Source organism: Coregonus clupeaformis, chromosome 11, assembly GCF_020615455.1.
Source record: "Coregonus clupeaformis isolate EN_2021a chromosome 11, ASM2061545v1, whole genome shotgun sequence".
NCBI classification, from domain to species: domain Eukaryota; kingdom Metazoa; phylum Chordata; class Actinopteri; order Salmoniformes; family Salmonidae; genus Coregonus; species Coregonus clupeaformis.
In genome coordinates, this window is record NC_059202.1 from 50,021,869 (window position 1) to 50,093,957 (window position 72,089).

Genomic DNA, 72,089 nt, shown 5'->3' on the forward strand with positions numbered 1-72,089 from the left:
CCACAATAAGTTGGGTGAATTTCGGCCAATTCCTCCTGACAGAGCTGGTGTAACTGAGTCAGGTTTGTAGGCCTCCTTGCTCGCACACCCTTTTTCAGTTCTGCCCACAGATATTCTATAGGATTGAGGTCAGGGCTTTGTGATGGCCACTCCAATACCTTCACTTTGTTGCCCTTAAGCCATTTTGCCACAACTTTGGAAGAATGCTTGGGGTCATTGTCCATTTGGAAGACCCATTTGCGACCAAGCTTGAACTTCCTGACTGATATCTTGAGATGTTGCTTCAATATATCCACATAATTTTCCTTCCTCATGATGCAATCTATTTTGTGAAGTGCACCAGTCCCTCCTGCAGAAAAGCACCCCCACAGCATGATGCTGCCACCCCCGTGCTTCACGGTTGGGATGGTGTTCTTCGGCTTGCAAGCATCCCCCTTTTTCCTCCAAACATAACGATGGTCATTATGGCCAAACAGTTCTATTTTTGTTTCATCAGACCAGAGGACATTTCTCCAAAAAGTATGATCTTTGTCCCCATGTGCAGTTGCAAACCGTAGTCTGGCTTTTTTATGGTGGTTTTGGAGCAGTGACTTCTTCCTTGCTGAGTGTCCTTTCAGGTTATGTCAATATAGGACTCGTTTTACTGTGGATAGAGATACTTTGTACCTGTTTCCTCCAGCATCTTCACAAGGTCCTTTGCTGTTGTTCTGGGATTGATTTGCACTTTTTGCACCAAGTACGTTCATCTCTAGGAGACAGAACGCGTCTCCTTCTTGAGCGGTATGACTGCTGCGTTGTCCCATGGTGTTTATACTTGCATACTATTGTTTGTACAAATGAATGTGGTACCTTCAGGTGTTTGGAAATTGCTCCCATGGATGAACCAGACTTGTGGAGGTCTTGGCTGATTTCTTTTGATTTTCCCATGATGTCAAGCAAAGAGGCACTGAGTTTGAAGGTAGGCCTTGAAATACATCCACAGGTACACCTCCAATTGACTCAAATTATGTCAATTAGCCTATCAGAAGCTTCTAAAGCCATGACATCATTTTCTGGAATTTTCCAAGCTGTTTAAAGGCACAGTCAACTTAGTGTATGTAAACTTCTGACCCACTGGAATTGTGATACAGTGAATTATAAGTGAAATAATCTGTTTGTAAACAATTGTTGGAAAAATTACTTGTCATGCACAAAGTAGATGTCCTAACCGACTTGCCAAAACTATAGTTTGTTATAGAAAAATGGTGGAGTGGTTGAAAAACTAGTTTTAATGACTCCAACCTAAGTGTATGTAAACTTCCGACTTCAACTGTATTATACAGACTTGAACTACACGAAGGGCAGTACATACGTCTTTGCCTGCACCACACACAAAACACACACACACAGGAGCGCTCCTGTCCAAATGATATCTTTCATATGTAAGTACAGTATATATCATGTAAGGTGTGAGGCATACCTAATGAAGAATGTTTGTCCCTAAATGTAGAGTTAAAATAAAGCTAGAAATGGCAAACCGTATATATGTTTACTGTAGTCTCTGGCTTGCTGGATGCTGCGTTTTAAATGCTGTCTGTTTGATCATGGTTACCTATCTAGTGTCTCTCTGTCAATGCTACTGTTGAAAATGTCATGCAGTTCTTGACACACTCAAACCAGTGTGCCTGGCACCTACCATACCCGGTTCAAAGGCACTTCAATCTTTTGTCTTCCCATACACCCTCTGAACGGCACACACACAATCCATGTCTCAGCTTAAAAATCCTTCTTTAACCTGTCACCTTCCCTTCATCCACACTAATTGAAGTGTATTTAACAAGTGACATCAATAAGGGATCATAGCTTTCATTTGGTCAGTCTTTGTAATGAACAGAGCAGGTGTTCCTAATGTTCTGTACACTGTGTGTGGTAAAACACCAGCTGGTAGAGACACATTACATTTCTTGTTAAAGAGATTCTCTGGTACTTTTGTATACTTTTTAGCCAGTAGTTCTGAAAGTAGCACTAATGAGCCAAAAGTGGTCCCCCAAAAATTGCGTACTACGTAGAGCTGGGCAGTATGGACAAAAAAGGTCAATGTTGTGATAAATTGCCTGAATTGATGCAATAACGATAAATAGAATGATATGTTTATAGCAATGTGCACAAGTTTTTTTTTTTTGTTATCCTTTAAACTTCTAGTTTGTTGCAGCCATTAATTGTCCCATTAACAATCACCCATATTGGTAAACTTATTTCATTTCAAACATGACATTTATCTAGTATAGGCTACTTAATTAACAATATCAGCAAAAGGCCTGCGATAAGTGATCGGTATGGTCGGAGTCGTTCATTTTTGCTTTATCGTCCCAGCTCTAGTACAATTTCACCACATCATTGCTCTCTCTCTCTCTCTCTCTGCTGTGTCCACTGAGCCGTTGGCACCCAACAACCTCATTGGATAACGCTGGGCAGGCCTCTTGCCAGCTAGAACTCTAATTGCTGCAGGGCTGGCCCACGTGGGGGGAAATGGTGTGGCACAGCTTTAAGAAAGTCGCTTTCAAACTAGGGATTTCGTGGCTAATTGAGGTAAGACATCTATGAGCAGAATGACTGTATGAACTACACATTGACACATCCAGCCCAAAGCGGGAGGTTTAAAAAAATACTTTCTTAGTCGCCGAAGTACCTGAGCATGTCTTTAAAACTAAATGTCAGTACAGAGCTAAATTGTGTGACAAAGCTTCAATTGCAGTGACTGCTTTATACAGTATATTCAAAAAGGGATGCCAGTGTTGAATGACTCATTTATTGACTTGATACTTTGATATACAGTGATAGTCAGACGCTATGCCAGACACAACAACACAGATGAACACACATCATTGGCCGATCCCTGGCGTCGTCGTGGTTTCTCCGACTGTAGTGATTGCTCCTTTACCTCACCCGGCCCATCTTCTTGCCACGACCTTTGGTGCTGAAAGGGGCAGGAAAGGGTTAAAAAGCTTCATCTCGAGCCAGCCAGGCTTAGCAGGTAGTGAACCAGCTGGTGCCGGTGGATGTCTTTCAATTGCAGCAGTTTTGTTCATTCTAATTATCTACTGTACTCGTCACTCAGAAGTGTGCATTCGTTCACTCTCCCTCATTCAGGTAAAATCATTGGATTGGTGCAATCATGGCCAGTCCACTCCTTTTGAATCTGTGAGGGGTAGTGTTTGAGTGCACACTTTGGGACCGTATCTGTGGTCCACTTACAACTTGTGTGAATGAGTTTAATGGTTTCAGTCAGATGTCAAGTTCATTCCATCAGTGCAATCAATCAGGTGAAATACAGGGTTTTATTTATTTAGGCTTGTTTTTTGTTTTTTATAATAATGGGGAATGGTTTTATTCTGCAATTTCAGACCACACCATGTTGTCAGGTTTTCTCCTTTTAAAATGAATAGGAGCTATCATGCATAGTGCATAGATGCCACATACAGTGCAGACATACACATATGCGGCGTAAACAATGGATATGAATGGTGAAATTATCAGGGGTTGGCAAGCTATAGTTGTTCAGCTATATGCTTTGACAGACAAGTGTAGGGCGTGAGCTGCAACTAAAATTCTGTGGGTGGGCAGAGAGAATATAGAAGGGGGAGGCTTGGTTTGAAGCGCTGGGCATCTTGCTATGACGTGCATTATCTGAATTAGGCCCACAGAATTATACCTACGGAGGAGCGGCTTCCAAGAGTTGGTTTAACGTTGGACCAGAGCAAACGTTGGCTAGCTAACAAGCTTACGTGTGCAGAGCGACACCAGAATTAAAATAAAAACACGTCTTACCTTTTTGTAATTAATAAATGCAATGTGAAACGTGATAACTGTAGTATCTTTAACTAGCAATGAAAAAGTTAATCCATTCTTCTCATTTCTGAATCATGCATGCAACATCAGTAGCCTATGCTTCAGAGGGGGAGGGGCATGTAGCCTACACATGCACACACACTGCAAATATTTTCAGCTGGCAGGCAGACGCTGGATTAAGTTTCTGAGTGACAGAGTAAGGGCTTTGCATAGGTGCTTTGTTGCAAAAAATGGTTTATCCCAGAACATAAAATAATGTTTTTAACCAGTTCCCATGCTTTTAAAAAACGGTTATGTTCCGGAACAGTATAAATTACTTTCCTTCCCAGTTCTGATTCTGTTCCTCTAAAAATTTCATTATTTTCAGTTCTGTTTCAGCCACGATTTCTGCGTTATTGTATAATTGGGGATTGATGGATAGTGAATGACCTGTTCAAATAAATGATTGTTCCACTGTTAAAGGACTGATGTTCCTCATTGTGACCATTTATTTGGCTCATCGCGCTCTAGCGACTCCTTGTGGTGGGCAGGGTGCCTGCAGGCTGACCTCGGTCATCAGGTGAACAGTGTTTCCTCCAACACATTGGTGCTTCTGGGTTAAATGGGCGGGTGTTAAGAAGTTCAGTTTGTTGGGTCATGTTTAAGAGGGCTCGTGATTCGACCTTTGCCTCCCGAGCCCGTTGGGGAGTTGCAGTGATGAGACAAGATTGAAAAAGGTGGTAAAATACAAAATATATATATACAGTACCAGTCAAAAGTTTGGACACACCTACTCATTCCATGGTTTTTCTTTATTTTTTCTATTTTTCTATGAAGCTGGTTGAGATAATGCCAAGAGTGTGCAAAGCTGTCATCAAGGCAAAGGGTGGCTACTTTGAAGAATCTCAAATATAAAATATATTTTGATTTGTTTAACACTTTTTTTGGTTACTACATGATTCCATGTGTGTTATTTCATAGTTTTGATGTCTTCACTATTATTCTACAATGTAGAAAATAGTAAAAAATAAAGAAAAACCCTGGAATGAGTAGGTGTGTCCAAACTTTTGACTGGTACTGTGTATATATATATTTTTAAAGAATTCCAAAATCCTGAACCTCAGTGTTACTTACCTCTGGTGGTCCTGGACCCGAGCGAGAAGCTGGTTAATCTGTAAGGACACATACTGTAAATCTGGCTATAAGCATTTAAACACAACTTTTATTTACTGTTTAAACCTGTACAAGTGGACTCCATCAGAGAGGTGGAGAGGAGAGGAACCCAGGAACCTGATGATACTATAGAAGAATTCACCTGTTGTTCACCTGTTCAGTGTACTGTAGGTCACCTCTGATGTACCCACTGCCCGGGCCCTCTCACATTGTGTAAATATTGACTGTCCAAATTTCTACTTCGATAATTTCTACATTGAGAAGCTTGGTATGGTCTGTCTTATTTTTCATGATCTGAAAATCAAAAGTGATCCTGGATCAGCACTCAGTCTTGGATACTTTGTAAATATGGCCCAGAAGTATGCAGCATATAAAGAGGATGGGTGAAGTGATGGTGAATAACCCAGTTACCAGTATATCCCTGGGTTAGTTATGTCTAAGAAGGCTAAAAAGGAATGATGGAATTCCTGATTGACCATACTGCCATGGCTATATACTGAAAGAATAAGCTGTAAGAGACCTTTCCTTGTGGTGCAGAGGTTAAAAGACCTGGCTTGGGAACCAAACATTGCAGGTTTAAACCCCCATGTGTAGATTGTCAACATATAAAGTGTAAAAAATATTAAGTTTGCTTTCTTATGCTGTAAGGAGCTACACATTTGCATGCTGAGAATGTTGTGGTAATATTAGGTCAAACTTAAATATAACATTTTCTAAATGTTCTTGAAATGTTCTGAAGACCTCCAAGACAAGGTAATATGTATATTGCGTGAACATCAATGGAACATTATGTTAGACCTACATAAAACAAATATGCTAAGAACGTCATAAAAAACAGACTTACAGTGAGGGTAAAAAGTATTTGATCCCCTGCTGATTTTGTACGTTTGCCCACTGACAAAGACATGATCAGTCTATAATTTTAATGGTAGGTTTATTTGAACAGTGAGAGACAGAATGACAACAAAAAAATCCCGAAAAACACATGTCAAAAATGTTATAAATTGATTTGCATTTTAATGAGGGAAATAAGTATTTGACCCCTCTGCAAAACATGACTTAGTACTTGGTGGCAAAACCCTTGTTGGCAATCACAGAGGTCAGACGTTTCTTGTAGTTGGCCACCAGGTTTGCACACATCTCAGGAGGGATTTTGTCCCACTCCTCTTTGCAGATCTTCTCCAAGTCATTGAGGTTTCGAGGCTGACGTTTGGCAACTCGAACCTTCAGCTCCCTCCACAGATTTTCTATGGGATTAAGGTCTGGAGACTGGCTAGGCCACTCCAGGACCTTAATGTGCTTCTTCTTGAGCCACTCCTTTGTTGCCTTGGCTGTATGTTTTGGGTCATTGTCATGCTGGAATACCCATCCACGACCCATTTTCAATGCCCTGGCTGAGGGAAGGAGGTTCTCACCCAAGATTTGACGGTACATGGCCCCGTCCATCATCCCTTTGATGCGGTGAAGTTGTCCTGTCACCTTAGCAGAAAAACACCCCCAAAGCATAATGTTTCCACCTCCATGTTTGATGGTGGGGATGGTGTTCTTGGGATCATAGGCAGCATTCCTCCTCCTCCAAACACGGCGAGTTGAGTTGATGCCAAAGAGCTCGATTTTGGTCTCATCTGACCAACACTTTCACCCAGTTCTCCTATGAATCATTCAGATGTTCATTGGCAAACTTCAGACGGACCTGTATATGTGCTTTCTTGAGCAGGGGGACCTTGTGGGCGCTGCAGGATTTCAGTCCTTCAAGGCGTAGTGTGTTACCAATTGTTTTCTTGGTGACTATGGTCCCAGCTGCCTTGAGATCATTGACAAGATCCTCCCATGTAGTTCTGGGCTGCTTCCTCACCGTTCTCATGATCATTGCAACTCCACAAGGTGAGATCTTGTATGGAGCCCCAGGCCTAGGGAGATTGACAGTTATTTTGTGTTTCTTCCATTTGCGAATAATCGCACCAACTGTTGTCACCTTCTCACCAAGCTGCTTGGCGATGGTCTTGTAGCCCATTCCAACCTTGTGTAGGTCTACAATCTTGTCCCTGACATCCTTGGAGAGCTCTTTGGTCTTGGCCATGGTGGAGAGTTTGGAATCTGATTGATTGATTGCTTCTGTGGACAGGTGTCTTTTATACAGGTAACAAACAGATTAGGAGCACTCCCTTTAAGAGTGTGCTCCTAATCTCAGCTCGTTACCTGTATAAAAGACACCTGGGAGCCAGAAATCTTTCTTATTGAGAGGGGGTCAAATACTTATTTCCCTCATTAAAATGCAAATCAATTTATAACATTTTTGACATGCCTTTTTCTGGATTTGTTTGTTGTTATTCTGTCTCTCACTGTTCAAATAAACCTACCATTAAAATTATAGACTGATCATTTCTTTGTCAGTGGGCAAACAACAAAAATCAGCAGGGGATCAAATACTTTTTTCCCTCACTGTATTTGGAGATTGTGGAACATTGTGCAACATTGTGGGAATGTTCTGTGCAACCTTTGTGAATATCACAAGAATATTCTTGCAACATTAAGGGAATGTCCTGTGCAACCTAACTTAAACATTGTATGAATGTCATCACAACTGAGCATATTTTGTGTTTTGGAAACCTATCTCTTGTAATGTATCAATGTATCCCACAACCTAATTAAATGTTCTGGGAACCTTTAAAGAACTCAAAGGCTGTTCTGTCAACATTCTTGCAACATCAAACAAATGCTTGGTGCACCCTAATACAAACATTATCTGAATGTCAGCACAACTGGACAGTTTTAGTGTTTTGGGAACCTGTCTCTTGTCATATCCCCACAATGTTGCCACAACCTAAAGACGTGTTAGGAACTTTTAAAGAACATAAAAAAATGTGTTCTGGGAACGTTCCTGCAACATCAGGTTAATGTTTTTTGAAACATTGTATAATCATCCACACAACTGGACAGTTTTTGTGTTTTGGGAACATATATTTTGTGATGTCCCCACAATGTTCCCCCCAGACTGTTCCCAGAACACATTTTTTATGTTCTTTAAAAGTTCCTAACACATTTCTTTAAAGAACAGACCAAATGTGTTCTGGGAACGTTCTTGTAAAATTAGGTGAATGTTTTATACAAACATTGTATAATCATCAGCATGACTGGACAGTTTTTGTGTTATGAGAACATTTGCCGCAACATAACGAATGTTCTGGGAACTTTCACAGAACCAATTTTGGTTTGCTGGGAAAACGTTACTTGTACATTGTGTTATTACTTTACCTGGAAATCTAATGAGAACTTTGGGGAATGTTCTGTGGTGGTTGTTACAGATGTTGTGCAGAACATTTTAGTGAATGTTAGGAGAATATTCAAAGGATATTTAATTTAAAACAGATACAAAAAATGTTATCATCCTAATGTTAGATAAAACCCTAACTAGAACTTAATGGGAATCTTAGATAATGTTGTGGGAATGTTTCCGGTTTGCTGAGTTACGTCATACTTCTCTTTCTTGAGTTTTTTTGTGTGTGTGTGTGTGTGTTTTAGGTAAAGGTGACTTACATTGTACTTCTGTTTCTTAAGTTTCTCACAGAGGTCAAACTTCTCAGCCTCCAGCTCCATCATCCACTGCCACATCTCATTGGCCTTCTCCCTGTAGGGCAACAGCCAATCAGAACAGTTGCTTTCTTGCTCTAAAGCAACCGTTGATGTCTCACTGAAGAATCTACATCACTCGAACCATTCAGATAGTCATGTTCAGTCAAAAATTGAGAAAACATCAGACATATACAGTATAATAACACTGTCAGCTTTTCTGAGGGCAGGCAAATTAAAAATATGAACAACGGCATCATACTTGAGTTTGTCCTCATTCAGATGGTCGATGCTGAGAGGTTTCCTGCGGTCAGCAAGAATCTTCTTCTTCTTCTCCCTCTCGTTCTGTTTTTTGGCTCCTTTACGGTTTTCACTCTGGGCATTGAAGGATCAGAAATACGATTACTCTCAAAGAAATTTAAAAAATGTTGAGAATTTTGGGGGAGGAAATGTCCATTGCCCCACATTACTTGGATACCTCTGTTACACCATTATCCATGTCTTTATGTTAAAGGAAACATAGTATATTTGAGATGTTTTTGTACAATATCAAACTGACCTTCTGCTGAATGCCTCCATACTGGTGGGTCATGTTAGTGAGAGCCTTCTTCTTCTTAGCATCATCATCATGCTTCCTACGTTGCTCTTCTGCCTCCTTCCTCTCTTTCTCCTCCTGCAGAGCATTAGGGAAGAAAAACCGATCAAGAGATCTTTCAAAGAAACTACATCCACAATATATTTCCCCTCTAAAATGTTTGAAAGAAGAGAGAAGGAACTTACAGCAACCCTGGCCTGCCTTTCCTTCTCCCTCTCCGCGCGAACCCTCTGCTGCTCTGCCCTCTCCGCACGGCGTTTCTCCTACACACACACACAGTAGTTACAGTGGGGAGAACAAGTATTTGATACACTGCCGATTTTGCAGGTTTTCCTACTTACAAAGCATGTAGATGTCTGTAATTTTTATCATAGGTACACTTCAACTGTGAGAGACGGAATCTAAAACAAAAATCCAGAAAATCACATTGTATGATTTTTAAGTAATTAATTTGCATTTTATTGCATGACATAAGTATTTGATCACCTACCAACCAGTAAGAATTCCGTCTCTCACAGACCTGTTAGTTTTTCTTTAAGAAGCCCTCCTGTTCTCCACTCATTACCTGTATTAACTGCACCTGTTTGAACTCGTTACCTGTATAAAAGACACATGTCCACACACTCAATCAAACAGACTCCAACCTCTCCACAATGGCCAAGACCAGAGAGCTGTGTAAGGACATCAGGGATAAAATTGTAGACCTGCACAAGGCTGGGATGGGCTACAGGACAATAGGCAAGCAGCTTGGTGAGAAGGCAACAACTGTTGGCGCAATTATTAGAAAATGGAAGAAGTTCAAGATGACGGTCAATCAACCTCAGTCTGGGGCTCCATGCAAGATCTCACCTTGTGGGGCATCAATGATCATGAGGAAGGTGAGGGTTCAGCCCAGAACTACACGGCAGGACCTGGTCAATGACCTGAAGAGAGCTGGGACCACAGTCTCAAAGAAAACCATTAGTAACACACTACGCCGTCATGGATTAAAATCCTGCAGCGCACGCAAGGTCCCCCTGCTCAAGCCAGCGCATGTCCAGGCCCGTCTGAAGTTTGCCAATGACCATCTGGATGATCCAGAGGAGGAATGGGAGAAGGTCATGTGGTCTGATGAGACAAAAATAGAGCTTTTTGGTCTAAACTCCACTCGCTGTGTTTGGAGGAAGAAGAAGGATGAGTACAACCCCAAGAACACCATCCCAACCGTGAAGCATGGAGGTGGAAACATCATTCTTTGGGGATGCTTTTCTGCAAAGGGGACAGGACGACTGCACCGTATTGAGGGGAGGATGGATGGGGCCATGTATCGCGAGATCTTGGCCAACAACCTCCTTCCCTCAGTAAAAGCATTGAATATGGGTTGTGGCTGGGTCTTCCAGCATGACAACGACCCGAAAACACACAGCCAGGGCAACTAAGGAGTGACTCCGTAAGAAGCATCTCAAGGTCCTGGAGTGGCCTAGCCAGTCTCCAGACCTGAACCCAATAGAACGTCTTTGGAGGGAGCTGAAAGTCCGTACTGCCCAGCGACAGCCCCGAAACCTGAAGGAGCTGGAGAAGGTCTGTATGGAGGAGTGGGCCAAAATCCCTGCTGCAGTGTGTGCAAACCTGGTCAAGACCTACAGGAAATGTATGATCTCTGTAATTGCAAACAAAGGTTTCTGTACCAAATATTTAAGTTCTGCTTTTCTGATGTATCAAATACTTATGTCATGCAATAAAATGCAAATTAATTACTTAAAAATCATACAATGTGATTTTCTGGATTTTTGTTTTAGATTCCGTCTCTCACAGTTGAAGTGTACCTATGATAAAAATTACAGACCTCTACATGCTTTGTAAGTAGGAAAACCTGCAAAATCGGCAGTGTATCAAATACTTGTTCTCCCCACTGTAGGTGTTTTTTTGTTAGTTGCAATGTTTTTTGGGAACAGTGAATGCACTATATAAATATAAATGTTATTATTATTTCATTTTATTTATATGGAAAGCACAGTCACATTCTAAAATGGCAGACTCACAATCCTGTTGACGAGGGAGATGAGCTCCTCTTCCTCCTTCTTCCTCTGGATGAAGTGAGACTCAATCAGAGACTGGAGCTCAGACAGGTCCTTCTCCTGACGTTTCCTGTGGATGTCCTGACCACCAGGAAGAAGAATCAGAATTCGTAATAAGAATTGCTTTGGTAAGACATTATATAATACACCATTTCACTAGATATACTTTATTCTTATAGGCTTCTGTCTTTTTATTGACTTTCGGTACCTCTCATTTGCTTACTATAACAGATGACAGCTGGAGGCAAGAGCAAATCTGTCACAAATGGTGAGTTTTCTTACCATGGTGTGTGTGTGTTGGATGGTTCAACTCACATCAAAATCCACTTTGTCACCATCAGCCATCTTTGGTGCAGAGAGGTTTTGCATGAACCTATGGAAATAAAAAATGTATGGAATATAATCTCAATTTGCACATTTCAGTAAACTTCAAATGTGATCCTTAAACACATATAATCTGTCATCTGTCAGGGGAAAAGAAAGAGAGGGTAACACAGAAACGGAGATGTCCAGGTAGAAATTACTTCAACTGATGTGACCTGGAAAAACTTGCCACGAACAGAGTGAGATGGAGGACATTCTTCAACAGCCTATGCTCCTTACAGGAGCCAATGTCTTAAGAGTTTAATCAAGTAAGTCATACTATGTCAAATTGAAACTCATGATTTTGTGGTATATTAAAACTTACTTTGGTTTGGGCTTGGATCCATCTGTAATAAAAAAAAATGTGACTCTCTTAGCCTGATGATATCATACAAAAGGTTATAAGTATTATTAGAATGATTTCATGTTAACTGGGATAGAATAGTCCTTTAGTTTTACTGGACGTGGTCATAAAAGTATAATTATGTAATAAAATATACATTATATAGAGTTTCATTTGCATATACACTAGCCCTCAAGAAGCCAAGGGGGCATACCCAGCCCTAGAGTTCTTTGTTGAAGGTATGGACCACAGCTGGCTCCATGTGAACTGCAATCACAACCCTCTGTTTTAACATTTAGAAAACGTTAATAATCCTCGCATGCTATACAGTTTTGGAAACCTCTGGAACATAACTTTCATATCAGCGAGAAAGAATCTTTCAGATACTAAAGATACACTTCCTGTACTCAGTTTAGCAAAGTTGCACATGGCTGTATTTTCTCACACCCTCCAGCCGAAGTAGGCTACAACACATCCTCTCACCTTACGCTTGCATTTCCATTGGACCATACTATTCTACATTTCCGCCTGGAATCAGGTGTTACTCAAAACACAGCCGGGTGCAACTAAGCTAAACTGTGTACAGTAAGTGTATCTTTTGTATTTTTAAAATAATTTATTGCGGATATGAAGGTTAAGTTCCAAATATTTCCAAAACCCTATCGCAAGCAAGGCGTATTAACGTTTAGAAAGAGCATTTGGGCAGCATCGGCGCATTTCCATCGGAAAATGAAACAGTACGTGTAATATGAAGGTTAAGTTCCAAATATTTCCAAAACCCTATCGCAAGCAAGGCGTATTCATGTTTAGAAAGAGTATTTGGGCAGAGTTGGGCAGCTGCAGCGCATTTCCCCCGGAAAATCGAACAGCTCGTGGAATGACCCAATACAATGCAATTTAAGTAATGATAAGGGCAACATACACTGAGTGTAGAAAACATTATAAACACCTTCCTAATATTGAGTTGCAGCACCCCACCCTCTGAATAGCACACATACACAATCCATGTCTCAATTGTCTCAAGCCTTAAAAATCCTTATTTAACTTCAAGTCTCCTCCCCTTCATCTACACTGATTGAAGTGGATTTAATAAGTGACATCAATGAGGGGGTCATAGCTTTTGCCTGGTCAGTCTATGTCATGGAAAAAGCATGTGTCCTTAATGTTTTCTACACTCAGTGTATACACCAGCAGTCAGTCTTTCCCAAAAACATTTTTTGTACTATTCATTACAATAATTTGAGGAAAACCTCAATTTATCAACAGACTTTCAGACAAAGCCAAAATAAATCTTACCTTCTTCCTCCCTACACAAAAGAAGTGGCATGAAAACAAAATACACATTTCATTAGTTTGATATAGCAGAAAAAAACGTTTTAATAATAAATAAATAAAACTTATGATACTCACTGCACTTCTTCTGTGTCTGACATTTTGTTTTATTTGAACCCTAAAATACAAAATACACCTTTACTTGAGTACCTAATATGGCTAGAAGAGTAACCAGGGATGTACTTTTCAGACCTGGCTAGTAGAAAATGTGCCAAACTAGGCTGCCGGCTAGTGACATTTTGTCTTTTCAAATATTGCGTTGCACAGATGTTGGTCTACTAGCCCGGCTGGCCAGTGCCTAAAATCCTTAAATTCCACCCCTGAGAGTAACCCATACCAGATTCAAACACATGGAATAACAAACTATTATAGTATAGGCTACTATTATCACCTCCCATTATCACAGCACTCAATCTTCCTCTCGACATCTGATGTATTTGCTCTGGCTTGTTTACTTGCTCAGAGGACATTGTCAGTCTGATCAATTACTTAGCTCCTCTTAGAAGAGCACTATCTATATAACTAAATTGTATTTAATGAGGGCTTGATCCACACAACATTGCGCTCATCCATACTCCCTTCTATAGATACAAGGGGTCTACAGGTCATGATCTCTTCTGACCAGTAGAAAAGGAAATAAACCTTATACTGAGTCTAAACTGGGATTGCAGCCAGGTACACTGTCTGCTTTAGGCACTAACAGGGCTGTCAGTTACGTACTTCAGGACAGGTGGGGAGTCCAAGACCCTTCACCACTCACGAAATTGTACCTCATGTCATGCCTATCCTATGGTGATGTCTAACTGCCTGCCAGAGCCCTGTCAGTGGCTTTAGAAACGTGGGTAATGCTTTATTTAAAAAGTACCTGCAGGACGACTTTATATGACGCATATAACATTCATAACCCATACATAAATCATTCACAAGCAGTACATAAGCATGCCATTATGAATTTGTTATGAACTCCTTATGTAGGTACCCTTCAAATAAAGTGTTACTGAAATGTATGAGGGCTATCCTCTCCCCCACTGCCTCCCCTCAATCCTAGAGACCAAATGGTCAAGCTAAGAACCATCAAAATGTATATCTACTCTAGCTGTGTCACATTGATTTATGATGAATTCCAAGGCAGTGTAAAGGTATGTCTGGATGTTAAGATATGTCAGTATGAAGTAATAGCCCTTACCTGAGCCCAAGGCAGAGAGGGAGAGACAGATACAGAGGCTGCAATTCCTTGGGGTTCAGAATCCAAACAGGTTTGTTTAGCCATCAAGGCTACGTAGTGTGGCCCTTCCTACTCATGTGATTGCATTGCCCTATGGTTGTTCAGATATTGTTAGAACCTTAGATAATGGCATTATATCTGAAGGCAGGCACACGCATACGTGTACGGACAGACACACAGGGTTTCATTGACCACATTCCTTTCCATGAAAAACGTTGAAGATCTCTTATAGCTTTTGTCCACCATTTGCCTGTTGAGAATGTCATTCATCCATTAAAACATTCACAAGCTTTTGAAAAAAAACACAACATCACAAACAAAATTATGACACATTCTTAGCTTTTTACATTTTATTGCTGTAGCAGGGACAATGAAAACCTTGAAACAAAACCTTCGAACAAGTCAGTCCATTACAATAGACATTAGGACTTACTTTACTTACAATATTCTCCATTACCTCAAGTTTCAAACAAAAAGGACCATTCACAGAGATCGATACCACCTCATACTCAGAATGCCAAAGTGAAACTCAGTGACTAAAGTACTGTATTTTAATTAGAGGCCTAGTACAGTATTGTATTTTGGTATAAATCAATAAAGTAAACTGTATATAGACAGATGGGTTTTACTTTTCCCCTCAACTTGCAATACGATGCAAATCTCAGCTAATTTTACTCTGTGGGAATATTTCCCATGGTGTTTCAAAATGATGCAAAGAATCCTATAAAAATAAAATACAATGGATTATTAGAAAATGTGGAGACAAAAGAAAGAGGACATTCTTAAGAATCCCCAGAATGTTTTACATACTTGGTTTTGAAATGATAGATGCAGTAACGAGGTCAATAGAACTCGACCAAAACAATGGAAATGCCATGGAAACGCATGGGGGAAAGATGCCATGGGGGAAAGATCCGGAATCTCCTTATTGCCCCCAGCAAAATCTCCCTACATTTAGGCTGTTGTTTATATGTGTATTTCACACTATGTTGAGGTAAAAATCAGAGTATAATGCTTGTATTGACGTCAACCCCAATACATGTTAATGTCATCGTCATCAATCAACTGCATTACAGTTAAAACCGACTTTGATTACCACCACCGATTTCTCTATGCTAGCTATGCTACCAGCTTATACGAATGGGAGTTAGCGTTTAGCAGTCACTTCTTCTAAACCTGAAAAGGGACAACTTCTAAATGTTATGCTGCGAAAACAGACAAATATATCAAAATCGGACTTTAGTAACCACGTTGTGGGCCTGTTACAATACATATATCATGACAGATTTGACGAATATCCACTTTGTTAGATCAGATTTGTTGAATGTGCGCCAATCCGGCATCCTTCTTCTATCCCCCACAGACTATGTTCCATTGAACTCTATACTGCATCTATGCCTCCTCATTGTTTAAAACTTTGGTCTAAAGCCTAGTCCCTTTGGTTTAGTAGTGAAAATCTTCATGGAACAATATGATATGACTCCTGTCTCTTTGGATGATTGTTCACTTTAGTCACACCTTTCCTGGATAGTCCTTAATTCCAATAGCCTTATTATACATTGAGACCTTTAAGCCCAACCAAGGAGTGATTAACCCTCTGATAATCTTGCTACAGTCCTGGGCATTATTTCTCCAATGATTTTGAGGGGGTTAGTTTAGCAACCAGTGCTTATTGGGAAGTAAGTTGTAGTTCATGGTTTATGTCACCTGGAGAGCAGAGCCTTTCAATATACATGTATACGGTGTCCATATTAGGACAGCCTCCTTATGACTATGTGGCAGTCCGAATATGGACATCCGTAAACATTAAATATGTCAAGTATGTAGAGGCTCATCAGCCCAGATCCAGCTAAGCGGGAGAAAAACAACACCAAAGTATCAGTCAACGAAAAGTATATTTGGGAGGAAAAAACAGCTGTGATGCAATAATACTCATTTTGAAAATTTCCACAAATGGAATACAAAATGTGAACACATCTCAAAAAAGCTGTGATAGTGTATACTGCTAATTCATAACAAAAAACTACAATACCCCATACATACTGTATGACTGAATAATGTGAATATGCACTACGATGACACCATCACATCACCATTACACTGTGAGCAAAGATATTGAAGCGATGAGTGTGACAACATCTATCTATCTATCCTGACATATAGGTAGTACGTGTATATGATCAGACTGCCAGCTAATGTCAACCTTATGCAACTGGAAGCTTTTCTTGAAAAATTAGAAGAAATAAAAATACAACAAAATTCAGTTCAGTATGGCTATTTGGACAGATACCTTATTCAATTCTTACTGTATCTCTTCAGAAGACGCATGATGTTTTGGATAACTTTTAAACAACTTTGAAAATATTTTTTAAGGTTTCTTATCTATTCTTTGAATTTCTTTTGTTTATCAAATAAATTAAGTTGAGCCCAAAAGGGTGGGGATACAATATTTTTCATTACACTAATATAAATTATTTCCTACAAAAACGTGGTTGATGAAATTTCATTTTCACAGCATAAATTCTATGAGGACGTACAAGGGATTGTGCAAAGGCTGGAGGGGTTGGAACCGGTTCAGGGAACAGAACCAAAAAACGGAAAATAATGACATTTTTCGATGAACAGAATCAGAACCGGGAATTAAAGTGATCTACAGTATACTGTTCTGGAACAGAACCATTATTTTAAAAGCATGGGAACTGGTTAATAACGTTATTTTACGTTCTGGGGAATTTTTTCCAGTCCCACAAAAAAACACAACAAAGCACCTATGCAAAGCCCACACTCTGTCACTCAGAAACTTATTCCAGTGTCTGCCTGCCAACTGGAAATCTTTGCCAGTGTGTGTGCATGTGTAGGCTACCTGCCCCTCCGCCTCTGAAGCATAGGCTACTGTAGCCTACTGATGTTACAAGCGTGATTCAGAAATTAGGGAGAGAGATTTTTTACTAGAGAAGAATGGATTAACTTTTTCATTGCTAGTTAAGGATACTATAGTTATCACGATTCACATTGGATTTATTAAAAACAAAAAGGTAAGACGTGTTTTCATTTTAATACTGGTGCCGTGCACACACAAGCTTGTTAGCTAGCTAACTAGCTCTGGTCCAACGTTAAGCCAACTCTCGGAAGTTCAAAGACATTCAAAGTTCCTTCATAGAAGCCCCTCCTCCGTAGGTATAATTCTGTGGGTCTAATTCAGATAATGCATGTCATAACAAGATGCCCAGCACTTCAAGCCAAGCCTCCTCCTCTCCCTCTCTCGCTCTCTCCCCACCCGCAACATTTCAGTCGCATCTCGCCCTACACTTGTCTGTCCAATGCATGTAAACAACTATAGCTTGCCCGCTCCATAGCAAGCTGTTCTATCTGCACTGATTGGTGAAGTAATGTATAAAAATTGATTTCAGAGGTTTAAAAAGGAACAGAAAGGAACACTATAAACCATTACTTTTGGGGGAACCGGTTCAGAACTTTATTTTGCTGGTCGGAACAGTGGAACGGAACAAAAAAAATAATGGTTCTGTTCAGAACTAAAATATTGGAAAATAATTTCGGTTCCAACCCCTGCAAGGCTGTTATGGAGATATTTTTGGTTATGAATAGTAGAGTATTTTATTTCATCCGTTTGGGCTTCTTCCTCAGGGTTTTTACTTTGGATCATTAGCGTCCCACACCTGCTGAGAGAGATAAGGGGGAAAAGATCATTAGTCCTGAGGAAAAGTCACAAAATGTCACAAACAAAAAGTCGCAAAAAGTGGCAAAACTATGCAAGGAAACAGAGAACAACGAGTACAGACAAACTCTTAAAAATGTTAGAATCACTTTAAAATAATATAGTAAAGTATAATTCTACTTCTAAGTGAGTCTCACTTACTCAATTCTAACTCCCAGAGAGAAATATGTATCCACTCCTTCATAATATGCCATAGCTTATCAAACTTTATTAGGTGTTAATAGAGACACTGATTGATTAACGAGTAATCTAATGTTAGAGCTGTTCATCAAAATGTATGTGTGTGTGTGCGCATGCGCGTACAAACGTGTGCGTGCGTGTGTTCAAGTTCAAGTACAGTGAAGTGTGTGTGTGTTTGCGTACAAGCGTGCATATGTGCGCACACGTGTGTTAGTGTATGTGTGTGTGTTTGTGTGTGTGTTTGTGTGTGTGTGTGTGTGTGTGCAGCTGTGTATATCAGACCCAGTAAGTGCTACCTCTGTTGACACATATTCTGAGGTCCCTGCAGTGACACTAGTTTGAGTGATTGATAGCTCTAACAATGTCATTTGCCCTTCAATTCATTCCCAGGGGGCTATTTCAGCTGAAGAACTGGGAAGGTTGCAAGGGTGGGGGCACTAGATAGGGTGACACCCAAGAGAGTGCGACAGCTTTTCCTTTCCCCCAGGGTCTGACTCAGACAGTGGGTGTTTGAGGTCCTGAGAGGGATATCCCTAGTTTGGGTTAGACTGGGCTGAGGGTGCTACTAATGATACAGTATATACTGTAATAGGGGAACTATAAAAAGTAGCACTGTAGTGAGAAAGATACTTGGGCAGAAACGCGTACTGCATAATCAACATAACAACTTGATACCCATAGGAATCATATCTCTTTGACCTGTCAGTATCTACTGTTGCTAGTCTCACTCAACACCCCCTGAGATTATACAGTAAGCAACTACAATTGACCCTGTAAGAGTAGAAGCCTTTACAACATAAATGTTGAGTGTAAAAGCCTGGTGAGTGAGGCTACTTTGCCGCTTAAACGGCTGGTAATCCTCCACAGCCCTACGGGCATAATGCAACAGTAATGTGACAATACAAGCAGCTGCACTGTGGCATGCGTGGCATCATGCCAACAGTCTGCACAGTATTCGTCAGGTCCAGGTGGCGTGGGGTGAACTACGCAGGACAGTGGAGGCATCCCAAATGGTACCCTATTACCTATGTAGTACACTACTTTTGATCAGGGCCTATAGGGCTCTGGTTAAAAGTAGTGCACTATATAGGGAATAGGATGCCATTTGGGACGCAAGACAGTGACAGCCATCTGAGGAGCATGACAGGTTCCTTGCACAGGGAAACAATGTCAGTGGGAACAGGCCCTTTAAATATAGAACAATAATGCAATGAGGTGATGGAACATGCACAATATGTCCGTCCAAAGGATTTGATTTACGGTGGCCAGCGAACTCGGGCACAGAGTGGAGGACAGATGTAGGAGTTATGGACACTTGGCTCCATAGGGGGTTGGAAATCAATTCAAGGTATGTGTGGGTGTGGGTGTGTCCTTCAGAAGGGAAAACCTTTCCTTAGCCTCACCTTCTTTTGTTCTGTGACGATGTCACTCACAACAGGTTCAGAAAAGCGCACACATTCACATCATGGTGAGAAAACTCACTTACCATTTGTGACAGATTTGCTCTTGCCTCCAACTGTCACCTGCTAACAGAAAACAAATGAGGGAACAAAAAGGGGAAGAAGTTACTAAACCATCTCATCTTTACCAGTGAAATGACTGTATTTCAGGGTGTATCATGTCTTACCAAGGGGCAATCATTATTACTTATTCAAATGTCATATAGTTCAGGGTCATGCATTTTAATATGCTAAACTGACTCAAACAAGGAGTGTACTCAGGAGGTGAGAGTGAAGAAAGTGTAAAAACGATGTATCAGCAAACCTGAATTGAACATAACTGTGTTAGAGGAGTGGAATGAGGTGGGGGGCGGATACATTCTGTCCCAGTGCTTATAGTCTATGACTACATGTATGTCCTGACTGGCCCAGATGTATTTAGCCTTGGCACCAAACTGCTGAGCAATGCAATCCATACCTCCCTTCACATAACATATAGAGCATTTCCCAGAATAGGATTGCAAAGGCCACTATTTAAAATTTGACATGATGAAACATCAATGGTGAAAAGCCACATCAGAAGAGCTCCAACAGTTCCCAGAATGCTATTCATCTAGTCAATGCCACTATGGAAGCTAAGGATTGCCACATACTGTACATACAGAAATACTGCATGTGAGAATGGGATATGGTGATTGATGTGATAAGACATAGTGGGAATCCAAACCACATGAGTGAGGTAAGAGAATACATCTAATCAGATTCAGAGCTGTTCCTGTTTCTGTTCTGATTGGTTCCCAGCTAGCGCATTTGGTACTTTGGAAGTTGTGGGAACGTATGTTTTTGGTTTCACAGGTTGTGGGAATGAAGCCATACACTTCATGACCGGTAAAACTGAACTGTTTTTTAAACGTTCTAAGAACAGAAGTGAACATTTTGCTTGTTCTGGGAACATTTAGTTTTAGGTTCTGAGAATGTTTTACTAACACTCTGAGGACGGAAATTATAGGTTATTGGGAGGTTTTTTAATAACTTCCTTAAAACTTTCACAGAATGTTTCAATAAGACTTTTAATAACGCTGCTAGCTTATTTTGATAGGACATATGGAAATTAATTTCCTTAGGCATTAATCATTCTTTTTTATTGTGACACAGCATCATTAGGATTCAAACCTATAATCTTCTGTTCTCTATTCATGGAATTAGTCCACTGCGACACCAGGATGAAGCTAGCATGCCATGTTTTTTTGCGCATACAAAATGGTTCATTTCAGTCTATTCAAACAGACCCCATGTCAAAGGAAACAAGCACTCAATAAGATCAGGTGTGGCCAATTAGTGGCCACGGCCAACACACCTGAACACTCTAAACAAGATAGAGGATAGAGAGTTTTGTTGATGCTGAGAACGGAACGTACCCTACCAGTCAAAAGTTTGGACACACCTTTCATTCAAGGGTTTTTCTTTATTTTTACTATTTTTTACAATGTAGAGTAATAGTGAAGACATCAAAACTATGAAATAACACATATGGAATCATGTAGTAACCAAAATAGCCACCCTTTGCCTTGATGACAGCTTTGCACACTCTTGGCATTCTCTCAACCAGCTTCATGAGGTAGTCACCTGGAATGCATTTAAATTAACAGGTGTGCCTTCTTAAAAGTTAATTTGTGGAATTTCTTTCCGTCTTAATGCGTTTGAGCCAATCAGTTGTGTTGTGACAAGGTAGGGGGGGTATACAAAAGATAGCCCTATTTGGTAAAAGACCAAGTCCATATTATGGCAAGAACAGCTCAAATAAGCAAAGAGAAACGACAGTCCATCATTATTTTAAGACATGAAGGTCAGTCAATACGGAACATTTCAAGAACTTTGAAAGTTTCTTCAAGTGCAGTCGCAAAAACCATCAAGCGCTATGATGAAACTGGCTCTCATGAGGACCGCCACAGGAATGGAAGACCCAGAGTTACCTCTGCTGCAGAGGATAAGTTCATTAGAGTTACCAGCCTCAGAAATTGCAGCCCAAATAAATGCTTTACAGAGTTCAAGTCACAGACACATCTCAACATCAACTGTTCAGAGGGGACTGTGTGAATCAGGCCTTCATGGTCGAATTGCTGCAAAGAAACCACTACTAAAGGACACCAATAATAAGAAGAGACCTGCTTGGGCCAAGAAACATGAGCAATGGACATTAGACCGGTGGAAATGTGTCCTTTGGTCTGTAGTCCAAATTGGAGATTTTTGGTTCCAACCGCAGTTTCTTTGTGAGACGCGGTGTGGGTGAACTGATGATCTCTGCATCTGTAGTTCCCAACGTAAAGCATGGAGGAGGAGGTGTTATGGTGTGGGGGTGCTTTGCTGGTGACACTGTCAGTGATTTAATTAATTAATTAATTAATCAGCATGGCTACCACATCATTCTGCAGCGATACGCCATCCCATCTGGTTTGGGCTTGGTGGGACTATCATTTGTTTTTCAACAAGTGCTCAGCATATGTGGGAACTCCTTCAAGACTGTTGGAAAAGCATTCCAGGTGAATCTGGTTGAGAGAATGGCAAGCGTGTGCAAAGCTATCATCAAGGCAAAGGGTGGCTACTTTGAAGAATCTAAAATCTAAAATATATTTTGATTTGTTTTACACTTTTATGCTTACTACATGATTCCATATGTGTTATTTCATAGTTTATGTCTTCACTATTATTCTACAATGTAGAAAATAGTAAAAAATAAAGAAAAACCCTTGAATGAGTAGGTGTGTCCAAACTTTTGACTGGTAATGTATGTTTTTAAATAACATTCTTAGAAATTTCTCTTGTGGTTTTTATGGAAAGTTTTCTTCATGTTCTTCGTACAATCTGAGAACATGACTTTAAATAGAACCATGAGGAAACCTGTAGGAAACGTTATGCTAAAGTACTGAAATTCCCACAGAAGAACATTGTTTCTTAACATTCTTGGAACTATTTGAGAACATTCTCAATGTCAAACCAGTTGGGGAACATTCCTAGAACATTACCAAAATTGAAATGAAATGAAACCATGTTTGAACTTTTAGGAAACGTTCTGTTAAAGTTTTTTGGTCAAGTTCCTTAAATGTGCTGACACTGTTCCAAAGCCAAGCATTTCATATTTGACACACTGTAGATACTCCAGTACTGTTGCCCAACCCCACATTTACTCCTAGACCCTAAACCCAACACTTGTGGAGATCTGAGAGAATGGACAGGTGTTCACAATATGTCAAAAATCCAGCTAGACAATAAGAGGGTGGAGCTATCACCATACTGTTTACACCCACCAAATCCTCTCAGTTATCCATGTGCCTGGGGGTAGGGGCTAGGGGTTGTTTCGGGACAGGGCCATCATCTGATCTACTAGCTCACCTTGGCAGGGGAGGAGCCCTTTGTTTCCCATAGGCTGCGCTTGTTGCCCACATCAACAGGTTTCAGGTCCTGCAAGAGAACACAGAGTAGAGCGTGATGTGGGGAAGAAGCCATAGTGAGGCTATAGTGCATTTAATCTGAACAAAAGCATGGATGGAACTACGGTGGATGCTAAGAAGTGCATCAATTGTTGGTGAATGATCATGACTAAATTGCTAATCATTTATTGATTAACTAAAATGTAGATATTTCCATCAATGGCACATTCAAGAAAGTACTTTTTAAAGATATCAGATGCATATTGCTAACATGACAAACTGTTTGGATCGTACAGTACCTTTCCCACAGATAAAATCAAGCAGAAGACAGAACAGAAAAGTACAGAAGGAAGGAAAGTTCCAGAGGAAGACCAAGAGGAAGAAAACTGCAGAGCTAGTAAAGTAGAAGAGAGGAAAATAAAATTAGTTGTTAAACAACAGTAATTGATAGACATTTTCTCAAAAGAAATAACCTACCTCAAAAGCTAAATTCAAATCTAACCTAAACATTTCATATAACATACAGAAGAGTGCTATACAACTTCTCTCCATGAGAGGGAAACCTTGTAGCGTTCCTGTAAAAGCGACTTGGCTCTACTTGTGGCCAGAAGGAATGGGACTAAAGATATCCCCTCATAAATTTCAGGTTCGAACAAAGTGGCTTGCCAATCAACAGTACGTCTCACATACTGTTCTGTCTGTCTCTAATAGAACCGGTAAGATTAGCCTGCTAGCACGCTATAAAGAATAGGACACACTGACTGTCTCAAATGGACTCACCCATCACACTGGATATGGCATTTATTTTAGATATACATCCAATTTAGGATACCTGTATCCTACACATTGGTTATACACATAAATGATCTAGTTTAAATCTCTAGTTTTGATCTAAATTATAAATGAAAACAAATCAACTGTTTTGAGAAAGCAAAAGTTTGTTATGAAACTGGTCGTCAACTGAAAACATTTGAGAGACTTGACCTTTTTGATTGTTCAAATACAGACAGAGTCACAATGTGACAAAGTTTTAAAACGTCCCCTCAAGACACTGTTTACACACTTCCATAAACCACATATGCCATGGTGTACTGTACGCATACTTGAATGTACTCTTATCGTACTCTATCAGCTGTAAGATAGGGTTAATTAAAATAACTATCCAGCCCAAGCAAGGTGAAATATTGCCTTTGAGAGTGGCTGGTGTGGAGAGGGCAGAACTAGGGAGGTATACTACATATACAAAAGTATGTGGACACCTCTTCAAATTAGTGGATTTGGCTATTTCAGCCACACCCGTTGCTGACAGGTGTATAAAATCAAGCACACCGCCATGCAATCTCCATAGACAAACATTGGCTGTAGAATGGCCTTATTGCAGAGCTCAGTGACTTTCAACGTGGCACCGACATAGGATGCCACCCTTCCAACAAGTAAGTTTGTCAAATTTCTGCCCTGCTAGAGCTGCCCCGGTCAACTGTAAGTGTTCGTATTGTGAAGTGGAAACATCTAGGAGCAACAACGGCTCAGCCGCGAAGTGGTAGGCCACACAAGGTCACAGAACGGGATCGCCGAGTGCTGAAGCACGTAGCTCGTAAAAATCCTCACTACCGAGTTCCAAACTGACTCTGGAAGCAACTTCAGCACAAGAACTGTTCATCGGGAGCTTCATGAAATGGGTTTCCATGGCCGGGCAGCCGCACTCAAGCCTAAGATCACCATGTGCAATGCCAAGCGTCGGCTGGAGTGGTGTAAAGCTCGCCACCTTTGGACTGTAGAGCAGTGGAAAAGCATTCTCTGGAGTGCATTCCTTCCCCCTCTGGATGACTTCATCATCTGGCAGTCCAACGGACGAATCTGGGTTTGGCGGATGCCAGGAGAACGCTACCTTCCCCAATGCATAGTGGCAACTGTAAAGTTTGTTGGAGGAGGAATGGCCTGTTCTCCCCGCTTCCATCACTCAGACGTGGGTGGCACAGGAGCATTATGGCGAAAACTGGAAGACTGGCCAATAATGTCTACCCCCAGACCATCAGGCTGCTGAATAGCCACCACTAGTCAGCTACCTGCTCACCCCTCCCCCTGCTACTCCCCCTATGGACTTACCTTACCTGCTGTTCCCTCTATGGACATTTTCCCCCCACCCCCTCAACTGACTTTTACTCTGCTCCCACCCCAATGACGTTCTTCACATTTGCAGTTGTTAATATGTATATTATTATTTTTATTATTTTATTTCACTTGGTCCCCCCCCTCAATGGTAATTTAGTCTGACTGCTGCTCCCCCTATGGTCATCCCCCCCCTCCCCCACCAGTCTTTACTCTGCCTCCACCCTAATAAACATTGATTTATTCATCACTGCTACAGTTATGATGCTATTTCTACTGTTGTTGTTTTTTATTACCTTTTTCATTATTATATTTCACTTAGTCCTGCATGTTGGAGCTCGGAGCCTAAGATTTTTCACTGTACCCTGCAATCGCACCTGCAACCCTGTACATGTGACTATTAAACACTCAATCTGAATCTGAAGCTGACCAGCAGGCAACACCTTCGCAGTGCTCCCAGACCGTTTGTAAAAAGTGTGTCTCCACGTCTGACGTGATGTGTATACAAATCCTATTTCAGCGTGTTTACACTAGTGTAGGCCGCAGGTTGAAAGACAAATGGATGGTCGTATAGACGTGCACTCACCATGTCTACCATTTGGGGTCACTAGAGTACAGCTAGCCATATTTTCAAGTTAAAGAGCTCAATCGTGTGTTTGTCCTTACTTCAGCCTTCTCAGCTGCGGCTGCAGCTGCCTTGCCAGTGTCTGCTGGGCTCTTGCCCCAGCCTTTAGTCAGTCCAGCCACACCCACTTTAATATCAGCAGCATCCTGGGAAGAAGATGGAGAGGTAGGCTGTCATTCATGACATACAGTCAGCGATCGCTCTCTCGCTCTCTCCTCCTGTCTCCCAATCTCTTCTTACATTTGTCCATTTTAGTCATTTAGCAGACGCTCTCATCCAGAGCGCCTTACAGGAGCGATTAGGGTTAAGTGCTCAAGGCCACATCAACATATCTTTCACCTAGTCGGCGACTCAAACCAGCGACCTTTCCGTTGCTGGCCCAACTCTCTTAATCGCTAGGCTACCTGCCGCACTTATTTTCCTTCCCCCTCCCTCCCCTCTCTCTCTCCCACACGCTCTCTCTCCTTCATCCGTTTCTCCCCATCCCTCTCTCTTCTCCCTTACCTTATTCGTAGGCTTGGGGCTCTCAGTGGCCCCCCTAACGTTCCCTTTCTCCCACATGCTCTTGATGTTGCGGATACTTGGTGTCTCTGGCAGGTCTGAGACTGGAGACTTGGGAGACCTCACATCCCGGTTGGTCTGTGAACAGGGAAAGGAGACATTTCATAAATGTTTACATTTTGGTAATTTAGCAGAGCGACTTACAGTCAGACATCAATATAATGCCACTTTTAAATAAATAAAAAAGAGAAACTGGTAGGCAAGTGATTGTGTTTGTATTCTGTTGATTTAGTTATTTAACCTTTATTTAACCAGAAAAGTCAGTTGAGAACCTATTCTCATTTACAATGATGATACAATCACCTAATTTCTGCCTCTTAGCTTTTATTGGATTTTTAGTGCTGTGTCCACATACTCATTCTGTCATCTTATGACATGATGAGTAGGCCTTAAGATGCCCTGGAACACTATGTATACAGTATGTGTGTAGCATTTAGGATGTGTCTGTGCCTCACCTGAACTGCAGCAGTGTATTGTTCCAGTCTGTTGCCTATCTTGGAGACAATAGGAGCATGTGATGTCTTACAGCTGTAGGAGCAAGAACACACATACCATGAGTACAATGCAGTACATTCTAGACTGAAGGTTTACATGAATACCATGGTAGAAGTAAAAGGCAAGGAATGCTCACCCTTTCTGGGATCTCTGGTTCAAGAATTCTGCCCTCTCCCCAATCTAAAAACACAGAGAATAGACTAACTTGATTACACTTGTAAACACATTATTGACATGCAACACACAGCTGATGCAAATGTCTGCGTGCTCTCTCTCTCTTTCTCTCTCTCTTTCTCTCTCTCTCTCTCTCTCTCTCTCTCTCTCTCTCTCTCTCTCTCTCTCTCTCTCTCTCTCTCTCTCTCTCTCTCTCTCTCTCTCTCTCTCTCTCTCTCTCTCTCTCTCTCTCTCTCTCTCTTTCTCTGTCTCTCCTCCTCTGTCCCTCTCTCTCCATTTATCTTTCTTCCTTTCTCCCTTTTGACTAACATTCTTACCATTCTTGGGTAGTTAGTTCTGTGTGATCTGAACAAAGTGAACCCAGTGGTGGTGACTCAGTGTTGTGTTGAGGAGTCAGTCTGTCACAGAGCCAGTATAAGCAGGGTCCTGTCAGCCCCTGAGCCACGGGCTGGGAACCCAGAACTGCTGTTTATGATAAATGGCAAGTCCAAAACGAGTGTGCACACAAACGCACGCACGCATGCATGCACCCACACGCGTACGCACGCCATACACTCAGGCAGGCACACATGTACACAAACACACAAAAGCATTCACACACACACGCATACACTCCTCATACTGCTGGCTGTGGAAGCTCCTAAAATACTCGTCACAGTAAATTCCTCCCAGTCCTAGACCTCCTCTAAACACCCATATTTGAGCACATTTGTGATACCAGCAGCAACATCACTAATTTTGTACTTGTCATAGAGATGTTATGTTTTTATGAAAAGCTGTCTATCAATCAGCGGAAATAGAAACCGACTTAACAATGAAAGAGACAGCAGTATGTATCAAACTTGGAAACACATAACAGTTGTCATGTTTGTATGAGAATAATTCAATGGATCTTTACTCAAGACATTGTATTGCTTTGTGGGAACACATTGCACATCAATATGAACACAATGTCTATAGACGATAGTTTTTGTATATTGCCAACAGATCTCTCTCAGTTACTGTAATGATATCATCACAGGGTGAGCTGTAGTTGTAGCCTATAGGACCTCACCTTGCCCTTGGGCGTGACACCCAGTGTGAAGGGTTTCTTGTCTCCGTCGCCCGATTCCTCTATCATCTGTTTCTTCTTCTCTGCAGCCTCTTTTCTTCTTTGCTCTATCTCTTCCTTCAACCTCTTCCTCTCCTCCTGTTAGAACCAGAGCAAAGGCCCATTTAACCATTGTTATCTTTAGGGTTAGGGTTCAACCGGGATGTGGACATGAAGCTAGGGTTAGGGTTGTTCACTAGGCACGAAATGGAAGAGAACGGTCTGAAATGGGGTGAAAACACATTTGTTTGATCATTCAGCTGCTCATAGAGCATTTAGCTTCTGTTTCAACTAGATCCCTCTCTGTCCGTCCCCAGCCCCCACCTGTCTGTCTGCCGTCTGTCCACAGTCTCCACCTGTCTGTCAAATGTGTTTTTGCCACATGCTTCGTAAACAACAGGTGTAGACTAACAGTGAAATGCTTACTTATGGAACCTTCCCAACAATGCAGAGAGAAAAATAGAAAAATTATAGAAAAAAATTATAACACAAGGAATAAATACACAATGATTTACTATAACTTATACACAGGGTACCAGTACTGAGTCGATGTGCAGGGGTACGAGGTAATTGAGGTAGATATGTACATATAGGTAGGGATAAAGTGACTAGGCAACAGGATAGATAATAAACAATAGCAGCAGCGTATGTGATGAGTCAAAAGAGTAAGTGCAATAAGGGTCAATGCAGATAGTCCGGGTAGCTATTTGGTTAACTATTTAGCAGTCTTATGGCTTGGTGGTAGAAGCTGTTCAGGGTCCTGTTGGTTCCTGTTGGTGCATCGGTACCGCTTGCCCCAGTGATGTACTCTGCTGTTCGCACTACCCTCTGTAGCGACTTGCGGTCATATGCCAAGCAGTTGCCTTTTTGAGGATCTGAGGGCCCATACCAAATCTTTTCAACCTCCTGAGTGGGAAGAGTCGTTGTCGTGCCTTCTTCTTGAATGTGTTGGTGTTGACAATGTTAATTCCTTAGTTATGTGGACACTGAGGAACTTGAAGCTCTCGACCCGCTCCACTACAGCCCCGTCGATGTGGATGGGGGCATGCTCGGCCCTCCATTTACTGTAGTCCACAATCAGCTCCTTTGTCTTGCTGACGTTGAGGGAGAGGTTGTTGTCCTGGCACCACACTGCCAGGTCACTGACCTCCTCCCTATAGGCTGTCTCATGGTCGTAGGTGATCAGGCCTACCACCGTTGTGTTCTCAGCTAACTTAATGATGGTGTTGGAGTCGTGCACGACCACGCAGTCGTGGATGAACAGGGAGTACAGGAGGGGACTAAGCACGCACCCCTGATGGGCCCCCATGTTGAGGGTCAGCGTGGCGGATGTGTTGTTACCTACCCTCACCACCTCGTAGTCGTAGCAGGATTTCTTATAAGCGTCCGGGTTAGTGTCCCGCTCCTTGAAAGTGGCAGCTCTAGCCTTTAGCTCAGTGCAGATGTTGCCTGTAATCCATGGCTTTTGGTTGGGATGTGTACGTACGGTGACTGATGTGGTAAACTCCTTAATGTTATCGGATGAATCCAAGATCATATTCCAGTCTGTGCTAGCGAAACAGTCCTGTAGCTTAGCATTCGCTTCATCGGACCACTTCTGTATTGAGCACGTCACTAGTACTTCCTGTTTGAGTTTTTGCTTGTAAGCAGGAATCAGGAGGAGAGAGTTATAGCCAGATTTGCAAAGGGGAGGGCGAGAGAGAACCTCTAATACTTTTCTGTGTGTGGAGTAAAGGTGATCTATAATTTTTTCGACTCTACTTGCACAGGTGACATGCTGGTAAAAATGAGGTAAAATTGATTTCAGTTTTCCTGCATTAAAATCACTGGCCATGAGAAACACTGCCTCTGAATGTGCATTTTCTTGTTTACTTATGGCCCTATACAGCTGGTTGAGTGCGGTCTTAGTGCCAGCATCGGTTTGTGGTGGTAAATAGACAGCTACGAAAAATATAGATGAAAACTCTCTTAGTAAACAGTATGGTCTGATTGCACACCAGCTGTTGTTAACAAAGAGACCTCCCCCCATCTTACTCGAGGCTGCTGACCGGTCTTGACGATGCATGGAAAAGCCAGCGAGATGTATATTATCCATGTCCTTGTTCAGCCACGTCTCCGAGAATCATAGAATATTACAGTTCTCCAGGTCCCGTTGATAGGATAGTCTCAAATGGAGCTCATCCAGTTTGTTCTCTAGTGACTGTACGTTCCCAAACAGAATGGAGGGTAGAGGCAGTTTATTTGGTCGCCAACGTAGTCTCGTCAGGATGCCGGCTCATCTGCCTCTTTTGCTCCGTCGCTTCCTCTTTCGAGTCCCGGGGAATAGGGCCTGATCCAGTAAACAGAACGTCCAGAGCTGCAGACTAGTTGAAGTAGAAATTGTCATCCAAATCGAGGTTAGTGATAGCTGTTTTGATCTCCAGAAGCTGTTTTCGGAGACATTATGTACAAAAGAAGTTAAGATCAGCATTAAAAAAAACACACAAAATAGCAGAATTGGTCAGGAGCCCGTAAAACGGCTGCTATCCACTGCAGCGCCATTCCACATCTGTCTGTTTGTCCGTCCCCAGTTCCCACCTGTCTGTGTCCATCCTTAGTCCCCACCCACCCATCTGTTTGTCTGTCTGTACGTCCCCAGTCCCCACCCACCTGCTCCTTGGCCTTCTTCTCTGCCAGCTCTGTCTTCCTCTGCTTCTCCTCCTCCTCAATGATCTTCTTCCTCCCCTCCCTCTTCTTCTTCAGCTCCTCCAGCTCGGCCTCAGACTCCTGCTGTTTCTGCTTCATCTTCTCCAACTCCTCGCTGTCCGCCTCGTCACGACGCCGCTTCAGCTCCTCCAGCTTACGCTCAGCCTCCAGGCGCTCCTGGTCCTCGGCCTCGGTGGAGCGCGCCACACCTCCGTTCTGCTGCTTGGAGGGGGTGGACTCCTTCGGTTCAATAGAGAGCACAGATAGATAGACCAATGGATGAGTGATAGACCCATAGAATTGGAATGAGATTACCCCATCCAACATTCTTAATCTATCTCTATGGATTCACCAATGGAAACCAATTGGTGAGTGATGGACCAGTGGATGAGCAACAAATGGATGAGTTATACACCAATAAAAAGCAGAGATAGATAGAACAATTGATGAATGCAACAAACAGGTATAACAAGGAAACTGTTTGTCGGATGGATAGAACATGACTCACCTCGTCTTTCTTCACTGATCTTAACTTCGGTTTCTCCACCTTCTCAGCCTCCTGCATCAACGTCCAACAATGATGAAACAAAAACAAAGTTATAAAATATAAACAAAATTGTGTCCAACATTATATGGATATTTTTACAATCTATGATTTTTATAGAAAGTGTGATATATATGTGATGGTCAATTTGACTCTACATTTAATCTTGATCTTACCCGCTTTTTTGACTTTTCCTCCTTGGTGGGCAGGAACAAAGGGAAATATAACAAGAGAAGTCAGATAACTGTGGAATATATCTACATATGCAAACTGTAGAAGCCAGGCAAATTGGATGCCATTGCCATACAATGCTGTTCCACTCCAGCCTGCAAGGTGAGAGCAATGCAGAGGTACGTTGATGCTGACCACACACACACACACACACACACACACACACACACACTGTGACAACACTGTGACATAACTAGCCTGGTTCCTGATCTGTTTGTGCCAACTTCTATGGCTCAGTTTGGCATGACAATGACCATAGGAATTGGTAGGACAGAACAAACAGATCTGGGACCAGACTATGACACAACTGCCCAAGTGATCAATGATGCAAAGCAACACATCGTGACCACTCTGTGATCTGTAACCACACCTTAAAGCATGGGAGAATGTGGATATGGAAGATGCAATCATCTGCCCAAACAGTGAAGACATAAAACGCAGCAAAACTTGGATAACCCAAATATATCCTCTACATGTGTAATTTAAAATATCTTGATTAGAAATGTATTATTGAGCATACTGTATTATGATACAGTAGATACATGTCCTGTAAGAAACTAATGAGGAACATTTGAGTTATCCAGGATTTGAATGGAGGCAATCATCCTAAAAGTCACCCTGATACCTCCGCTTTCTTTTTTTCCTCTGCTTGCTTAGATTTTTTAGATTTTTCTTCAGCTTCTTTCTTGAGTTTTGCAGCTTTTTCTTCTTCGTTCTTGAGTTTTGCAGCTTTTTCTTCTTCTTCTTTCTTGAGTTTTGCAGCTTTTTCTTCTTCGTTCTTGAGTTTTGCAGATTTTTCTTCTTCTTCTTTTTTGAGTTTTGCAGCTTTTTCTTCTTCTTCTTTCTTGAGTTTTGCAGATTTTTCTTCTTCGTTCTTGAGTTTTGCAGCTTTTTCTTTTTCTTCAGCCTCTTTCTTGAGTTTTGCAGCTTTTTCTTCAGCCTCTTTCTTCAGTTCTACAGCCTTTTCTTTTTCTTCAGCTTCTTTCTTGAGTGTTGCAGCCTTTTCTTCTTCTTTCTTCAATTTTGCAGCTTTTTCTTCTTCTTCTTTCTTGAGTTGTGCAGCTTTTTCTTCTTCTTCTTTCTTGAGTTGTGCAGCTTTCTCTTCAGCTTCTTTCCTTTCTTTTTCAGCCTTTTCCTCAGCCTCTTTCTTGAGTTTTGCTGCAGCCTCTTTTTCTTCCATCTCCTTTTTCTGTTTTTCTTCCTCTTCTTTCTTAGATATCTCTTCAACAGCTTTCTCCTCTACTACCATCTTGGGCATTATGGATATTTCAAACCCGCACTCTTGTAGTGGTGCAGCGGGTACAACAAATTCAATAAATGTGTCTGGTACTATTTGCGTTTCTTCAACCTCTTCCTATGAGATAAAGTACATTTTGTGTCAATATAACTTCCTGTAAATACAATTACCTCCCATCCAACAGTTATGCCCTTTAATGTAGGAAGTAGGAAGGAACTAGGAAGTCATACTCTACCTCTTTCTTCTCTTCCTCCACCTCCTCAGCTTTCTCAGGTTCTGTGACGGGTTCAGGCTCTTCCTCCTTTGGCGTCGCCTCCTCTTCTTTCACCTCCTTCTCCTCCTCTCTACTCCAGGAGTTAGTGGTTACTTCCTCCTGGACTGGTTTCTCCTCCTTCTCCTCCTCTGTGCCTTGGTGGCGCCTGCTAGAGGAGGTCTCCTCCTGGCTGTTCTCATTGCCGTCGGTGATGGTAGGGTCGAACTCCTTCTGTCTATCCAGTGCCTCTTTCAACCTCTTCTGTCTGCGTTCCTCCCGCTTGGCCAGGCGGTCCAGGAGTGCCACGTCATCCCCACCACCTGATGAGGAGCTCACCTCTGCACCGGTGGAGGAGGACTCTGTCTCTGTCACACTGTGGAGTGAAGGGAAAACAGAATGAATTAGTTATGGACAATCTATGGCAGGGTTCTTCAATTCCGGTCCTGGAGGGCCGAAAAACTTCTGTTTTTTATTTCTACCTGGTAGTTAATTGCACTCACCTGGTGTCCCAGGTCTGAATTAGCCCCTGATTAGAATGAGAGGATGAAAAACAGAGGTGTTTCGGCCCTCCAGGACCGGAATTGAAGAACCCTGATCTATGGTTTAACACTGGAACTTATATGATTGTTACCAGATGGGATCTTTCTATAGATCAAGGTCTTCTTCATTAGGGAGAAAACCTTTTGAAATAGAGTGAATGGGGTGGTTCTACCTACATTTGTAGAATACTTTTTTTTTTTCGAGGATTTTGTTCATGGTCTGGGTGTCCTGTGTTCTGTACCTGTGAGTGTTGTTGACCTCTGTTGTCATGGTGCTGCTGCTAGACTCCTCCATCTCTGCCTTTTTCAATCGTTCCTCACGAGCCTTTCTCCTCCGCTCGCGAGCCACCTCCTCATCATCATCAGTTGTGCTGAAGCCCCTGAAACAAGCCAAGACATACACATAAATGAATGAGAGATGTTGGCCTTTTGCGTACAATTATTACTGCCATACAAATTACTGATATTATCCCAATGCCTATTGCATATCATTATGATTCCCATACGTACCAAACCATCACTACAATTATTTTCACCTACAGTGGTTTACATAACAATTGTAAGAAATCTCATTTTTGTTTCATCAAGCGTTTTACAGAAGGACATTTATTGTATGTTGGACTGAGAAGAGCCTACAGGACTGAAAACTTCCTTTAAAGGCATTTCTGTACAGCATGTATGTAGTATGTCTATAATAATGTGTGCAGTGGTGTAAAGTACTTAAGTAAAAATACTTTAAAGTACTACTTAAGTAGTTTTATTCGGTATCTGTACTTTACTATTTATATTTTTGACAACTTTGACTTTTACTCCATACATTTTCCCTGACAGCCAAATGTACTCGTTACATTTCGAATGCTTAGCAGGACAGGAAAATGGTCCAATTCACGCACTTCTCAAGACAACATCCCTGGTCATGCCTACTGCCTCTGATCTGACAGACTCACTAAACACAAATGCTTCGCTTGTAAATTATGTCTGAGTGTTGGAGCATGCCCCTGGTGCCGTCTGGTTTGCTTAATATAAGGAATGTGAAGTGATTTATACTTTTACTTTTGATACTTAAGTATATTTTAGCAATTACATTTACTTTTGATACTTAAGTATATTTAAAACCAAATACTTTTAGACTTTTACTCAAGTAGTATTTTACTGGGTGACTTTCACTTTTACTTGAGTCATTTTCTATTAAGGTATCTTTACTTTCATGTATGACAACTGGGTACCTTTTCCACCAGTGTATGTGTGTTCCCTATATAATTCCATCTCCGTTCTTTCTACGACACTAAATCTGCCATGTAGTCATGGCCTAATCCTTACGTCTGAAAGTGTGATTATATAGAGTACATAAAGTCTTTAAGACACCTTATATACAGCCACAACTTTTAAAAGAGCTGTCTAAAACTGATTCATTTGCAGATGGGTTTACACTACAGACCCTATGCAAGCATTCATAAAGAACATGCTAAATAGAGTTACACACAGGTTCAGACTAACACTAAAACCCTAAGGTTCAGACTGCTCATCCTTCTAACCAACAGCCTCCTACTACTTTGAGAGAGATGATCCAGCCATAGACCTTAAACTGCACAATAGTGCAGACGGTCTCACAAACTATGAAAAGATTCATTATCATTCTTGTCAGTCAAACACTTGACCCTGTACTGATCCACCATCCAGGGCCCTGATCCTATTTCCTCCCACACACACCACATATTGTCTCCCAGTGATCTGACCTCCAGACCAATTACAGATCCGGCGGATGGATGGATACATGCTGTCATGGTGGAGGAAGGTCAGACTGATAACACACACAGGTGTATATGTGTTGTGAATCAAAACGTCACTGAGATGAAAGAGACAGAGAGCAAAAATAGGGGGAGTACAATGCTCATCAACTGGAAACAAAGAGAAACCTAAATCCATTTCACCATAAATTGACTGAATTATCACGACAACGATAAATTGAATGATACATTTATAACATGAATGTGCACAACAGTTCTTTTTTCATATCACCCTTAAAACTACTACTACTTTGAATGCTGTAGCTAGTTTTTTTCCCTCATCAATCTACACACAATACCCCATAATGACAAAGTAAAAACAGGTTTATAGAACATTTTAGAATTTCTGAGTTTTTTAAAAATGGAAATATCACATTTACATAAGTATTCAGACCCTTTACTCAGTGGCTTCCGTCTGGCCACTCTACCATAAAGGCCTGATTGGTGGAGTTCTGCAGAGATGGTTGTCCTTCTGGAAGGTTCTTCCATCTCCACAGAAGAACTCTGGAGCTCTGTCAGAGTGAACATCGGGTTCTTGGTCACCTCCCTGACCAAGGCCCATCTCCACCGATTGCTCAGTTTGGCTGGGCGGCCAGCTCAAGGAAGAGTCTTGGTGGTTCCAAGCTTCTTCCATTGAAGAATGATGGAGGCCAGTGTGTTCTTGGGGACCTTCAATGCTGCAAAAATGTTTTGGTACCCTTCCTCATATCTGTGCCTCGACACAATCCTGTCTCGGAGCTCTATGGACAATTCCTTCGACCTCATGGCTTGGTTTTTGCTCTGACATGCACTGTCAACTGTGGGACTTTATATAGACAGGTGTGTGCCTTTCCAAGTCCAATCAATTGAATTTACCACAAGTGGATGATCAATGGAAACAGATGCCCCTGAGCTCAATTTCGAGTCTCATAGCAAAGGGTCTGAATACTTATGTAAATAAGGTATTTCTGTTTTTTATTTTTAATACATTTGCAAAAACAATTCTACAAACCTGCTTTCGCTTTGTCATTATGGGTTATTGTGTGTAGATTGATTTTAGAATAAGGCTGTAACATAACAAAATGTGGAAAAAGTCAAGGGGTCTGAATACTTTCCGAATGCACTGTATTTACACTGAGTGGACAAAACATTATGAACACCTTCCTAATATTGAGGTGCACCCCCCCTCAGAACACCCAAAATGCGCCTGGCACCTACTACCATACCCCTTTCAAAGGCACGAAAAACGTTTGTCTTGCCCATTCCCCTTTTAATGACACACATACACAATCCTTGTCTCAATTTTCTCAAGACTTACAAATCTTTCTTTAACCTGTCTCCTCCCCTTCATCTACACTGATTGAAGTGGATTTAACAGCTTTCACCTGGATTTACCTGGTCAGTCTATGTCATGGAAAGAGCATGTTTTGTACACTCAGTGTATATATACACTACTTCACCAAAAGTATGTGGACACCCATTCAAATTAGTGGATTCGGCTATTTCAGCCACACCCGTTGCTAACAGGTGTATAAAATCGAGCACACAGCCATGCAATCGCCATAGACAAACATTGGCAGTAGAATGGCCTTACTGAAGAGCTTTCAACGTGGCACCGTCATAGGATGCCACCTTTCCAACAAGTCAATTCGTCAAATTTCTGCCCTGCTAGAGCTGCCCCGGTCAACTGTAAGTGTTCTTATTGTGAAGTGGAAATGTCTAGGAGCAACAACGGCTCAGCCGCAAAGTGGTAGGCCACAAAAGCTCACAGAACAGGATCGCTGAGTGCTGAAGCACGTAACGCGTAAAAATCCTCACTACCGAGTTCCAAACTGACTCTGGAAGCAACTTCAGCACAAGAACTGTTCGTCGGGAGCTTCATGAAATGGGTTTCCATGGCCGAGCAGCCGTACACAAGCTTAAGATCACCATGTGCAATACGAAGCATCGGCTGGAGTGGTGTAAAGCTTGCAGCTATTGGACTCTGGAGCAGTGGAAACGCATTCTCATGAGTGATGAATCACGCTTCACCATCTGGCAGTCCGACAGACGCATCTGGGTTTGGCGGATGCCAGGAAAACACTACCTGCCCCAATGCATAATGCCAACTGTACATTTGGGTGGAGGAGTAATAATGGTCTGGGGCTGTTTTTCATGGTTCGGGCTAGGCCCCTTCGTTCCAGTGAAGGGAAATCTTAACTCTACACCATACAATGACATTCTAGACGATTTTGTGCTTCCAACTTTGTGGCAACAGCTTTGGGAAGGCCCTTTCCTGTTTCAGCATGACAATGCCCCCGTGCACAAAGTTAGGTCCATACAGAAATGGTTTGTCGAGATCAGTGTGGAAGAACTTGACTGACCTGCACAGAGCCCTGACCTCAACCCCATCGAACACCTTTGGGATGAATTGGAACGCCGACCGTGAGCCAGGCCTAATTGCCCAGTGCCCGACCTCACTAATGCTCTTGTGGCTGAATGGAAGCAAGTCCCCGCAGCAACGTTCCAACATCTAGTGGAAAGCCTTCCCAGAAGAGTGGAGGCTGTTATAGCAGCAAAGGGGGGACCAACTCCATATTAATGCCCATGATTTTGGAATGAGATGTTCGACGAGCAGGTGTCCACATACTTTTGGGCATGTAGTGTGTATACACACACTCAATGATTTACAGATGTTGTGGAGGAGAGGAAGTGCGCAGGTTTTCTGAATGACAAAGGTCACTCAGAGATGAGAGAACCATGAGTATTTATCTTCAAGAATACCATCATACTGTACATACTCATGTTGATATGTTACAGATTATAACAATTGGGGGGGAGGAGAGAGAGAGAGAAAGAGACTCAAGTTGTCAGCTCTGAAATAAAAACAGCAGTCAAAACATTCCAGCGTCTACAACGTTTCCTCGGGTCCAGGCCGTGCTGCAGCGAGGCTCTGTGTGTGTGTAAAGCTGCACAGGAAATGCAGGGCAGGAGCCGGACTGTGAGAAAACTGCAGGCCCGCCCTTCAGACCACAGCCAGAGCAGGGGCTGATGGGACTTCTGATAATACTGTACATACAGTACATGTAGTAGGCAAATGCGCAAACAAACAATGCACTGATCGCTATCTCCTTCATAAGACAGAGAGTGCCCTCCTGTATCCAACAATACAGATGCTGTCATTGACAAAATAGGAAAACAGCCTATTCTATTTGACTGGTGATGGAGATGTGACACTTTTAGATTGATACTCCAATTGGGAATACTTGCTCTGTTCTGGACATGTTTTAAACCAAGTTTGAAGACATAAATTCCAATTAACTTTTCAGTTTGATCAGTCCAGCACACGTGCAGCACTGCTGACGTTTTCACACTCTGCGATTGCAGAACACTTCTGCATTATAATGGCCAAACTCACAGCTAAACTACTGAATCGCTCTCTTTCTCTGCACCCTTTCTATTCTCTCTCTCTCTCTCCCTTTCTCTCTCTCTCCTTCTCTCTCTCTCACACACACACACACACACTGGCGGTGCTTCCTGCTGAGCAATATTACCATTCCTCTTCGCTGGACGAAAGCCTCTAGACCCAAACTGACATTTAGGCGTGGTCACATTGGCAGTTTAGATGATGCATTGCAGTAATTCGTGACTTTGTCTGGGAACGATTGTACTCGCCCTTCAATTCCACACACACACACACACACACACACACACACACACACACACACACCTGGGCAATGTCTGCTAACAGTAAACTATCCCCTAGATCTCTAACTATCCCCCTTTTTCTACAGCATACTTTGGCTTGAGTGGCAGATTTTTCCACCATCCCCTTTCTGTCTGTTGAACTTCGTTCCCCTGGTAACAGAGGCAACAGAGCTAAAGAGATTGTGCATTTTGTAGTATTAAAAATGCATTTGGGCCAAAGAATCTACCCTACATGCGGTCATCATCTTGAACTAACTGAACAACAAACATAGTAGCATTTGCCAGGGAAGCCTAATATCTGACTTTAGAGCCTTAAGTTAACCAATCAGTTTGATGACCTGTGCACGACAATACAGGAAAGAAGCTAACAATCCAGCAGACTACGCCAATATGCACTGTTGTACCTAGGACATTACAATCAGCTTCAATATAAGAAAAGTATTGAGGTGAGCTGGGTATCATCTGGTCACTGTCAGTATTGTCCTGTCCAGTCAGCAGGAGAGGAGCTGAGCAGCTACATCCCAGACCCACAGGAGTGAGCTCTGACAGGGAGCAGAGCTAGACTGCAGACGCACACACACAGACGGAGGCCCGAGCTCTCCAAACAGCCCAGCCAATCTGTTCACTAACGAATGAGCAAAGCAATAGAGCTCATCAAGCAGTCATCACTTCAGCCTGCTGCTACATCATCCAAGTCTTCTGTCTGTGTCTGTGTCTGTCTACTGCACAGGGCCTGCTGGGCCAACACATAGATCAGACAAAGACAGACACACTTACAGTACATATACTGTGCTTTCACACATACACTCACACACATGTTTGGATGTACTCTTAGAAAAAAAGGATTCCAGAAAGGGTTCATTGGCTGTCTCCATAGGAGAACCCTTTTTGGTTCCAGTTAGAACCCTTTTGTTCCAGGTAGAACTCTTTTGGGTTCCATGTTGAACCCTCTGTGTAAAGGGTTCTACATGGAACTGAAATGGGTTCTACCTGGAACCAAAAGGGGTTCTTCAAAGGGTTCTCGTATGGGGACAGCCGAAGAACCCTTTTAGATCCTAGATAGCACCTTTTATTCTAAGAGTGTACAAACACATCAACACACAAACATGCACACACACACAGTACACACACTCAAATTGTACAAGCACAACTGGCCATTATCTGCATACACGCCCATATATGGCTGCTGGACTATGGGAGGTACAGGAGAAAGGGAAAGTGTCTCATGACTCTGCATAATGTAAACACTCTGCATACCAAGGCCTCGCCAGTCTCATTCCAACAAACCTCTAATGCTGTTAATGTATTCTCTATAACCATAATACTGCATTCATGAGCATGACAAAACCACTTATGTTTCTGAATGTTAGATTATAGCAAACGTAAATATTCACAGTAAAACCAGATTTCCTAAACAGTGGAAAGTGTAACGGAATATGTACGGTTTAATCATAGGCAGAATCGATGGCTTGCCTGCCAATGGCAACAAAATGGACATCTAGGCAAGCCTGCATCTGTTCAAGTTAGAATGACTTAGAAGCTGATGTAGAGTGATGGTTGCTCATACAAAACAAACAACAGTACCCTATAGCAAGCAAGGAGAGACGGGCAACCCTACAATCTGAAGAATGGAAGCCTCTAGGAGCCAAAAACAAATCCACTGCCAAAATAGAACATCTATAGAGTTTGTTTGTTTGCAGTAAATCAGTCAGTCAAATAGTCAGGTTTCGATTAGAATTGGACACCACTGAAACTAACCAGCCTGTGATTCAGGGGATGGGAGACGGGCCCAAAGCTGTCTGGAATGACTTCTCACGTTATCCTCTGTGTGCATACAAGTGTACCTGCATGACAATAGATACAATAAATCCTGACTGAGGTTTACCAGTAAAATGCCCAGTGAGAAGGATGAGTTTGGCATAGAGATCAGAGAACTCTTACTGGGTTCAGAGGAGGCAATGGGCTTAACTGGAGGAGAGCACACAGTTGGGCTTAAAGCTCATCCACCATATTAGATCATTTCATTTGTCACATGCTTCGTAAAACAACAGGTGTAGACTAACAGTGAAATGCTTACTTATGGGCCTTTGCCAACAATAAAAATAGAAAAATAGAAAAATAATAGAAAGATAATAACAGGAGAAATAAATACACAATGAGTAAAGATAACTTGGCTATATACACGGGGTACCAGTACTGAAAATCCATATCAGATCATCCATGTTATATCCACTGGAACACATCTATTCTGCTTCAGCTTGCTTTGTGGGGTTCTAGGTTGGGTTACTGTAAAGCACTTTGTGACAACAGCTGATGTAAAAAAGGTTGATTGATTGAATAATGATTGATTTACCTTATGGCATAGTAACAAGTATGCATACATCCATCCTACCTGAATATTATCACACACACATCTGAAGAATGTACAGAATGACCATGGCCTCACTGAACTAAGCAGGAGGTGTTTGTGTGTGTGTGTGTGTGTGTGTGTGTGTGTGTGTGTGTGTGTGTGTGTGTGTGTGTGTGTGTGTGTGTGTGTGTATTAGACAGACAGGTTCCTCACTTCTCTGCCTCTAGACGCATCTGCTCACGCCTCTGCCTCCTTAATTCCATGCGCTGGTCAAAGTCGTCATCCATGGTGGCCGGTGAGCGTTTCTTCTGTGTTCAGACTGAAAGAAACCAACACAGACTGGTGAGTTTAACGTCATTACACAATTACACAATTTCTACTCTGTACAGAGGTCAGTATGCTGAAATGAGGATGTGCAAAAAGGTTTTCCTTGATGCCATAAGTGAAAAGGCCCTGTCTGTAGTGTGTGTATGCCAAATCTAGCCTCAACACTTTCCATATGTTTAACTCCTGTATTTATTTTGAAGTCAAATGACATAACCTTTGACTTTGACCTTACATCAGAAGAACCCTGACAGTGACATCATTGGTAATGAAGTGCTTGTAACTCATTCACATTAGCATGACACAGTAAAGACCTGCAAAAAATGTGGGTACTTAAAGCTGCTGCGGTATAACCAACCCCTGCTTTTCTCACATCAGAGCTCTTAGTTGTCACACCTAATGCCGCAATAAATATATAAATAAATAATTATAAATATAAATAAATAATATACATAAATAGAAATATGATGAAATATCATCATCATCATGATTATCATCATCATTCCAATCCCAATTCTCTGGGACTAACTAGGCTAATAATCCCTATGGGATGGAAACTCTACCAAACAAAACAAGCACAAAGTGAAGACAAAACACAAGATAAGGTCCCCAGTCAACACAGAAACACACTAACATTCACTGGACATGACTCGAAGTAGGACCACCCAAGAAACATTCACCACTCAGCATTACGACATTCACTGGCTCTCTATGCGCTACTGAATAGGAGGAAACGTCCCATAGCTATACAATACCTTAGCTGTAGTGAGTAGCGACGCTTAGTCCATGGGCAGCACTCACTCCTCTCTCAGTATATCAACTCTACAGTCTGGTTTATATCTCAGCTCTCTCTGCTACAGCACAAAGAATTCCTGCTTGCTCTTTCAGCAACTATAACTACCAGAAAAGGCAAAGCCTGTCTCTTCCCTCTCTCTCTCTCGCTCAGCCTCCCTCCCTCCTTACTCTCTTGCTTGCTCCCTCCCTCTCTCTCTTTCTCACTCTCTCCTCCTCCCTCCTTCTTGCTCAGACTGTCTTCCTAGAACTCTTTCCTCTTGTTTTGCCTTGTCCTTCTTTTCACACGCTCTCCCTCCCTCTAGCTCTCTTCCTCTCTCCCTCTAGCTCTCTTCCTCTCTCTCCCTCTAGCTCTCTTCCTCTCTCTCCCTCTAGCTCTCTTCCTCTCTCCCTCTAGCTCTCTTCCTCTCTCCCTCTAGCTCTCTCTTCCTCTCTCCCTCTAGCTCTCTTCCTCTCTCCCTTTAGCTCTCTTCCTCTCTCCCTCTAGCTCTCTTCCTCTCTCTCCCTCTAGCTCTCTCTGTCTATCTCTCCCTCTAGCTCTCTTCCTCTCTCTCCCTCTAGCTCTCTCTTCCTCTCCCTCCCTCTAGCTCTCTTCCTCTCTCTCCCTCTAGCTCTCTCTGTCTATCTCTCCCTCTAGCTCTCTCTTCCTCTCTCTCCCTCTAGCTCTCTCTTCCTCTCTCCCTCTAGCTCTCTTCCTCTCTCCCTCTAGCTCTCTCTTCCTCTCTCTCCCTCTAGCTCTCTTCCTCTCTCTCCCCCTAGCTCTCTCTTCCTCTCTCTCCCTCTAGCTCTCTCTTCCTCTCTCTCCCTCTAGCTCTCTCTTCCTCTCTCCCTCTAGCTCTCTTCCTCTCTCCCTCTAGCTCTCTTCCTCTCTCCCTCTAGCTCTCTTCCTCTCTCCCTCTAGCTCTCTTCCTCTCTCCCTCAAGCTCTCTTCCTCTCTCCCTCTAGCTCTCTTCCTCTCTCCCTCTAGCTCTCTTCCTCTCTCCCTCTAGCTCTCTTCCTCTCTCTCCCTCTAGCTCTCTCTGTCTCTCTCTCCCTCTAGCTCTCTCTGTCTATCTCTCCCTCTAGCTCTCTCTTCCTCTCTCTCCCTCTAGCTCTCTTCCTCTCTCCCTCTAGCTCTCTCTTCCTCTCTCTCCCTCTAGCTCTCTTCCTCTCTCTCCCCCTAGCTCTCTCTTCCTCTCTCTCCCTCTAGCTCTCTCTTCCTCTCTCCCTCTAGCTCTCTCTTCCTCTCTCTCCCTCTAGCTCTCTTCCTCTCTCCCTCTAGCTCTCTCTTCCCCTCTCTCCCTCTAGCTCTCTTCCTCTCTCTCCCTCTAGCTCTCTTCCTCTCCCTCCCTCTAGCTCTCTCTTCCTATCTCTCCCTCTAGCTCTCTCTTCCTCTCTCCCTCTAGCTCTCTCTTCCTCTCTCCCTCTAGCTCTCTCTTCCTCTCTCTCCCTCTAGCTCTCTCTTCCTCTCTCCCTCTAGCTCTCTCTTCCTCTCTCTCCCTCTAGCTCTCTCTTCCTCTCTCTCCCTCTAGCTCTCTCTTCCTCTCTCCCTCTAGCTCTCTCTTCCTCTCTCTCCCTCTAGCTCTCTCTTCCTCTCTCCCTCTAGCTCTCTCTTCCTCTCTCTCCCTCTAGCTCTCTTCCTCTCTCTCCCTCTAGCTCTCTCTGTCTATCTCTCCCTCTAGCTCTCTCTGTCTATCTCTCCCTCTAGCTCTCTCTCCCTCTCTCTCCCTCTAGCTCTCTCTTCCTCTCTCCCTCTAGCTCTCTCTTCCTCTCTCTCCCTCTAGCTCTCTTCCTCTCTCCCTCTAGCTCTCTCTTCCTCTCTCCCTCTAGCTCTCTCTTCCTCTCTCTCCCTCTAGCTCTCTCTTCCTCTCTCCCTCTAGCTCTCTCTTCCTCTCTCTCCCTCTAGTGCTCTCTTCCTCTCTCCCTCTAGCTCTCTTCCTCTCTCCCTCTAGCTCTCTCTTCCTCTCTCTCCCTCTAGCTCTCTTCCTCTCTCTCCCTCTAGCTCTCTCTTCCTCTCTCTCCCTCAAGCTCTCTTCCTCTCTCTCCCTCTAGCACTCTTCCTCTCTCCCTCTAGCTCTCTCTTCCTCTCTCCCTCTAGCTCTCTCTTCCTCTCTCTCCCTCTAGCTCTCTCTTCCTCTCTCTCCCTCTAGCTCTCTCTTCCTCTCTCCCTCTAGCTCTCTCTTCCTCTCTCTCCCTCTAGCTCTCTCTTCCTCTCTCCCTCTAGCTCTCTTCCTCTCTCTCCCTCTAGCTCTCTCTGTCTATCTCTCCCTCTAGCTCTCTCTGTCTATCTCTCCCTCTAGCTCTCTCTTCCTCTCTCCCTCTAGCTCTCTCTTCCTCTCTCCCTCTAGCTCTCTCTTCCTCTCTCTCCCTCTAGCTCTCTCTTCCTCTCTCTCCCTCTAGCTCTCTTCCTCTCTCCCTCTAGCTCTCTCTTCCTCTCTCCCTCTAGCTCTCTTCCTCTCTCTCCCTCTAGCTCTCTTCCTCTCTCCCTCTAGCTCTCTCTTCCTCTCTCTCCCTCTAGCTCTCTCTTCCTCTCTCCCTCTAGCTCTCTTCCTCTCTCTCCCTCTAGCTCTCTCTGTCTATCTCTCCCTCTAGCTCTCTCTGTCTATCTCTCCCTCTAGCTCTCTCTTCCTCTCTCTCCCTCTAGCTCTCTCTTCCTCTCTCCCTCTAGCTCTCTCTTCCTCTCTCTCCCTCTAGCTCTCTCTTCCTCTCTCCCTCTAGCTCTCTCTTCCTCTCTCTCCCTCTAGCTCTCTCTTCCTCTCTCTCCCTCTAGCTCTCTTCCTCTCTCTCTCCCTCTAGCTCTCTCTGTCTATCTCTCCCTCTAGCTCTCTCTGTCTATCTCTCCCTCTAGCTCTCTCTTCCTCTCTCTCCCTCTAGCTCTCTCTTCCTCTCTCCCTCTAGCTCTCTCTTCCTCTCTCTCTCCCTCTAGCTCTCTCTTCCTCTCTCCCTCTAGCTCTCTTCCTCTCTCCCTCTAGCTCTCTCTTCCTCTCTCCCTCTAGCTCTCTTCCTCTCTCCCTCTAGCTCTCTCTTCCTCTCTCTCCCTCTAGCTCTCTTCCTCTCTCTCCCTCTAGCGCTCTTCCTCTCTCCCTCTAGCTCTCTTCCTCTCTCTCCCTCTAGCGCTCTCTGTCTATCTCTCCCTCTAGCTCTCTCTTCCTCTCCCTCCCTCTAGCTCTCTCTTCCTCTCTCCCTCTAGCTCTCTTCCTCTCTCCCTCTAGCTCTCTTCCTCTCTCTCCCTCTAGCTCTCTTCCTCTCTCTCCCTCTAGCGCTCTTCCTCTCTCTCCCTCTAGCTCTCTTCCTCTCTCCCTCTAGCTCTCTTCCTCTCTCTCCCTCTAGCTCTCTTCCTCTCTCTCCCTCTAGCTCTCTTCCTCTCTCTCCCTCTAGCTCTCTCTTCCTCTCTCTCCCTCTAGCGCTCTCTGTCTATCTCTCCCTCTAGCTCTCTCTTCCTCTCCCTCCCTCTAGCTCTCTCTTCCTCTCCCTCCCTCTAGCTCTCTCTTCCTCTCTCCCTCTAGCTCTCTTCCTCTCTCCCTCTAGCTCTCTTCCTCTAGCTCTCTCCCTCTCTCTCCCTCTAGCTCTCTTCCTCTCTCCCTCTAGCTCTCTTCCTCTCTCTCCCTCTAGCTCTCTTCCTCTCTCTCCCTCTAGCTCTCTCTTCCTCTCTCTCCCTCTAGCTCTCTCTGTCTATCCCTCTCCTTTTTCTCCTTTTTCTTTCCATCTCTTCCTCTCTCTCAACCCCTCTTTCCCTCCACCTTTCTCTCTCTCTCTCTCCTTCTCTCGCCATTCTCTACCTCCCTCCTACCATATCTACCTTTTCTTTTTTTTAGCCTGCTTGTGTTTACAGAGCTGTCACTGGTTAGCTAAACTCAGCTGGTTGGAATATGATGTTAAAGGCAGGCAGGCAGCAGGCAAGCAGGCAGGCAGGAAAGCAGGCAGCCAGGCAGCCAGGCAGGCAAAGCAGCCAGCCAGGCAGGCAGGCAAGCAGGCAGCCAGGCAGGCAGGCAGCCAGGCAGGCAGGCAGGCAGGCAGGTAGTCTCCTAGATTGTTTCTTGCATTAAACCACAGGCCTTCACTTCCTCTGAGTGGCCAAAACTACCCAGCAACTTATTTTCCAGCCCACAGAGTGGACCAGGGTAGGGGCAGAGACAGGAAAGACACAAACATGTGAAAAAGATACTGTATGGCCCCAGGACAGTACAATACAGTGTTGCAGATGGTATTCCCTCGATCCACTTCCTTCCCTCTCCCTCTCCCTCTGTGCTGCAGAAGCCATTGTCTATGGCATTCACATAATGCCACAATGTTTATGGTTTTGGACATTTCCAACTTTTCAAAAGTGTGTGGGTATCTCTTTTTCTCATCATGAACACACTTATCATGCCAGAAAGGGGAAAAAAGAGCATCTGAAAATGCATCACATATCGTAAACGTAAATAACAAAAGATATTAAAGAGATAATATTAGATTGGGTATCTCTGCCAAAGCATATTTACTAACTATCTACAAAACCCTGTGTTAGTTCGTGATAGGATTGTACAGCCAGGCAGGCCAGGAGGTAATTTAGTGAAGTGCAGTATTTTATGTAACACTGTAAGCCTTACAACTTACAAATGCCAAAACTCTTACCGGCTGTCTGATAGAGCCCCTTTGAACGGAGATCTGTCAGAGCAGCCCCATTTCTTAAATTATACATCACAATAATAGCTCAACATTATTTGATGTACGAATTTGATGATTTCACGTTCATAAGTGACTGACTGACTTAGGCTGAGGTTGTGTTGTTCCGAGAGAGTCTGCTTCCACTGTGAAGAGACTTGATTGGCAGATACAATAATAGAATAGTCGATGAGGAATAAACAGATGCTGAAAGAAGTGATTTATAGGCTGGTGCCTTCATTCTTTCATTGAATAACTCAGCTAGTGTACGTGTGTACTTCTGACATAAATAGACCACCCATGCTTTGGTAATGCCAGAACCACAACAACAGAAATAAATAGACACTTATTCCTTAGTGTATCTTCAAAGCTAATCTTCATTAGCCCTTAGTAGTAGCTAATTTATCAAATTTGCTTGTCTCTCCATCTGTTATCTTCAAAGGGTTCTAATAGCATAGGTAAGCAAGGTAATAACAACATGTTATGGTTTTGTAAAGCACCAGTGTATGTATGTTCATAACTACTGCCAATTAAATGCTATTTTGATATGATCCTGATACTGACCTGGCATGCCATTGACAGCTCCCTCTACTGGAAATTCACATTAAGTTTGACAGTCACTCTGCCCACTGCCAATAATGTCTACTGTGAGAAGAACAGAGTAACGGTGTGTGAAAATAGAGTAGTCACGAAGCAAGGTAACACAATGCGTGATTTTTCCTTTCAGTGGGGGAAAGGAAAAAGAAAACTAAGCAAAAGCAGTTCACTTTTTACATTTACATTTTAGTCATTTAGCAGACGCTCTTATCCAGAGCGACTTACAGTTAGTGAGTGCATACATTTTTCATACACTTCCAGACATTTTGGCTTAGAACAGCTAATAAAAATAAATGAAAACTGCTTGTTTTTGTTTATGGCACCAGCTCCCTGTGCATTTTTTTTAACATCCCAGAAGATATTCGTTTAAGAAGGGAGAGGCTGCTATCAATTTCAATTAGATCTTGGATGTATGACAAACCCTAGTCCATTTAAAATAATAATGATAATAAGGTAATAATTCATGTTATTTTCATCCTATGGGGGCATAGCCATGGTAGCCAAAATAATGGCCCGCTCAGCATTTTTAGACATGACCCTAAGCATGATGGGACGTTAATTGCTTAATTAACTCCTGCTTTCAATAAACTTTATATCCCTCATTTACTCAAGTGCTTCCGTTATTTTGGCCTTTACCTGTATATTTGACTGCTTTGTGCCTTTTCTAATGTGCAGAGACCGTTACATGGCAAAGCAAAGCCAACAGAGCGAGCAAGCCTTCCTTCACTGGGGTCTCTTCCTTTCCCGGCTGTCCCACTAGTGTAGCCTGGGTAGTGTTCAGTAGGAAGAAAACGTTTTGAAACAGAGTCAAATGGGGAGGTACTATTAGAGCACAGAGCTCTGGAAAATATCATGCTGGGATTTATTTCCAGACAATGTAAGCATATCAGTGAATCAAGTGCTGCAGTTTGTGTAATCTAAGAGCAATTTATAAACAAATAGATCCACATGAATGTGTAATGTACCCAAGAGATCTGTAAGATTCTAGTACTGAAGACAGAAATAGTCGCAGCAGAATTAGAGAACCCACTGGGCACAGACATTTCATTGAAATGACATGGAAGCAACGTTGATTCAACCAGTGTGTGACCAGTGGGAAAGGAGTTACATGTATTGAGAATAAAACCACATTCTCTGGGATACAGTAGCATTGCTCCACCCTGATCTCGCTCTCTTTCTCTCTCTCTCAATCCCGCCCTCTTTCCCACACTCTCGCTCTCTCTCTCTTCTTCTTTCACTCTTTCTCTCTTTTCGTCTTTCTGTCTCCCTCTCTTTTTGTCTTTCTCTCTCCACTCTCTCTGTCTCTATCACTCTCTCTCTGTCTCTCTCTCAGGCACTCTTTCTTTATTTCTCTCCACAGGTGTGTGAGCAATGCATGCCTGCAGATGTTTGAGGACGTGCTGTGAAGGGACTATACAGGGTGATCTTTTGTACTGTTCCTCAACTAAACTGTGTATACTTCCTGGGTAACAGGACAGCTCATTGGATGGGAATGGAGATGAAGTGAGCTCATTGGGTCATGTGACCTGTCATCACTCTTCATATGACCACCTATCCCACCCTCTTGTTTGCTGTCCCTATTCATGTTGACAAGCGACAACTTTGAATTCCAGGGGTGAAATATGTGCTCAGAGTGTGACAGGACTGGACAGCAAAGGTTTATGAAATCACACCAATCTCCTTATCCATAGCTATCAACTGTATAGCAAACCAAATGGTGGCACTGCCATTTTGTTGTTTTGAAGGAGTGGGCCTTTAAACTTAGCCTTATATGGTAATGTAGGATGTCTACCCAGTTATAGATGGTCTACTCCAGTGCTGCAGTCCCATTACATGTTTTATCTATGATATCTGATCTAAAGAGGGGGCCACAGCACAGTGCATTACAGCAGGGCACTAGTGTATTCTGGTTTCAATTTCACAATGACCAACACCATATACAGTAATAGAGGCTTAAAACCAGAGCAGTCCGGAAGAGGCCTGTAACCACTTGAACATATCAAACTCAAGTGTATGTTTGCCAGAGCACAACCTTTTAAAATCAAATGTTAGTTTAAGAAGGTGATAGTTCTGAGGACACAGTGTTTTATATTTAGTGCTCAGTCTGTCTCTATATATTATCTCTCAATATAACAATGACTAAATATAAATCTAATGTTTGTGATTGTATTGCCAATGTCTAAATCAGTGTGATAGCTTATATTTTTTATTCGGTACTTGGGAATTTAACCGCAAAAGGTATTTTTATGTGCACTACGTCAGCACACACAGCCTTTTATCTGCAACAAGTCAATTTGATGGAAATACATCTCTGGTGGGAAAATGTGCATATAATATTTGCATGAAAATCTGTCACATAGCCTCATTAATGTTATTTTATTGTGTTACTTTTATAAATATTTTTGTATTATTATTTTAGTTTATTTAGTAAAAATATCTTCTTAACTATATTTTCTTAAAACTGCATTGTTGCTTAAGGGCTTGTAAGTAAGCATTTCATGGTAAGGTCTACACCTGTTGTATTCGGCGCATGTGACAAATAAAAATTGATTTGATTTGATGCCAGAGTCTGACATGACTTGCTTAGGCAGGGAAGGAGAGGAATTTCCACATTTCAGTGCATTAACTGTTTTACAACATTTTTACGGATCACCAGCAGAGTCTGAGATAGAACTTAGAACGTAGCTTGATTTAGCTTTCTTAATTGAGGAAGTGCATCTATTTATCAATTGTCTGAAATGCTGCTAATGAGCTACCAAGTCAGTTTTCTATCCTTGACCCAGGCCTGATTTCTCATCATAGTGTGATCTAAAAGTTATATAGAGAACAAAGGATTTGTTCTATTTTTAACTCTAAGGCTTTTAAAGGGGGCATGTTTCTCTGCCAGAGATATAAAAATAGCCCACTGGGCACAGACGTTGGTTCAACATCTAGTTTTGATTAACATTTGGTTGAGTTCTCAACGAATGTGAATTCAACGTGAAATTAACAAAACAATAACACCATGTCATTGGATTTAGGTTAAAATATTTAAAATAAAATGCCCTTACGTTGATGACTTTTAAAAAATACGATCAGTTTTCCATGTTGATTTGTAGTGGGGTAATATTTGAAGGTAATATTCAACCTTCCTAATATTGAGTTGCACCCCCTTTTGCCATCAGAACAGCCTCAATTCATCGGTGCATGGGATCTACAAGGTGTCGAAAGCGTTCCACAGGGATGCTGGCCCATGTTGACTCCAATGCTTCCCACAGTTGTGTCAAGTTGGCTGGATGTCCTTTGGGTGGTGGACCATTCTTGATACACATTGGAAACTGTTGAGCGTGAAAAACCCAGCAGTGTTGCAGTTCTTGTCACACTCAAACTGGTGCGCCTGGCACCTACTACCATACCCCGTTCAAAGGCACTTAAATATTTTGTCTTGCCCATTCACCCTCTGAATGGCATACATACACAATCCATGTCTCAATTGTCTCAAGGCTTAAAAATCCTTCTTTAACCTGTCTTAAGCCCTGAAGTGGATTTAACAAGTGACATCAATTAGGGATCATAGCTTTCACCTGGACTCACCTGGTCAGTCTATGTCATGGAAAGAGCAGGTTTTCCTAATGTTTTGTACACTCAGTGTATATACATCACAAGCGACCCATTATAAGACTATGCAATTAGTCTATTGAAATGTTATCTGACTCCATAAAGATAATTCAAGTATGCAAGCAAGCATTAGGCAATGAGTTCACGTTGACTACCCGACACATTAGGCAGTGAGTTGACGTTGCATTAGGCAATGAGTTGACGTTGACTACCCGACCAGTTTAACCAACACCCTAGACCCACTGCAATTTGCATACCGCCCCAATAGATCCACGGATGATGCAATCGCCATTGCACTGCACACTGCCCTATCCCATCTAGACAAGAGGAATGCCTATGTAAGAATGCTGTTCATAGACTATAGCTCATCCTTCAACACCATAGTACCCTCCAAGCTCATCATTAAGCTCAGGGCCCTGGGTCTGAACCCCGCCCTGTGCAACTGGGTCCTGGACTTCCTGACGGGCCACTGCCAGGTGGTGAAGGTAGGAAACAACACCTCCACTACGCTGATCCTCAACACAGGGGCCCCACAAGGGTGCGTGCTCCTCTACTCTCTGTTTACCCATGACTGCGTGGCCACGCACGTCTCCAACTCAATCATCAAGTTTGCAGACGACACAACAGTGGTAGGCCTGATTACCAACAACGATGAGACAGCCTACAGGGAGGAGGTGAGGGCTCTGGCAAAGTGGTGTCAAGAAAATAAGCTCTCCCTCAACATCAACAAAACAAAGGATCTGATTGTGGACTTCAGGAGACAGCAGAGGGAGAACGCCCCCATCCGCAGTAGAGAAGTTAAAAAGCTTCAAGTTCCTCAGCGTACACAACACTGACAATCTGAAATGGTCCACCCACACAGACAGTGTGTGAAGAAGTTGCAACAGCCACTCTTCAAACTCATCAGGCTGAATAAATTCAGCTTGGCCCCGAAGACCCTCACAAACCTTTACAGATGCACAATTGAGAGCATCCTGTCGGGCTGTATCACCGCCTGGTATGGCAACAGCACCATCCTTAACCACAGGGCTCTCCAGAGGGTGGTGCGGTCTGCCCAACGCATCACCGGGGGCACACTGCCTGCCCTCCAGGACATCTACAGCACCCGGTGGCACAGGAAGGCCAAAAAGATAATCAAGGACCTCAGCCACCCGAGCCACGGCCTGTTCTTCCCGCTACCATCCAGAAGGTGAGATCAGTACAGGTGCATCAAAGCTGGGAACAAGAGACTGAAAAACAGCTTCTATCTCAAGGCCATCAGAATGTTAAATAGTCACCTATAGCCGGCCTCCGCCCAATACCCTGCCGTGAACTTTAGTCACTGTCACTAGCCAGCTTCCACCCGGTTACTCAACCCTGCACCTTAGAGGCTGCTGCCTATGTACATAGACATGGAACACTGGTCACTTTAATAATGTAACACTGGTCTTCTTAATAATGTTTACATACTGTTTTACCCACTTCATATGTATATACTGTATTCTAGTCATGGCCTATCCAATTTAACTATTGCTGTACATACTGTATATTATTCTATCCTACGTATTCTTCAGATATACTGTGCCTTGCAAAAGTATTCATTCCCCTTCGCATTTTTCCTATTTTATTGCATTACAACCTGTAATTTAAATGGATTTTTATTTGGATTTCATGTAATGGACATACACAAAATAGTCAAAATTGGTGAAGTGAAATTTAAATAAGAAAATAACGGAAAAGTGGTGCGTGCATATGTATTCACCCCCTTTGCTATGAAGTCCCTAAATAAGATCTGGTGCATCCAATTACCTTCAGAAGTCACATAATTATTTAAATAAAGTCCACCTGTGTGCAATCTAAGTGTCACATGATCTGTCACATGATCTCAGTATATATACACCTGTTCTGAAAGGCCCCAGAGTCTGCAACACCACTAAGCAAGGGGCACCACCAAGCAAGCGGCACCATGAAGACCAAGGAGCTCTCCAAACAGGTCAGGGACAAAGTTGTAGAGAAGTACAGATCAGGGTTGGGTTATAAAAAATATCAGAAACTTTGAACATCCCATTGAGCACCATTAAATCCATTATTAAAAAATGGAAAGAATATGGCACCATAACAAACCTCCCAAGAGAGGGCCGCCCACCAAAACTCACGGACCAGGCAAGGAGGGGCATTAATCAGAGAGCCAACAAAGCGACCAAAGATAACCCTGAAGGAGCTGCAAAGCTCCACAGCGGCGATTGGAGTATCTGTCCATAGGACCACTTCAAGCCGTACACTCCACAGAGCTGGGCTTTACGGAAGAGAGGCCAGAAAAAATACATTGCTTAAAGAAAAATTAAGCAAACACGTTTGGTGTTCGCCAAAAGGCATGTGGGAGACTCCCCAAACATATGGAAGAAGGTACTCTGGTCGGATGAGACTAAAATTGAGCTTTTTGGCCATCAAGGAAAACGCTATGTCTGGCGTAAACCCAACACCTCTGATGGATGGCGCTAAATATAGGGAAATTCTTGAGGGAAACCTGTTTCAGTCTTCCAGAGATTTGAGACTGGGACGGAGGTTCACCTTCCAGCAGGACAATGACCCTAAGCATACTGCTAAAGCAACACTCGAGTGGTTTAAGGGGAAACCTTTAAATGTCTTGGAATGGCCTAGTCAAAGCCCAGACCTCAATCCAATTGAGAATATGTGGTATGACTTAAAGACTACTGTACACCAGCAGAACCCATCCAACTTGAAGGAGCTGGAGCAGTTTTGCCTTGAAGAATGGGCAGAAATCCCAGTGGCTAGATGTCCCAAGCTTATAGAGACATACCCCAAGAGACTTGCAGCTGTAATTGCTGCAAAAGGTGGCTCTACAAAGTATTGACTTTGGGGGGGTGAATAGTTATGCACGCTCAAGTTTTCTGTTTTTTTTTTGTCTTATTTCTTGTTTGTTTCACAATAAAAAATATTTTGCATCTTCAAAAATATTTTGCATCTTCAAAATGATACAACCCCCAAAAAAATCAATTTAAATTCCAGGTTGTAAGGCAACAAAATAGGAAAAATGCCAAGGGGGGTGAATACTTTCACAAGCCACTGTACTACATATTCTATCCATATACAGTGGGGGAAAAAAGTATTTAGTCAGCCACCAATTGTGCAAGTTCTCCCACTTAAAAAGATGAGAGAGGCCTGTAATTTTCATCATAGGTACACGTCAACTATGACAGACAAAATGAGGGAAAAAAATCCAGAAAATCACATTGTAGGATTTTTTATGAATTTATTTGCAAATTATGGTGGAAAATAAGTATTTGGTCAATAACAAAAGTTTCTCAATACTTTGTAATATACCCTTTGTTGGCAATGACACAGGTCAAACGTTTTCTGTAAGTCTTCACAAGGTTTTCACACACTGTTGCTGGTATTTTGGCCCATTCCTCCATGCAGATCTCCTCTAGAGCAGTGATGTTTTGGGGCTGTCGCTGGGCAACACGGACTTTCAACTCCCTCCAAAGATTTTCTATGGGGTTGAGATCTGGAGACTCCAGGACCTTGAAATGCTTCTTACGAAGCCACTCCTTCGTTGCCCGGGCGGTGTGTTTGGGATCATTGTCATGCTGAAAGACCCAGCCACGTTTCATCTTCAATGCCCTTGCTGATGGAAGGAGGTTTTCACTCAAAATCTCACGATACATGGCCCCATTCATTCTTTCCTTTACACGGATCAGTCGTCCTGGTCCCTTTGCAGAAAAAACAGCCCCAAAGTATGATGTTTTCACTCCCATGCTTCACAGTAGGTATGGTGTTCTTTGGATGCAACTCAGCATTCTTTGTCCTCCAAACACGACGAGTTGAGTTTTTACCAAAAAGTTATATTTTGGTTTCATCTGACCATATGACATTCTCCCAATCCTCTTCTGGATGCACTCTAGCAAACTTCAGACGGGCCTGGACATGTACTGGCTTAAGCAGGGGGACACGTCTAGCACTGCAGGATTTGAATCCCTGGCGGCGTAGTGTGTTACTGATGGTAGGCTTTGTTACTTTGGTCCCAGCTCTCTGCAGGTCATTCACTAGGTCCCCCCGTGTGGTTCTGGGATTTTTGCTCACCGTTCTTGTGATCATTTTGACCCCACGGGGTGAGATCTTGCGTGGAGCCCCAGATCGAGGGAGATTATCAGTGGTCTTGTATGTCTTCCATTTCCTAATAATTGCTCCCAAAGTTGATTTCTTCAAACCAAGCTGCTTACCTATTGCAGATTCAGTCTTCCCAGCCTGGTGCAGGTCTACAATTTTGTTTCTGGTGTCCTTTGACAGCTCTTTGGTCTTGGCCATAGTGGAGTTTGGAGTGTGACTGTTTGAGGTTGTGGACAGGTGTCTTTTATACTGATAACAAGTTCAAACGGGTGCCATTAATACAGGTAACGAGTGGAGGACAGAGGAGCCTCTTAAAGAAGAAGTTACAGGTCTGTGAGAGCCAGAAATCTTGCTTGTTTGTAGGTGACCAAATACTTATTTTCCACCATAATTTGCAAATAAATTCATTAAAGCTCCTACAATGTGATTTTCTGGATTTTCTTTTCTCAATTTTTCTGTCATAGTTGACGTGTACCTATGATGAAAATTACAGGCCTCTCTCATCTTTTTAAGTGGGAGAACTTGCACAATTGGTGGCTGACTAAATACTTTTTTTCCCCACTCTACTGTCCATAATGTCTATGCATCCCATCATATATATATATATATATATATATATATATATATATATATATATATATATATATATATATACATATATTTGTACTCCGGACTCTGACATTGCTCGTCCTAATATTTCTATATTTTTTACTCCATTCTTTAACTTTTTTAGATTTGTGTGTATTGTTGTCTATTATTAGATATTACTGCACTGTTGAGCTAGAAACACAAACATTTCGCTACACCCGCAATAACATCTGCTAAATACTGTATGTGTATGCGACCAATATAAATGTATTTGATTTTGACTAGGAAGAATTGGTCTGAGAGTGGAATACCAAAGGCAGATATTTAATTACATTGTAAAATCAATAAAATCACATACAAGGCATGAAGCTTACGTTACAAATCATTAACAAGCATTACAAGCTATTATTCTAGGCATATAGATCATAAGGTTAACTTATAAGACTGAACAATGAGATGCCTACTAGGCCAGAGGCTTTGAAGTATAGGAAATGAGAACTGATCACCCAACCTTCCTCCATGGACAGGATTCAGGATAACAGACAGAACAAAGGGATTTCATTCCATTTATAACATCTGAAGGTGTAACTTTTTCAAACCAAAACCAACCACCATTGACCAATCGAACAATACCAAGTTTACAGTAACCTGATCACCCAAGCCCAATCTCCACAGGATGTCACAGCAGGATTGATACCCCTTGACTTATTCCACATTTTGTTGTGTTACAGCCTGAATTTGATAAAATATATTTTTTCTCACCCATCTACATATAATGACAAAGTGAAAACATGTTTTTAGAAATTTTAGCAAATGTATTGAAAATGAAATACAGAAATATCTAATTTACATAAGTATTCACACCCCTGAGACAATACATTAGAATCACCTTTGGTAGCGATTACAGCTTTGAGTCTTTCTGGGTAAGTCTCTAAAAGCCTTGCACACCTGGATTCTACAATATTTGCACATTATTCTTTTTAGAATTCTTCAAGCTCTGTCAAGTTGGTTGTTGATCATCGCTAGACAGCCATTTTCAAGTCTTGCCATAGATTTTCAAGCCGATTTAAGTCAAAACTGTAACTAGGCCACTCAGGAACATTCAATGTAATCTTGGTAAGCTACTCCAGTGAATATTTGGCCTTGTATTTTAGGTTATTGTCCTGATGAAAGGTGAAGTTGACTCCCAGTGTCTGGTGGAAAGCAGACTGAATCAGGCTTTGCCTGTGCTCCCTAGTCCTTGCCAATGACAAGAATACCCCTAACATGATGCAGCCACCACCATGCTTGGAAATATGAAGAGTGGTACTCAGTTACGTGTTGTGCTGGTTTTGCCTCAAACATAACACTTTGTATTCAGGACATAAAGTACATTTCTTTGCCACATTTTTGGCAGTTTTACTTTAATGACTGCAAACAAGATGCATGTTTTGGAATATTTTTTATTCTGTACAGGCTTCTTTCTTTTCACTCTGTCATTTAGGTTAGTATTGTGGAGTAACTACAATGTTGTTGATTCATCCTCAGTGTTCTCCTCACAGCCAATAAACTATTTTAACCCATCTACCAATAGGTGCCCTTCTTTTGCGAGGCATTAGAAAACCTCCCTGATCTTTGTGGTTGAATCTGTGTTTGAAATTCCCTGCTCGACTGAGGGACCTTACAGATAATTGTATGTGTGGGGTACAGAGATGAGGTAGTCATTCAAAAATCATGTTAAACACTATTATTGCACATAGAGTGAGTCCATGCAACTTATGTGACTTGTTAAGCAGATTTTTACTCCTGAACTTATTTAGGCTTGCCATACAAAGGGGTTGAATAGTTATTGACTCAAGACATTTCAGCTTTTCATTTTCTTATTAATTTGTAAACATTTCAAAAAATATAATTCCACTTCGACATTATGGGGTATTGTGTGTGGGCCAGTGACACAAAATCTCAATTTAATCCATTTAAAATGTAGGCTGTAACACAACAAAATGTGGAAAAAGTCAAGGGGTGTGAATACTTTCTGAAGGCACTGTAGATGGCATAAAAGTTCTCCTCAGAGGACAGGCTTTAGATACCAGACATGGCTGCTGTAGGATTATTCTATCACACATTCCAGTAATCCAGTATTCCAGTCCTCTGTAGAGAGAGAGAGATACATTTTGGGCACTCAGAGGGGGGAAAGGCTTCCTTTCTGGGCCATCTGCCATGCGGCCGGAGGTTACAGAGAACACATAAATTGGGGGCGAACCTACATATTCAACGTCATCACATCGATTTTGGGGGTTGAAATTACATGGAAACAACGTGGAATTCAACCAGTTTTTGCCCAGCGGGAGATTAAAAAAGTTCCAGAGCCAATTCAGGGTTAGACATGCAGCTGATAAAGGAAAGCTCAGAGCAATACATACAGTATAATGAAGAAACGCCTGGGGAGATTTTGTAAAAAAAAATGTATCCTCATAATTATAGTATATGGTATCTCTATACATGCAATAGGACAGTGATCACTGATGTCATTAGCAAAAACACCACTCAATAAGTACTTGGGGCTATTTGTCAAAATTTGGTCAATCAGTAAGGAGTTTGCTGGGTTTCTTACATTAATCCGTGTAGGTTTGGAGATTAATTGAGGTATGTTAAAGTCAAGACAAATATTCTTCAAATGATCAGAAGCTGGGGTAAGCCAATCCAGGTTAAAATTTCCTAAAATAACTAGATGACATAAAAGGTTTTAAATATTCAGAAATAGTATCAACAGCATCAGTCAGTGCAGCAGGAGAGAGGTAAATCCCAGCTACAAACAAATGCATATTTTGGCATAAGGCCACATCTATAACCAAACACTCAAACTCTTGGGGGGATAGTGACACTTAGGGAACATGATGCCACGAGTCGATTTCACATATATAGCTCCCCCTACCCCTTGTTCAGTCTATCACACCTGAAGATGTTGTAATCAACTATTTCAATGTCCTTATGCATGATCGAACCCTTGAGCCAGGTCTCCGTGAGAACCAGAATATCAGGGCTCATATCATGCACCCAGACATCAAGAAGGTCCATCTTTGACATCAAGCTTCACACGTTTACTTGCAACAGCCCAATGTTGCTGGAAATAATCCTGGAACCCTGCGGTTAGGTTGAACCCCTTCTCTTTTATAAAGCGCTGGTTGCTCCCATAGCAAATCAAATTTGTCACAAAAAGAAACAATCATGTTATTGCAAAGTTCCTTGAGGTACTCGTTTAGGGCAACGTGGTGGCTTAAACGTTCCAAACCCCTTCAATAGCGCGGGAGGGGCCAAGAGATAATTATTCTCTTCCCCGTGGTAACAAGGGTTTTTAAAAGAGTTTTGTAATCCTCTCTCAGTTCCAAGTATCGCTTAAAGTGAATGTCGTTAAACCCAACGTGAGTGACGATGGTGTAATTGGCCAGAACTGTGGGCAGGAGGGAGTTGATGTCTCAGACACGGGCGCCTGGGTGACAGTGGACCTTAGCCGGTCCACAGACCGTAGGCAGGCCAGCATCTCTCACCATCGAGCTGCCCACAGTGAAGTTGGTCGTGATGGAATCCAATGGGAAGGAAGGGGGGAATGGGATGGGACTGACTAGGTAGGGTCGGGTTCTTCCAGTCAGGATAGCCTGACTCCCCACACCAGTAGCATTGGATGGCGTCGGGAGGCGCGGTGGCTGGTGGTATGGACAGGGGATGCAGCCAGACTGCCTCCCTCCTGAACTCCTACGCCTGGGTAGTGACCAGTCTCCCAGGGGCAGCGGAGTTGAGCTTACCATCTGCGCGGTGGACCAATTATGTCCAGGGTGTGACAAATAATTTTCTGTGCTTCTATGAGGTGAGGCGGCGCAACCCTGCAGACACAACTTGCATCCCAAATAGCACCCTATTCCCTATATAGTGCACTACTTTTGACCAGGGCCCTATATGGGCAATTCCACAGTTACAGAGTGACTTACCTTTTCACTTTAAATGTATGCCAAGCAAAAACCATTGACTGCTAAGTTTAACAAATCATACACCTACAGTATATGAAGAAGTCTACTTTTAACAATTGCCACTGACCTTTTTACTAAAATACATACTTGAGGAACAGTGCAGATGCAAAATTTGGTAACAGAATGACAGTAAAATCTCCCTCAGTTTTTTATGTGACCACATTTTCCAAACACTCTGTTAAATATCTACTCCGAATTAAGATTCAAAGATGTCTGCAGAAAGAATGGGGTGTCAGCTATGATATGACACCTTGAGTTTGAAAAAATATATTTTGGTAATTGAACTACAGTAAGAGAAGTGGATTAACATCCGGTAACAGAATGATGGTAACAGAATGACATCATGGGACCTTGATCTGTACTAAACAGAAATGCATAATTATGAAAGTCATTCCCTTCATGGGGATGTATCCTATTTGTAATATCCTATTTTGCATGTTTGGGTATTATTCTACACACTGGCTGTTATTCTAATGAGCTCCGCCCCAAACAAGACCAAATTTGGTTGGTCCGGACTGGATCAAATCTGTACCAATCATAGACGTCTATGTTTCACAAGTTTGGACATCACAGTACAGCAAAGTAGAGTACAGTACAGCACAGCACAGCACAGTTCAGTACAGTAAAGAAAAGTAGAGTAGAGTGTTCAGTAGAGTTACAGTACAGTAGCACACAGTAGAGTACAGTAAAGAAAAGTACAGTTCGGTACAGAACAGTTCAGTAGAGTAGAATATATTACATTATATTGTACCTTACTCATGTGTGCTCTGCTCTACTGCACTGAACTCTACTCTAATGAACTATACTCTATTATTCTGTTCTCTACTGTACTCAACTCTACTGTACTGTGCTGTGCTGTGCTCTACTCCAATTGGGGTTTGTGACTACTATGATTTCACATTGTGGCCAATTCAATTGCAGTCATTTTGTTACAGATAATTCATAAACAAAATTGTTATCAGTAAAAACACTGTAACTAATTGGTAGGTCTACCTTTACTTGTTACTTCTGTGAACTTTCATTATCCTCCCTCATGAGGGAGAGAAATTAGAAAATATCTTAAAGATACTGCATGTGGGTTTTTGGTAACAGAATGACAAGACACTACGCAATATTTCTTCAACTTACAGAAGGCAAATAATTTCTGCAAAACTAAATATAAATGTTGATATTAATTGGCAGGGGCCTTTACTTCAACATTATTGTGTTTTGATGTATTTCTAATACCTTTTAAGACTTTTTCTAGTAGATGTTTTTTAAGAACCCTTTTCCATTTGTGTGACCAGAAATTAAAGCCTTTGCTTATTCCTAATTCTTACGATGGAAAATGTTTTAAAAACATATTTATGCCTTCAGAAATATAGACTCTTATCTTTCATTTGACATCAAATTTGATATGCTCCTAAAGAAACTTCACATGTTGGTGCTCATGGGTCCTTTTACATGGAAATTACCATATAGGAATAGGGTGCTAATTGGGATGCAACCACAGACTGACCCACTGGCAGGGTTACTCATATATGTCAGGGTAACCAGCACTCATACATGTCAGAGAGTCTGAGACCACTGCTACGTTTTGTTACAGCAGGGGGTCGCAGTTCCGGTGTGACCCACTAGGTGTCATCCTCCGACAACCTTAGGCACCTCCTCACTCACAGTCGGGACTAATCATCATCCTATTGGTGTCACCTGTGTCTATCGGTTCACCTGTGTATTTATGCCCTCACTTCCCTGTGTTCCCTTGCTCAGTTTTCTCTGCTAGTTTCTCTATGTCCAGCAGTACTACTCAGTGTCTGATCGGAGATCTATGTACAGGTACTTGAGAAGTGTTCTCCCTATTTCGTTATTTGTTTCAGTCTTAGGTAGTATTTCGTATTTTGACTGTCAGATGGTGTTGGGAGACTTATTTGCTCCGCCTTTCTTTTATCGTGATAAGTCCATTATTTTGTATTCTGGCATTGGGACCACCAGTAAAGATCCTTCTTTCACCATCTCTGCCTACTGCCTACTGTATATCCTGCACCGCACCTGGGTCACACCTCACCCCAACCCTTACAACTTTTACTGGAGCTGCAGGCCTGTTTGGGTTGGCCTGGCTCCAGCAGGGGTTTAAATACCAGGCTAGGATGGATGGAGTGAAGGAAGGGGAGAGGCTACTCTACATGAGAAGAGTTGAAGACTCTCAACTCCTGCTTTGGCGGTCAGGAGTGTCGGTCTGCCTCTTTGCACACTCTGAAGTGAGAATGGAACTCACTCTGAATCACAGTTAAACTGGTAGTTTCTCTCTAACAGGGCACTAATATACAGTACTGACACACCATGCAAAACCCAATGCTATGGAAACAGAGCTATGTAAATCAGCTGTTCTCAATCACATACAGTACAGACAGTCGTCTTTACACATTGTCCACCTCTCCGTCTCTAGAAACCTCCTAAAAACTGAGTTCATATACACCTGTCATTGAGTCCCATAATAATCTCTTCCTTTATGCATGGGACTGGGAACAGCATGTAATAGATTTCCCATGTTATGTCCTTCGTACCACAAGGTAGAATCATATCCACAAATTACTTCCACATGATGGGGGCTGAGGACACATTGTAATTTACACATCTGGAGCACGTTCAGTTTGCGGGCATGAGTCTCTCTCTCTCTCTCTCTCTCTCCCTAGACTCTCTCTCCCTCTCTTTGTCACTATCTCCCTTCTTTCTGTGGCCTGCTGCAAGTCATGAAAAAGACAACTGGAACTGGACCGGATTTGGAGCTGGACACCAGCCTCAGTAATTGCAGCCCAAATAAATGCTTCACGGTGTTCAAGTACCAGACACATCTCAACATCAACTGTTCAGAGGGGACTTTGTGAATCAGGCCTTCATGGTTGAATTGCTGCAAAGAAACCACTACTAAAGGACACCAATAAGAAGAAGAGACCTGCATGGGCCAAGAAACACGAGCAATGGACATTAGACTTGTGGAAATGTGTCCTTTGGTCTGGAGTCCAAATTGGAGATTTTTGATTCAAACCGCCGTGTCTTTGTGAGACGCGGTGTAGGTGAACGGATGATCTCCGCCTGTGTATTTCCCACCGTAAAGCATGGAGGAGGAGGTGTTATGGTGTTGGGGTGCTTTGCTGGTGACACTGTCTGTGATTTATTTAGAATTCAAGGCACACTTAACCAGCATGGCTACCAGCATTCTGCAGCGATACGCCATCCCATCTGGTTTGGGCTTAGTGGGACTATTATTTGTTCTTCAACAGGACAAAGATCCAACACACCTCCAGGCTGTGTAAGGGCTATTTGACCAAGAAGGAGAGTGATGGAGTGCTGCATCAGATAACCTGGCCTCCACAATCCCCCGACCTCAACACAATTGAGATGGTTTGGGATGAGTCGGACGGCAGAGTGAACGAAAAGCAGCCAACAAGTGCTCAGCACATGTGGGAACTCCTTCAAGAGTGGTCCTCTGTAGCTCAATTGGTAGAGCATGGCGCTTGTAACGCCAGGGTAGTGGGTTCGATCCCTGGGACCACCCATACGTAAAATTGTATGCGCACATGACTGTAAGTAGCTTTGGATAAAAGCGTCTGCTAAATAGCATTTTTAACACTGTTGGAAAAGCATTCCAGGTGAAGCTGGTTGAGAGAATGCCAAGAGTGTGCAAATCTGTCATCAAGGCAAAGGGTGGCTATTTGAAGAATCTCAAATATAAAATATATTTTAATTTGTTTAACACTTTTTTGGTTACGACATGATTCCATATGTGTTATTTCATAGTTTTGATGTCTTCACTATTATTTTACAATGTAAGAAATTGTAGAAATAAAGAAAAACCATCGAATGAGTAGGTGTGTCCAAACCTTTGACTGGTACTGTATATATTTTATATAAAATTAAAATAAAGTGACAGGGAAAACTGGGTTTGTTGCTGAGTAAGAACAGATGACAACAAAAGATCCAAGACAAAACTTTGGAAATGCTTCTCCTTTTGAGTTGGTGTGTTGACCTGTCAGGTATGTGTATACATGAATTGTGTGCTATCAGAGCTTGAGTCGATAAAAAAAAACATCTGCCCCGTCTCAACCCACTGACAGTTTACCTGCTCCTCATCTAAATGTATTTACAGAGAAATATTTAGTTAACTTACATCAATATCACACTAGGAAAACATTCAACAACAATAATACAACCAGTAATACAAGCAACAAAGGAATAGAAAAAAACTTCTGGAGTTTGAACAAGTTCATCTGTGCACCAATAGCATGCAGGTTTCTGAGCAATTTAAGTTATTGGATATATTATGTGTTTATTGTGTTTCATGTCAAAGAAGATGAAAAGGAAGACTTCTGCATTCCCAGACAATGGTGGATATTCCTGGCATAGCCTGCTGTCATAATCAAATCCTGAATGATGTTACCTGGGCTTTGTGCAATTATAAAAAATAAAAAATCAAATCAAAGTCTCAAAAGAAAGATAGATACCGGCACACTTGAATGCTCCCACAGTTTTATTGAGTGCAACATTTTGACCCAAAGATCTTAATCTGATTTCAAAGTCTCATTATATTAAATCACAAAGTTAGTTAATACTCTGTAAGTTACAAAAGCCAACAAGGGAATATTCCATTTCTATACTCTAGGCCACAATCATAACTATAGTCTAGCTTCTTAGACGTTGAAGGCAGTCTGGATGTCCCATTACAAGATGTATAATTAGATCAACACATAGCACTTCCTTATGTCTGTCTTCATACATTCCTGTTTTGATATATGCCCCATGTGCTATTTAGATACTGTCTGGCCATGAAATGACTCAACTAGATAAAATAATAGCATGTCTACAGGCACGTCTATAACTTTATTAATCAGTGACATTAAAGAGAGGCACAGTAAAGCATGATGTTCCCTTTTCCTTTTAAATGCATCATTTGCATTAGCAGTGGCAATTAAAGGACTGAACCCACAAATCACATAAGGAAATATCCAGGGGAAGAAATAGAGGCTGTAGAGACAGAGGAGGCAGCTGGATGCTGTTGGCAGACGTTCAGCTACATTGTGACTGGGTTGTCTTTCCTATACAGTAAACTACAACATCGCCTTCAAATATAACTCCTTAGATCGTTCAGACAAGAGAAGTTTACTTCACTATCTCAGAATCAAAGAGCAGAGCACCCTTAGTTTAATGATAAAGAATAACAATTAAAATAGAACTCCTTTTGATCATTGATACCCTTATTAATAAAGAGGAGGATAGAGACTTTACATTTACATTTACATCATTTAGCAGACGCTCTTATCCAGAGCGACTTACAAATTGGTGCATTCAACTTATGATAGCCAGTGGGACAACAACTTATTTATTTTTTTTATGGGGGGGGGGGAGGTAGAGGGATTACTTTTATACTATTCCAAAGTAGATATAGATAAACATGTCAAAGAGGCGTGTGCAATCGATCAAGAAAGAGCAGCTGCTTACAAGCGTTGTTCCACATGACCAAATATGGTACTGTCCCTTATCCAGGAAAGAAACTCCAAAAGGTTATACGATGCAGTGTAGTAATGACCTTCAGGGAATCAGGGATGTGTGGTCACTCAGTTTGAGCAGGTTTGTGTACAGTACAGTAGTTGATAAAAAAACCTGGTGATACAGTCAACTTTAAAGGTCAATTTGCCCTTGAGTGGGAACGGTTCCATGGAGGGAACTGCATAAGAAGGTGAGGTGCGACCCTCTCTGTTATACATAAAAATGTAATTGATATTAAGATTAAACATAGTTTGTTGTTTCGGTCTAAACAGACCCTCATCAGACAATGCTCTGAATGGAATTCTGTCCATCTTTGTTGAGATCTCTTGGAGTAATCAGTGAACTCACTCTCCAACTCTCCACCAGGCTTTTCTGTGCTCATAACTGTCACTCACTCACTCAAAACGGACAAAGTTTCCTCTCAACAAAATAAGTCTACTATTAAAGACCAGCTATAGTCGCAGCTGAGCTGGTGAAATAGTTTGAATATCAGCCTGTGATGATGATGATGGGTTGCACGATTGACCTCTACAACTGGGACACACTCACACACAAACACACACACACTGGGATTGGGACATTTGCTGGAACGGAACACAACACTGAGCTCTCCCTCCCACTCCTAATGAGTCTTGTGACATTGGTGTCCAGATAGCAGGCTGAGGCTCCATTCAAATACTTGCGTTGGAGTTTCCCTTGGCGTCACCATCAAGTCTAAACTAATAAAAATAGATGAAGCTATGTGTTCCGACTGCATCCCATCAACTGAGAAGGCGTCGGTACTATCCCTCCTTTTAAGGAAGCACACAGACACAGGAGGCGATGTTAGTTGATGGTAGTTGTGTCGTAGTAGTTAGCGTAGCTTGGAATGAACAGGAACAGAATACAGAAACCATGGTTTACCCTAACAAATACCTGCTTGCTGCTGCTATCCAGAGACAAGGGCTGTGCCCCAAATAGCACCATATTCCCGTAGACCTCTGGTCAAAAGTAGTGCACTATGTAGGGAATAGGGTGACATTTGGGACACAGCCCAGCTATCCAGAGACAAGATGGGATCCAGGAATAACTTTTATTTCCGTGATGATTAAAGAATCCGTTTTCCATAAAGCCATTGTGTGTACAAGCTGAAGGAGAGGAAAGAAGGTAGGGTAAATCAAATAAAGTAGGCCTAATTAGGTAATAAGTAATGGATGACATACTTGACTGTGCAAATGAAACATCTACAGTATCTACGACGTCCTCTTCTGCTCCAAAGGCACCTTAGGGGCTTCTGTATCTATTACTGTATCCTTATCCATCACATAATCTGTTCTGAGTCTTACTATGATGGCATCCATGGAAGAAGCGAGAAATCATAGAATGCAGAGCTTCTTTTCACGCCAGCACATTCAGTTGATTCTAGTATCCTAGTGATATAGTAATGTCTGCTAATAGACATCTGTCTGGGACATGGTGGCCTTTCTATGTATCTAACATAGTATAACTAGAAGGGACAGTTATTCTATTTATATGTGGTATAAGTGCACTGATGGCAAAATGATGGCTGATGAATGACTCCATTTTCATGCCACTCACTCTAACCTCCCTCAGAGTAGACTACCTCCCTATAATTTGCCCCTGTGGATAACCATTTCCTTTCCCATTCAGTGTCACACCTGTGCCATTGCTGAATAGAATTATAGACAACTATCTATTCCACTGTCAGCCCACCACAGCCCACCACTCTTCACTGACAGGTTCAAGCACCAGACATGATCAGACATCACATTACTGTTTATAGATGTTGTCATTATATAGTCGTCAATAGCTGACTATGTGGCAAAAAAATAGTTCCAGACAATCTTAAACCACTATATTTTCATTAATGCTTTAAATAGTAAAGGGTCACCAAATTATTTAACATACTGTACATTATGTGTATTATAGGACAACATCCTTAATACATTTCTAAAGATTATAATATTGTAGCGATCCTCGCTATATAAGCCATGTTACAATTCCCACCAAGTGGGTTAACCCTATTGGTGCGATGTGTAGGGTGTTTGCCTTTCACGCCAGCGACCTGGGCTCGCATCCCTGCCCTGCTGTTTGCTACGTTGGTGTCAGAAGTGGGATGGCGGATGTTAGGCCATCGGAACGCATGGCCCAAACATATGAGGGGGCTGAGTAGTTGAAGCACGGGGATGTGCCTTCCCGTTCGGAGAGGGCAGTGTAGGGATCCTCGCTATATGAGACACGTTACAATTCCCAACAAGTGGGTTAAAGGATTTTGGCAATGAAGCCTTTATCTACTTCCCCAGAGTCAGATGAACTCTTCGATACCATTTTTATGTCTCTACATCCAGTATGAAGGAAGTTCGAGGTCGTTTGGTGAACCAATGCTAACTAGCGTAAGCGCAATGACTGAAAGTCTATAGTATCTACTAGCGTGTTAGCAGTTACCATAGACTTCCAGTGCTTGTGCTAACGCTAGTTTACAATTGCGCTAACGCTAGTTAGCAACTTCCTTCAAACTGCACGCAGAGACATACAAATGGTATCCACGAGTTCATCTGACTCTGGAGAATTAGATAAAGGGTTTCATGGCCAAAATCCAAAGTATCCCTTTAACCCTATTGGTGTAGGGTGTTTGCCTTTCACACCAACTTTCCCAAGTTCCCTTCCCTGCCCCGCCGGTTGCTAGAATATCATAAACCTAATTTGTCCAAAAGGGATTTATAGATTTTGACAGAGAAAACAGGATACTATTGGCAATATACAATATTGCTCTCTATACACCTCCCCATGACTCAAGTCTGAGTTTTAATTGAATGATATAGTCTAGTTAGACTTCAGCTGTGTTTGTATGCATGCTCAACTTTACTTGACTTAACGCTTAACTTAACTTGAATGCACTTTTTCCCGTAAAACAACGGGGTGGATCTTAATTTCTCTGGTGACAAGAAACAGTAATCAGCCGTATGCAGACACAACTGTTTTAATCAACATAATGTGTTACAGCTTTCCGTACGGAAGGAGAGTGCCAGCATCTCATCCTGACCTAAACATGAGACAGCAGGTAGCAGGTAGCCTAGAGGTTAAGGTCGCTGGTTTGAATCCCTGAGCCGGCAAAGTGAAAAAATCTGCTGTTCTGCTCATGAGCAAGGCAGTTAACCCCCAACAATAACTGCTCCCCGGGCACCGATGATGTGGATCTCGATTAAGGCAGCCCCCCGCACCTCTCTGATTCAGAGGGGTTAGGTTAAACGCGGAAGACGCATTTCGGTTGAATGCATTCAGTTGTGCAACTGGTGCACTCTGAGGAGAGACGCTTCAGAGTTTCACAGAGGTGAAACACACTCGCATGATAACCTTACCTGAGACCTGAAGTCTTGCTTTAGCTCTTTGAGCAACTGCCTTGGCTTTAGCTCAGTGGTCTTACACAGTCTTATGGCACACAGGAGACGAGCGTTTTAACACTAAGGCACAGGTTTGAACACTAAGACAATATTCCTATAAGGACACAAAAACACAGACCTAGACACACGTGTATCAGAAAAAGACAGCCTTGTGCTCTTTTTTCTCCAGTGAGATTGACAAATCCCATTCTCACAGTCACTGACTGAGTAGAAAAGAGGATACTTTTCTATAAGAGAGAGAGCAGAGTAGAGCTAGTAGCAGTAAGAAAACATTCCTGGTCCTCCAGGAGACAAGCTCATTGTTCATCAGGAGACGATGGCTCAATGGCTCACACACACACAATGAGGCTCTGGCTTTGGCCTCCATAACCACTACCATCTAAGGAATAGGAGCCTGACTTGGCATGTACTCTGTGGCACACAGCTTTTCCACTGCATGACGTCTGCCTAATGTATGACAAACAGAGTGTTAAGTCAAATTATAGTATTCATTGCCTGGGTCAGGTTAGAGAGCGTGCGCACACACACACACACACACACACACACACACACATACACTGGCCTGGGTAAAGCAGATGCGAGAACTTCTAATCCTCAAGGAGAGGGGAACAAATACACTGCATGACCAAAAGTATGTAGACACCTGTTTCTGATTGCAAATCATGGGCATTAATATGGAGTTGGTCCCCCGTTTGCTGCTATAACAACCTCCACTCTTCTGGGAAGGCTTTCTATTAGGTGTTGGCACATTGCAGCGGGGACTTGCTTCCATTCAGCAACAAGACCATTAGTGAGGTCGGGCACTGATGTTGGGCGATTAGGCCTGGCTCGCAGTCGGCGTTCCAATTCATCCCAAAGGTGTTCGATGGGGTTGAGGTCAGGGCTTTGTGCAGGCCAGTCAATTTCTTCCACACCGATCTCCTCAAACCATTTCTGTATGGACCTTTGTGCACAGGGGCATTGTCATGCTGAAACTGGAACGGGCCTTCCTCAAATGGTTGCCACAAAGTTCGTCAGTCGGACTGCCAGATGGTGAAGCGTGATTCATCACTCCAGAGAACGCGTTTCCACTGCTCCAGAGTCCAATGGCGGCGAGCTTTACACCACTCCAGCCAATGCTTGGCATTGTGCATGGTGATCTTAGGCTTGTGTGTGGCTGCTCGGCCATGGAAACCCATTTCATGAAGCTGCCAACAAACAGTTATTGTGCTGACATTGCAGGGGCAATTTGGAACTCGGTAGTGAGTGTTGCAACTGAGGACAGACAATTTTTACGCGCTACGCGCTTCAGCACTAAGCAGCCCCGTTCTGTGAGCTTGTGTGGCCTACCACTTCGCAGCTGAGCCGTTGTTGCTCCTAGACATTTCCACTTCACAATAACAGCACTTACAGTTGACCAGGGCAGCTCTAGCAGGGCAGAAATCTGACAAACTGACTTGTTGGAAAGGTTGCATCATATGATGGTGCCACTTTGAAAGTCACTGAGCTCTGCCAATGTTTGTCTATGGAGATTGCATGGCTGTGTGCTCGATTTTCTACACCTGTCAGCAATGGGTGTACCTGAAATAGCCGAATCCACAAATTTGAATTGGTGTCCACATACTTTTGAAAAATAGTGTAAATCCTACGAATTCAAGATTTTATGTTACTGGCTGGTGAATCATCTGCAAGCTAGGCTACTTACAGCATACTTGCATAGACCTACATCAACAACATCCATGGGTTTCAGCTTACTCCTACTTCATGATTGAGGAATGCTTGATTTACCATTTCTCTCTCTTTATCATCCCCTGTTTTGTTCTGCAGGTCACATATGTCCAATGGGCTCCACATGGTTGTGTGTGTGTGTGTGTGTGTGTGTGTGTGTGTGTGTGTGTGTGTGTGTGTGTGTGTGTGTGTGTGTGTGTGTGTGTGTGTGTGTGTGTGTGTGTGTGTGTGTGTGTGTGTGTGTGTGTGTGTGTGTGTGTGTGTGTGTGTGCGCGCATGCGCGCGTGTGTGCATGCACGTGCATGTGACTATAACTGGGTTGATGAATGCAGAGAGTGGCCTTCAATTACACGCCTTTAAAGCCCAAGAAAATACTTCAAACAAGTTGAGACTGTCTGTGGCTGCTTTCATATCACCAGACTGGCTTCATGCTCATCATCATGTCTGGAATAAGAGTCCTTACCAACCAAGCTTCAAAACCAAAGAGGTGTCTGAGGCATGTGATCTAGTTTAGCAGTTTAGACAATGGCTCTGTTACAAGGCTAAGATATCCTAAGGTCTGGATTCAATCAGTAGCGCCGAAGATCAGCGTTATAGCGTGATTTAAATTTAAAGGCAATGTTTCCGCATTTGCTGAGACACAGTAAACGCTGCATATGTTGGCTCAATTGAAAATTACTTTTAAATTTCTATTGTGCTACAATGCAGATTTTCGGCACTAAGTCTTTCTTCCCTTCAAAGGGAATGCAGAATGCAGTTAGCATCTTTGGTAAATGGATGTTGTAAAAGAGGTAACTTTATTCTAAGTAATAAGGGACTGAAATAAATCTTGAGAATCTTTAGAATACGAAAATAAGCTTTTCTTCATTGTTTCTTAACTTGCTACCAAAAACTATCCTCCCCTATTTATATAATTTCCCTTGCATCATGTCATTATTAAGCATTATTCAGTAATAACAACCAATTTAGCTGTGTCACAAATGTGTGTAAAAAACAATAATTCTCAACACTTTCCCTGGCTGCCACTACTCTTGCTCAAATTAGATCTATAAATGTTTTATATTACAGTGCCTTCAGAAAGTATTCACACCCCTTGACTTTTTCCACTTTTTGTTGTGTTACAGCCTGAATCTAAAATGGATTAAAATTAACAAGTCACATAATAAGTTGCATGTGTTTAACATGATTTTTTTATGACTACCTCATCTCTGTACCCCACACAAACAATT

The 72,089-nt window shown here is 42.4% G+C and overlaps 2 protein-coding genes across 2 annotated transcripts; both read right to left on the reverse strand.

The window, feature by feature from the left end:
- Positions 1-2,790: 2,790 nt before the first annotated feature.
- Positions 2,791-14,512, reverse strand: LOC121577057 (troponin T, cardiac muscle-like). The gene is made up of 12 exons (XM_041890783.2): positions 14,427-14,512; positions 13,319-13,358; positions 13,205-13,215; positions 11,891-11,912; positions 11,518-11,575; positions 11,167-11,283; positions 9,331-9,408; positions 9,110-9,223; positions 8,813-8,925; positions 8,518-8,608; positions 4,942-4,979; positions 2,791-2,956 (listed from the first exon to the last, which is right to left on the reverse strand). The coding sequence occupies exons 2-12, from the start codon at positions 13,339-13,341 to the stop codon at positions 2,917-2,919; spliced, it is 705 nt and encodes a 234-aa protein (XP_041746717.2). The 5' UTR covers positions 13,342-13,358; positions 14,427-14,512; the 3' UTR covers positions 2,791-2,916.
- A 3,314-nt stretch (positions 14,513-17,826) lies between these two features.
- On the reverse strand, positions 17,827-43,015 carry LOC121577182 (caldesmon). Its single transcript, XM_041890948.2, has 16 exons — positions 42,674-43,015; positions 41,808-41,913; positions 34,034-34,171; positions 33,235-33,625; positions 32,388-33,116; positions 31,708-31,728; positions 31,496-31,546; positions 30,952-31,227; positions 28,267-28,401; positions 27,175-27,218; positions 26,999-27,071; positions 26,487-26,621; positions 26,024-26,128; positions 23,211-23,279; positions 19,868-19,907; positions 17,827-18,145 (listed from the first exon to the last, which is right to left on the reverse strand). The coding sequence occupies exons 2-16, from the start codon at positions 41,879-41,881 to the stop codon at positions 18,129-18,131; spliced, it is 2,298 nt and encodes a 765-aa protein (XP_041746882.1). The 5' UTR covers positions 41,882-41,913; positions 42,674-43,015; the 3' UTR covers positions 17,827-18,128.
- Between the last annotated feature and the right edge of the window lie 29,074 nt (positions 43,016-72,089).

Excerpts from the sequence above, each read along its gene's own strand:
- LOC121577057 (XM_041890783.2), bottom strand. The coding sequence starts at position 13,341 with ATGTCAGACACAGAAGAAGTGCA. Across the intron at positions 11,284-11,517 it reads GTGACAAAGTGGATTTTGAT|GACATCCACAGGAAACGTCA; the intron begins GTGAGTTGAACC and ends CCTGGTGGTCAG. Across the intron at positions 9,409-11,166 it reads TCTCCCTCGTCAACAGGATT|GAGAAACGCCGTGCGGAGAG; the intron begins GTGAGTCTGCCA and ends GTGTGTGTGTAG.
- LOC121577182 (XM_041890948.2), bottom strand. The coding sequence starts at position 41,881 with ATGGATGACGACTTTGACCAGCGCATGGAATTAAGGAGGCAGAGGCGT. Across the intron at positions 23,280-26,023 it reads CCGCAGCTGAGAAGGCTGAA|GACCTGAAACCTGTTGATGT; the intron begins GTAAGGACAAAC and ends GTTCTCTTGCAG. Across the intron at positions 19,908-23,210 it reads AGGGCTCCTCCCCTGCCAAG|CAGGTGACAGTTGGAGGCAA; the intron begins GTGAGCTAGTAG and ends GTTTTCTGTTAG.